We start from the raw sequence: 72,089 nt of genomic DNA, 5'->3' as shown, positions 1-72,089 counted from the left end.
CCCGATGAGGGGGACTCTGATGCGGAGGGATCTCCTCTTATCTGTAGGAGGAAGAGAACGACTTCTACCGGGCAAGGAAGTGCCTCCTCCGCCAAGAAGCCCAAACATGGTACCTATCCGGCTTGTGGCCTAAATTTAGCCGAACCATTAGGTGTTTCGATAAGTCGGTGTTGATACCGATGTTTTAATTGAATTCCTGCGAGATCGGCCGCGGTCGGCTATTGCTCACGTTAGGCGGCGGCGGTGGGGTCCTCTCGTACGGGTTGGTGATCAAGGCACCACCGTCAACCCTTCATCCCGAAAGGCTTTCGTCTCCCGGCCCGCAGGCTGGTGGCCCAAATTGCCACCATCGTCCCTTCATCCCAGAAGGCTTCCGTCTCCGAGCTTATAGAGGAGGGCACGAAGCTTATTAGGGAGGCTGGCGAGGTGGAACGTGGCTACCGTGCTCGTCTCGGGGAGCAAGAGAAGGCCGTGGCTCGGGCTGTTCATGAGCGTAATGCCACTAAGCGGTGGCTGCGGCGGCGAAGTTGGGTCTCCTTAATGAACAGAGGCTCGGGGTAGAAGATGAGAAAACGCTCTTGGCCGAGAAAACTTAGGGAGGACGCGAAAAGGAGGTCCTTGGCTTTGAGAGGGCTAAAGCCGAGACTGCGGGCCGCCGAAGCTGCGAATCGAGGAAATGTGAGCTCGCTCGGGCGCGCCGACCTCTACCTTAAGCGAGAGGAACGAGTCCGGGACTGTTTAAGGCTCGGGCGGAGGTGGTTCGGGCGGAGATGCCGTCATCAAGCAGAAGGAGGCGGACATCGAGATGCTGCAAACCGACATGCTTCCCAAACTGTGCGCCAAGTTCCGGGATTTGGCCGAAGATGCTGCTAGGGAAGTTATCGGGGAGCTTTTCCCTCTTGATGGTTCCTTCCCGTGGGCGCGGTTCGACGCGTTGCTTGATGACAAGCTCGAGGCTAAGGAGAAAGCCGCGGTGGAGGAGGCCAAGGAGGCGGTGAAGGCAAAGAGGGAGAGGGAGGCGGCCGCTGAGAAAGCAGCTCTTGCTGAGAGGGCTCGGGTGGCTAAGGAAGAAGCCGAAAGGATGAGGGCGGTGGCCGCCGGCCGCCAAGCCGAGGCTGAGGCTGCTAGAATAGCTGCTGGGTTGCCCGCCGAAGAAGATGCGGCTTGATGAGAACAAGTTTACAGCAGATCTGCTTCGGCTGTCCGGGGGCCAGTTACTCGGCCATTCCTCCCGTTATCTCTTTGTACGTGAACATAATAGTAGTTTTTGTCTTCTTTTTGTACAACCTCGGTAGGTTGTGTTTCGGCTTATCCCTATGGGGACGGCCGTCGTCCGTATTCTTTTCACTTGTAATTTGTAACTTATCTTCTATAATGGTTCGTTTCTTTCGCCTTCGGCTTGGCCGAGGTCTTTATCTCATCTTTGTCAGAATTGTCTTCCTGTATTCCTAATTGAGCGCCCCTTTTGTTTCCGCCTCGGCTTGGCGTGGCCGTTTAAGTGCGTATCTCAACTGTGTTTCAACGCTTCCAAGACACTTCGTCTGTTTTTGCGAGTGTAGTGTGCGATGGCCGTTTCTTTGTCATGGTATCCGCCTTACGAGGGTGATTGCCGCTCTTGTCGGATTGACGGTGTGGCCGCACCGGTTTCTTGACGAGAGAATGCCGCTCTTGTCGGTATGACAGTGTGAGCCGGCGTCAGTTTCTTGATAGCGTGTTACGTGGCGTCTACCACTTGGAGTGTCTGCGACGGCATCAAACCTCTTGGGGTGACTGCCGTGGCGTCTACTACTTGGGGTGATCTAACGACGCGCTAGGCTCTTGATGGAGACTGCCGCTCTTGTCGGTATGACAGTGTGAGCCGGCGTCTATTTCTCGATAGCGTGTTACGTGGCGTCTACCACTTGGAGTGACTGCGACGGCATCAAACCTCTGGGGTGACCGCTGCCCAGCGTCTACTACTTGGGGTGACTGCGACGGCGCTAATTTCTTGACAGAGAATGCCGCTCTTGTCGGTATGACAAAGTGTGAGCGGCGTCATTTCTTGGTAGCGTGTTACGTGGCGTCTACCACTTGGAGTGATCTAACGACGGCATCAAACCTCAGGGGTGATCTGCCGTGGCGTCTACTACTTGGGTGATCTGCGACGTCGCTAGGCTCTTGATGGAGACTAGCTCTTGTCGGTATGACGGTGTGAGCCGCGTCTATTTCTCGATAAATAAACGATGGGAAGAACTTTGCTTTGATGGAAGGCGTGGATGGTTTTTCACTAGGTAAAAACATGCGTTGGGGTGTCCACGACCATCTTGGACACCTCCGTAGCTACATAAAATTTTACAAGACTACCAATGCCCTAACGGCCCATCACGGTACATCCCCCAAATCGCCACTAGTCGTATCCATGAGGTCGCCCCCTGCTTGTAAGGACGGGCTTTTTCCTTTTTCGGACTTCTTCGCCTCTTTGAGGGATTGCATGTTGCAACCTCGGGCAGCTATCTGGACGTTGACCACCTCATCCTTCTCGTCTTTGGAGACGAGCTTATGCGCTTCCCCCCGGTCCGAGACATACATCAGTGTTAGGGCCCGGATGGACATCACTGCGTCAGCCTCGCTCAGGGTGACTCGGCCTATGAGAACGTTGTAGGCAGACGAGCCGTCGATGACGACGAACTCAGCTAGGATGTTTTTAGCCGCGTTCTTCTCGCCGAACGTCACCGGGAGTTTAATTGATCCCAGCGGCACCAGGCCGACCCCAGAGAAGCTGTATAGGGGTTGGTGCGGGGCTTAAGTCCTTGATCCTCAGGCCGAGGCCGAGAAAGCACTCTCTAAACATGATGTTCGTGTATGCACTGTGTCAATCGGGCACCTCTTGACCAGTGGTTGGATATGTCCAAATTGACTACAAGCGGGTCGGCGTGAGGGGCGATGATCCCTTCGTAGTCCTTTCTTCCGATAGTTATATCGGGGATGCTTGCAGAGGGGATCCTTGAGTTGGGCACAAAGTTGATGGCCTGATATAGCTCGTTTAGGTGCCGCTTGTGCCCATGAGCGGACCCTCCGTTTTCGTTGCCCCCGATGACAACATGAATCACGCCTATCCGCTCGAAGACGGACTTCCTATCTGAACTGCCGGCGTCAGTCTTTTGGCCTTTTGCAACGTACTTGCCGAGGCTTCCCTTTCGGATCAGCTCCTCTATGGCATTCTTCAGATGGCGGCAGTCGTTGGTTAAATGGCCGGTGTGGCCGTGGTACTCACAGTATTGGCTCGTGTCACCGTCGCTTTTTGGCTTGGGAGGTCTTTCCCACTTCTGGCCCTCGTTTTTGCTCAGGGCGAAGACTTCGGCGGCTGATACGACGAGAGGGGTTTTTTCACTATACCGCCTCTGGTGGTACGTTCCCGAATTCCACCCGGCGCCTGCCGAGTCTTGCTTCCGGTCGGATCTGTCCGACCGTGATCTGTTATTCTCACGGCGTCTACTGTCGGACCGCGAGCCTAAGTTGTCGCGGCGTCCTTCGTCCTGACTGTCCTGCCTGTGACCCTTCTTTCCTGATTGCTCGGCTTCGCGGGGATCTTCCCAGGTCTTGTGGTAGTCTTCTACCTTGATGGCTTGGTCGGCCAACTTTCTGGCGGCGTCCAGGCCCCTCCGCTCTTGATGAGCTCGTTTTTTAAGGCCCCCCTTGGGAGGCCCTTCATCAGTGCGAAGGCCGCCAGCTCGGGATTAATTTCTCGAATCTGCTGGACCTTTCCATCGAACCTCTTCACGTAGCTCCGGAGAGACTCGCCCCCCTCTTGTCTGATGGTCAGGAGGTCAGATGTCTCTACGGCCCTTCTCCTATTGCAGGAGTACTGGGCTAGGAAAGCGCCCTTCAGGTCGGCGTAGTAGTACACCGAGCCATCAGGAAGCCCTTTATACCAGCTCTGAGCCATCCCATGCAAAGTTGTTGGGAAAATTCGGCACCAGACCTCGTCGGGCTGCTCCCATACCGACATGTAAGACTCGAAGGCCTCGGCGTGGTCGATCGGATCACCATCCCCTTGTATGACGGGGTGGCGGCTGAGCTTATTTGGCACCGGGACTTCTAGGACGTAGGCGTTGAGGGGTTGCCTAACCACGTGTCGAACGGCACGCGGCGATCGGCTCCGTGTGTCCCTAACCTGGCTCCTTCCCCCGTAGCGGGAGGGGCTCCTTCTTCGACTCGGACTCCTTCTCCAACTCTGCTGAGTCGGACTCCTCTGGCTTCTTCGGGATGAGCCTCGTTCGTGCGGCGGGGACGCTGTCCTCCCACGAGTGCGGGAAGGACTTAGGTCTACCGCGCCCACTTTGGGCTCCCCGCGACTTGGCCGGGTCGGCTTCTCCTAGTGCTCCGTTCAAATTTCTCGGAGTCACATTTTGGACCCTGGTCTCCCGGACAGTTTCATTTGCTCTTGTCGGCGTGACGGTGTGAGCGGGCGTACTACTAATTAGGTCAGGAGCATTTTCGGCTTACTACGTCAACCACATGTCCCGTGATGGTGACTGGTTGGGCGGGCGCGGCGTGTCGGGTATTGATGGCATCCCGAACTCCGGTTGGATTACTCCACCGGTGGAGGGTCGTATGACTCCAGAATTGTTGAAAGTATCATCTTGGTAAAATGCAGTTTCGTCGGTTACGACTGCATCTTGTTGTTTAGACATTTTCTTAGCTTTTTGGGTGGGCTCTCTCTTTTTTTTTTTTTGTTTGGGAATGAATGTGACTAGCTTCTAGTGTCTTTCCCCACAGACGGCGCCAATTGTTCCGGGTGTAATTCCAGAGCAAGTATCGTTACCACCCGTGGCTTGTAGAATAATGTCTTTGGTTGAACCCTTCTCGCTCCTATCGCCTCTCTCGGCCTTTCCTGCAACAATGAACGAACTGAGGGCTTGGCTTTGTGCCAAGCGTACCCACTCCGACGCCCAAGTCAGTGAACTTAGAGGTATAAGTTGTATACTAATTGGCTAGGAATGTATTGTAGAGAGATAAGGGAGATATTACCAGATGAATAGTGTATTTTAGGTTAAGTTGTGGGATCCTTTCCTCAATGAAGGTTGAGGAGTATTTATAGGCTTTCACCTTTTGTCACGTAGTGGCCAAGTGGCCATGTGGCTTATCAGGTGGAAAGACCGTTCTACCCTCGGCCGATGGACCTACGGCAGGCCGGCCGAGGGTCTTGGATGTGAGTACGCGGATATGTGCCCCGGCTGGCGGGTTGCCATGCCGAGACCCGGATAGCGGGCCGATGGGCTACATCGGCTAGGCGGTCTAAGTCGTTGACTTGCTGTGGATATCTTTGACCTTGCTCAGTGTGTTGACTTGGTCAGCGGTGCAGAATATGCCCCATCAGAGTTAAAAGTGTAATGCGAAAATAAATTACTATTTAAATTTTAATTTTTTTTCTTAAATAAATAGAATGGGAGAGAGAAAAAATAGGGATTTTCATCTACTACTGCAAATACAGCTGTGCCCAACATCACTCATAAAAAGCATCACTCATAAAAAGCAGTACTATTTCACAATCATTTTGTTTAGATATGCACAAATTCTTATTTGTGACGGTACTAGTTCGTCAGAAGTTTGTAACTTCTTACAAGGAGCAAGTGGGAAGTTTGTGAAAGGTCACAAGTTTGTGACGGTCATAAACAGGGACAAACTTAGAAATAAAATTTTGGGGTAGCGAATTTTCCTAATATTGTTTTATGGAGTCCTTGCGCTAAGGTCTATATATAAAAATTTCGGATAGCAAAAATGGATAATTTTAATCATTTTCTCAAAATTTGGGGTAGTAAGAGCATCCGCAAAGGTGGGATTTTAGTTCCTCATATACCTTCTCTCTCTTCATAAGAGGCACCTCATTGTTGCACACACCTCCCCATAATATGGGGTTCCACTACTTTTAGGGGAGCTTCTCAACAAAATACAAGGCAAAATTTGTGTTCTTTTGGGAAGGTTCCCAAAATATTACATGTATATTAGAATTGTTGGGGAACCTCATTGTTGCGGAGATGTAACTATAAAATGGGAAGGGTAAATGAAAAAGTTAGTGGAAAATGAGGTGGACGAATACGAAAAGGAAAGATAAAATATGGGGCACCTCACCTTTGCGGATGCTCTAAGTGCTAATATGCTACCTTTTGCAACTAGTTAGATTTTCGGGTTACAAACAAGACTGACCGCTAACTATGTGCATTAACACAAAATATCTTTATAGACGGTACATATCCGTCTATAATTAAAGACGGGTCAAATACAATACCACATTCCTAATAGGACAAGCAATAAGTGGGGTGGTGGGGGTTATAAATGTCACTACTTTCAAGCTATTTGACTCGTCTTTAGTTATAGACGGATATATTCGTCAATAGCAAAACTAGCTGGTGCATTAATTCATGTACTTGTTGATATAATAACGAAAAGAGACCATGCTGATGTAAGGCTCTTACAGATGTACAGTATGGCACCATTTTAGAAGATGATTTTTGTCTGCCTGGGGACTCTCCGTCACTCCCATGATTATTACTTAAAAAATAGAATTGACCAACTTTTGGGTAGTGGGCAGTGCCATTGGCCAAACAACCAAATTGGTAAAAAAAGTGGAGGTTGTTTGTCAAATTGATAAAAAAATTACAATTTGTGATAAATTGTAAAAAAAAATGAAGAATTGTGATAAATTGACCAAAAAATTAAAACCTTGTTCGATTTACTATTTTTACAATTAAATTTGACCAAAGTACCCTTTCGTAAATTAATGACCCAATTAAAAACACAAATCGAAAACTTAGTAAATATGGTAGTACTTGGAGTCTCAACTTAGATATAATATACTTTTTAGGACGGACGCTGAACTCATTTTAGACCATACAAATTCTCATTTAGACGACATAATCCGTGTTAATCCGTCTTAAGTTTAAGACGGTTCAAGTATCATACCATTTGTATATATAAGACAAATAGATTGCTTTCTGATACACACAAGTGTTATGTAGTTGACCGTCTTAAGCTTAAGACGGATAGTGACGTCTTAAGAGAGACTTACGGGTTAAATTATGAGGCATTATAAGTTACGGAGTATGGGTCATTTTGCCGAAATCAGTTATCTGGCTATGCAACATTTGAATTAAGACCATTTTAGATTTCATTATTTTAGGGTCAAACCATTAAGATGAAGTTCAGGTAAAGTGGGATTATTTCGAAATCAGGATCATACTTCAGATGCTAAGGACAAGTACGTCGCGGATAAAAAAATTTCAAATCAGATTCGTTGCCCAAGGGTAGTTTTGTCAAAATTTATTTAGAATAATGGAAAATTAAGCAAGATGTAACATTTTTGGTCAATTTGTCACAATTCTTCATTTTTTTTTACCAATTTGTCACAAGTTGTAGTTTTTTTACCAATTTGGTAAACAACCTCCACTTTTTTTACCAATTTGGTTGTGTGGCCGTCGGCAGTTAGGTAGCATCGAAATGAATACAAATATAAAATGGACACGTGATACGGTATTTCATGAAATTTAGGACACGTGACACATTATTTAAATTTAATAAAATATACTCCTTTTAAGTTTTTTTTATCTTCCTCTTTCTCTAATATATGTGAGGAGTATTTTTATTAAAAGAGGAAGATAAAAAAATCTTGGAGGGAGTATATTTTAAACTTGTATATGTACGATTTTATTTGTGAAAAGTATTTGTTTTAAATTTAAAAAAGTGAAGGTAAAACTTGACACGGATTATAAGTTCATAAATTATAACCCATCCCCATTTCCAAAACCAAATTATTATCGCAATGAAGACGTACTGGAGAAGCGACAGAAACACCGAGAAAACTTAAAACCCCGCACAACCATTTGACTTCACATGTGGCAACGGCCATAGCACGGTATTCAGACTCAGCGGAAGATAAAGAATAAGAAACAGTGGGCTGTTTCTTGGTCTTCCAAGAAACAAGAGCTCCACCCAATAACACAAAATACGCAGTCAAAGAACGACGCGTGATAGGACAACTAGCCCAATCAGCATCACAATAGACAAACATAACGAGCGACGAACTAGAGCGGAATAACAAACCTTGTCCAGAATGGCTCTTAAGGTATCGAACAACACGCAAAGCAGCATTCCAATGCGAACCTCGGGGTGCGTGCATGAATTGCGACAAAATGTGAACACTATAAGACAAGTCGGGACAGGTATTGGTCAAATAAATTAAACGGCCAATTAAACGTCGATAAGACTCCGGATCCGTCATCAAAGCATCATCTGCCTCGGCTAATTTGTGATTTTGCTCTATAGGAATACGATCGGATCGACCTCCAATAAGACCCGTTTCTTGAAGAATATCAAGGGCATATTTCCGCTGACAAAAGAAAATGCCACTCGCACTTCTTGCCTGTAACACCCCAATACTCCAAGTGCCTTACCAGGACCACTCAGGTATAAGGCTGTTACCATCTCGGTTTTCCGAGGCAATGATAATTAAAAGACAATAAAGAAACAACATTTAAATAGTATAAATTTTAAAGTGAATACAATTCAAACCAAACTGTCAAAATACGGATTACATGTTCATAAGCCAACTGTCTAATCAACTAATCAAATGTCTGATAAACTACTCAAGCTACAGCGGAAGACTCTATCATCTGAATGTGACACATCCCAGCTAGCCCATATGTCTCGACTCATACCTGCTCAACAACTGCTCACCTTCCCCGAATGGATCACCACAGTTTTTAAAACAATAAAACGGGGTCAGTGCTATTCACACATTCATACATTTACAACTACTATAAGACAGAAACCAACATATCTCAACCGTCACATAACCCAAACTCCACAATCAACTCCTCATCACCGATTACACACTAAAGTGTGTAGTCCTGCCAGAGTACCCGTCGCAACAGGTCACTCCACTCCGCCAGTGGGGGACCGCAGTCGTTCCCACCTAAGCCCCGCTCATACCATAGAGCGAATAACTCAAATCCATTAATGTGCACATCCCTTCTGTGGCGGGTTCCACAGAAGGCGAATAATGGGCGTGAATCCACTCCCGCAAGTGACCCCACTCAGCCAGGGACGCACCCTGAATACCACAGACATATACAATCAATCATAACTACCAGCAGTAAACAATCCCAACAACCGTCACAATACTCGTATGATAATACTCAACAAACATAGATCACAATCAACACATATGTGAATAATACTGAGTAGGGAAACCCTACCTGGAACGCAAAACAATCAGACGATCTCAACAGCGGTTATCAAAAAGCCTCCTCTACGAATTCTCCTCCTAAACATACGATCACATAATTACTAACAATCACAAAAACCAACAAAACCCCCAAATCCCCAAATTAGGGTTTAAACAACTTTAATAAAATACTATAAAATCGGTAAGTAGATCTTACCCTTGACGCAAGGATCACAAGGATGTAAAGAACGATAGATTCCGACCTCCCAAGCTCCGGGATTTGTCAATAATGCGAACGATGCGAAGAACGTAGTTTGAAATCTCTTTTGAAGTAATTAGGTTTGATAAAAGTGTATTATGAAAGTGACGGAAAGGTTTATATATTAATTCGCATTATTAACAAAATCCGACAAAACATTACCCGTAAATCGAGCCACTCGATCGAGTGCCCAACGTACTCGATCGAGTGTCCCCTACTCGATCGAGTACCAAGGCTACTCGATCGAGTACCCTACAGACAGAAACTGTTTTAAAAACCCAAAACACCCTTACTCGACAGAGTAAGACCCACTCGATAGAGTACCCAGAGACTCATAAAACCGTAGTATTACATTGCCACTTCGAGACCCAAGAATTATTTTAACTATTTTAACTGACCCAAATCCTTTATATAAAAACAGGTATTGAGATACTCTTTAACACGATGAATGTCATCCGTATTGATACCACCAATAACCAAATCGTCCACATAGACAAGGACATAGACCTCCACACCAGAAGCTTGATAATGAAACAAAGAATAGTCGGACATGCATTGCTGGAAACCGTAAGAGCTAGCAAAGAATTTGACAGCTTTTCGAACCACCATAGAGAAGCTTGACGTAGACCATATAATGATTTCTTAAGACGACAAACTTTACCTGGCGTGTCTACTGAGTGACCAAGAGGCAATCTCATATATACTTCTTCCTCTAGTTTCCCATGAAGAAAAGCATAATGTACATCCATCTGATGTAATTCCCAATTTCACGCCGCTGCAATGGCTAAAAAAACACGGACAGTAACCATTTTAGCAGTAGGAGCGAAAGTCTCAAAGAAATCAATACCTGCTTCTTGACGATTTCCAAGCACAACGAGCCGAGCTTTAAGACGCTCAACTAAACCATCGGCTCGCAACTTGACTTTATAAACCCATTTGTTACCAATTGCTTTCTTACCGGGAGTCAACTCTACTATATCCCACGTGTCATTACGAATAAGAGCATCAATTTCGACATTCATTACGTCACACCATTTTTTGTCTTTCACCGCCTCACGAAAAGAAGTTGGCTCAACGCAACTGTCTATAGCGGCTACAAAAGCACGATAACGCAAAGAAAAATTATCACTAGAAATAACATGTGCTAAAGGATACGACATACCTAAAGATGGTGACGGAACTGGCTCACGTTGGAGAAGGCTATAATCTTCTGCGTCAGTGAGTATCCTGGCTGCCCCAGTCACATATTCATCTTCACTATACTTGGACCATGGTATATGCGGCCTCTTACCTCGGCCTAGCTCCGGTTCAACCACACCCTCGACGTCTGACACTACATCATTTGTACCAGTAGGTACCACACTCTAAACATTCAACCTTCCTGGATCGACACTACAACCTTCATCCAATTCACCATCATTCACCATGCTGTCATTTTCTTTTGCAATACCAACGGGCACATCACCTAAAATAATCTCCCCGTCTACATTCGACTCAAAGGACGGTGCATTCTCACCTTCGTCCATACCGCCAGAGCCACGAACAACATCCTCATGTGAACTAACCATATACGGAAAAACAAATTCACCAAAAACAACATCACGTGATATGAAAAACTCCCTGGTCTCCAAATCATAAACCTCTCAGCCTTTCTTACCAAATGGGTAACCTACGAAAATACACCATCGACTCCGCGATGCAAATTTATCTCCATCCTTACGTGGATGTTTGACATAACACAGACAACCAAAATTACGTAAATTATCATAACTCGGTGTCCTAGCAAAGTGTAATTCATAAGGTGTCTTCCCTTGAAGCAAAACAGAAGGTGTCCGATTAATTAGATAACTTGCCGTCAAAATACACTCTCCCCAAAAATCAATAGGCAAACCAGCTTGAAACCGTAATGCTCTAGCTACATTAAGAATATGACGGTGCTTTCTCTCCACTCTACCATTCTGTTGCGAAGTGCCGACACAAGTGGTTTGATGAATAATACCATTAGTGTCGAAATAATTCTTTAAACACGTGAATTCTGTGCCATTATCGGTACGAACAATTTTAACATCAGCATTGAATTGACGCTTCACCATGACTATAAAATTTTGTAATATTTGTGAAACTTCATTCTTTGTTTTAATCAAATAAACCCATACAGAACGAGAAAAATCATCAACGATAGTGAGAAAATATTGACTACCACAAGAGGATTTAACTCGATAATCACCCCACAAATCATAATGAATGAGTTCAAAAATCGTCTTGGCTTTATTCTCACTAATAACGAATTTTTCTCTTGTCTGTTTGGCATGTAAACAAATATCACAAAGTTCACTATCTCGCTTATCGCTTTTATTATTAATAAATGGCAAAAAACTAACTACTCTTCTTGAAGGGTGTCCTAGTCTACGATGCCAAACCTCCACATTGTCCGAACTTTTGTGTGCAGCATAAACTCCGTGACTTCGCTCCCCTTCCAGAAGATATAGCCTTCCCTTCTGCTCACCCGCTCCAATCGTCTTTTTCGATATGTGGTCCTGTATAACACAAGTTTTATCAGTAAATTTTATCTCGCAATTAACGTCTTTAGATAGCTGAAAAATGGAGACTAAATTGCAATTAAACTCAGGAACAAATAAAACTTTGTAAAGTTAAATTTTCTTTTATGAAGGCACGTCCTTCTTTGCTGGCTTTGGCAAATTTCCCATTGGGAAGCGCAACCATACACGGCTCAATTTCCCGTATATCTTGTAACAATTCAAGACTCCCTGTCATGTGATGCGTTGTCCCCGAATCGAGCAACCACAAACTATCATTATCGATCTTACCATTCATCCGCGCTTGAGAAGACGATGCTTTCGAAGACGATGCCTTAGCATGATTCACATACGCCTGTCATTGCTCTTTCGGAACAGTCACATATTGTTCCTTATTATCGACCGGATCGTCATCGACCCGAGTTGCATTAACAGCTCCCCTGCCCTGGCCCTGCACGGTGCCGCTTCCAGTTCCACGGCACGACCGAAGGCGCCTCCATTCCCTTTGCCTCTATCTATCCATCCTTTCGGATACCAACAAGATCGAAGCAAGTCCTACGATAGTGTCCCCATTTGTTGCAATGGTCGCATCTCGGGCGTCCTTCATTCTCCTTTTCACCTACCTCCTGTGAGCGCGTAACCGATGAGGGAACAGAGCGTGCGACAAAACCACCAACAGGTGCGGCTCTGTTTTCACCATCTCTTGCTCCTTGCACATGGACAACTTTACCTTTCACACCCTCTTCTTGAATGAGTGTTGAATAGGCACGATTGAGCGAAGGTAAAGGCTCCTGTGACAACAAATTCGACGCCACCGTGGAATAAGATGAGTCGATTCCCAATAAAAAATCATGAAGTTTACCTTCGTCACACTTTTTATCGAGTTGCTTATTCAACCCGCACTTACAACCACCATAGGTACAGCACGGTTGTCTATCAAGCTTGTCAAATTCATCCCAAAGCTTCTTGAGACGACCATAATACTGAGTAACCGTCTCCTTGTCGCCTTGCTTGCAAGCCATTATCGACCCCTTTATTCTGTGTAACTTTGGGCTGTTTCCAACGCTAAACCGTTGCTCGATGTCATCCCACAATTCCTTGGCATCTTCGACATAAAAAATAGTCGAACCGAGTTCTGGTTCGATACTATTAAAAATCCAATTGACTATCATGGCATTAACCATGTACCAATCATCAATTTCTTCTGAATCAACGGCTGGCTTCACAATTGACCCGTCGATGAAACCCATCTTCTTTTTCGCTCGCAGGGCACCACGTATCGTGAGAGCCCATTCATCGTAATTTTCTCCTTTCAACGAGACAAGGATTAATTTATCTCCTGCCTTTTCGGAAGTTGAGAGAAAATACGGACTAAGCTTTTGCTTTGCATCCTTCGTCATGTCGTCTGAATCGAAATCGGAATCGGAGTCGGAAGAAGAGAAGATTTGAGAACCGTCTGAACTACGAAGACTATGCGCAGACGAGACGTCTTCTTCGTCACCGTTATTACTCATACAATGCTAGATAAACCCTAGCTCTGATTACCATGTAAAATAATATGTGGGGAAAATATTTTGTATATTATCAATTGACTGAATGAATTACAATATTATGTGCACGACGTTATATATATACACGAGACAAGAAAACCCTAGACAACAGTATCTCGACAATATGGAAAGACTACCATAATACAATATTACAATATAGACCCGTATATATCTTATGATATTGCAACATACCATAAAACAATCCACATCATTCACCTTAAATTTAACTTGATTCCGTTTGAAGGAGTGTCCAAAATGTGCCCAAATACCATGGACACGTGCCCAAATAAAAGAAGAAAGTTAGACATGGCTTTATAGGCGTCTGACACGTTTTAACACTTTCCGAAGAGTGTCGAGTATCCGACACGAGTACGGAGGAGTGTCCGTGCTACCTAGATCGGGAGTCGTTATGCTAAAACAACAACTTACACTGATATTTGTGAAAAAAAATTACATTGATGAGGTGGACTTATTTTTTGTAATTAGTTTGAAATGGATTATTTTTTTGTAAATATTTTGGTTTTTAACTCAGTTAAAGAAAATTTTAAAATTAAAATCATAATTTATTTTCGCAACACACTTTTTACTTATTATAGTACTTTAATTTTTTTCTCTTATTTTTATTTGTCTACTCTTCACTACAAAAAAGATAATAAACCTAATTATCTTTGTTGGTAAGCTTACCGGTAAGAGGGGCGGGAGAGGGACTACTGCGTTCGGTGGTTGGCGAGGGGGAGGGAAATAGAGCATGAGAAGAGGACGCAGATGTGGGAGAGGGGCCGACAATCGTCGGTGCTTAATTAGGGTGTTTTGGCCGGCGGTGGACAGAGGGGAAGGGTGGCTAAAGGTGGTGGTGAATGAATTTTCACGTTTTTTTTCCTTTTTTTTTCACATTTGTATTCTTTACGGTTGATTCAATCAGTTTTACGAATTTAATTAACAAATTTTCTTTTAAGACACCTTTCATAATTGAATTGACTAAAGGTGAAAAATGAACGAATATTATAATTATATGGTGTTAAATACTTAAATCTATTATTTTAAGACTGTTTTAAGCAAGACTGTCTACTAAAAAACAAAGTGAGCCCTTGCCCGACAAGTTGTCATGTTGGTGGACCTTCGACTTTGGTGTGAACGAAACTTCTAATTTCATGCGGGTCGACCTTCTCTCTCACAAACCTGCTCTATTATTTCTTAATTTTTACAAAAGTATCAAATTATTGACCGGCGTAACAATTCAATACGTTTGTACAGTAACTATTTAAATAATCGGATTAATAGCACTTAGACATGAATCCACTGTAAAATTTAAACCTTTTTAGTATCCATTTTAAACCTTACAACGATTTAAATACATATCGAATTACATGGTAAGTTACCTAGAAAATGCCAAAAATTTCGTCTCTATTAAAACCGTATAATTTGGTATTTGACATGTTTTAAGATTTGAGATAGATATCCCTTCTTAAAGAAGAGTTATTGTATTATGTTTAAGTTTGAGACGGAATTTGCTAATAATAAATGGGTTAGCCAATAAGTTGACTGGAGTGCAGTGATGGAGCTTGGGAGGCGGGGGACCTAGCAGTCGGAAATTTCAAAGTTTTTAGTTTAAGTTTTCCATGTTTTTTCGAATTTTTCTCAAACCATTACCCGCTCGACCCCGCTGAGATTTTTTACCCCCCGCTGGGGTTATTTCCGGGCTCCACCACCGGCGGAGTGCATATTTTTCGCCTTATTTTTGTATTACATTTCGTGTACTCTAATACTCTTTATAATACATCACTCGTGAAATGATTTGTCCAAACAAAAAGATAATGAGACTCTAGATTGGAGACAAAATAAAACTGTTGATGTCTATTTCTATATGTGCGCAAAGACATTGTCCTACGTCAAAGAATTAAAATAAGGAAACTAATTTATTGTAACTTTATTATAAGCTAGTGGGCGTTTGAGTTTCTGATTTTTAAGACTATAAATAACAGTACGGTTCAATGGACTTGATCACTACATCAATTATGTTCTACAAATTTACCAATTTATTCTCAAAATTGTGTAGTAGTACTAGCAACATCACTAATAATGAAGTTGCTGCTACATTCGTCACGGGACTCGCCTCCTTATGTCTTCTTCTTATGTTCATCTTCTTCATCAAAAGGCGAGGCAAGGGAAATCTTCCCTCGCCTCCTGGACCAATCGGTCTACCCTTTGTTGGGTATTTACCGTTTCTTGGGCCGGATCCTCGTTGGACCTTTAAAGATTTGGCCAACATTTATGGCCCGATCTTTAAGGTCCAACTTGGAAGTAACCAAGCCATTGTTATAACCTCACCCTCTCTTGTCAAAGAAGTGTTGAGGGACAAAGATGTCATTTTTTCTAACCGAGCACCGACAGTTGCTGCTAGAACTGCTATATGTGAGGCACAAGATATTGGTTTTTCCGACTACGGTCCGGAATTCCGAAAAATGAAGAAAATATTTGTCAGTGAAATGCTGAGTAATGCTAACCTTACTGCAAGCTATCATCTTAGAAAAAATAAGGTGAAGAACATGATAAACAATACTTATAAACGGGCAGGCGAATTAGTTGATATCGGAGAATTAGCATTTTTAACTATGATCAGCTTAATTATGAGCATGGCATGGGGAGATACAGTGAAAGGGCTTGATGGTAATGCTATCGACAACGAGTTTCGATCAGTGGTAACTGATTATGTGCTACTGTTAGGGAAACCAAACATTTCAGATCATCTTCCTTATCTTGCTTGGTTTGACTTGCAAGGAATCAGGTGCAAAATGAAGTTTGCCGCCGAAAGATTTGAAAACCTGTTTGATATAGCATTTAAACATCACAATTCTGGAGATTGTAACAGTCATCAGAAAAATTTTCTAGGTTGTCTCTTGCAGCTTACCAGGAAGGATGATCCTGCAACTTCTTTAACCCTGTCTCAAGTCAAGGGCATTCTCACGGTATGTGTATCTAATATTCGTCTAATAGGAATTTTTTTTTTTTTTTTTTTTTTTTGAGAAATTCTACTGTGTACTCTTGTGTTTTTAGTTTTCTATGTTGTACCCCTCCTAAATTCTTTACTTATTTCTCTATCATGACCTCGTTTAACTTTTCATTAACTTTATCACTGTCAAACAACCATACTTTAACATTTATTCCGACTCATTAATGTTGTATCATCAAAAAAAAAAAAAAAACGAATCACTTTTAATAAGTACAAACTACTACTAAAAACATCCTTATAATTCATAACATGATAATGAAATTTTGATGAATTTTTAGTTAGATTCGTATACTATTTGATGGGTTAATGGGTAATTCAGCGAACTAATAAGTAAATGAGTAGGTTATCAAGTAATTATAGTGGTAAATAGACGATTTAATACGTCAAGTAAGAAACTAAGTTAGTAAGACAATAAATAAGGTCATGCTATAGAATAATGTGTAGAGTTTATGGGTATATCATAGAATTTTAAAAATGTAGGGGTACAGTAGAAAATCGAAAAACTCGAGGGTACACCATAGAATATCCTTTTTTATTTTTTATTTTTTTTTAGTTTCGCTTAAGGTTGCAAACATTTCATTAAATAACTTTTGGGTCAAGTCCTCACGGATTTACTTTTAGGTGATGTCTTTGCGTATGGTTTAAGCCTCTACTGTCATTTTACGTATTTACTGCAAGACTGCAAGGGGGATGTTGCTTAAATATCGGATCCCCTTGTCTTGTCATTAACAAAAGCACTACAGCAATTGAGTTGTTGTTGCAGGATGTGATTATAGGTGGAATGGATACAACAGCGACAACAATAGAATGGACAATGTCGGAAATTCTAAAACATCCCGAGATAATGAGGAAAATACAAGAAGAATTAAGTAACACAGTCGGCTTAAACCATACAGTTGAAGAAAGTGATGTGGGAGAGTTGAAGTACCTGAATGCGGTTCTAAAAGAGACCTTGCGCCTACACCCTTCGGTTCCTCTCTTTATTCCGCATTGTCCCGATAAGGATACCTCTATAGGAGGATACAGTGTACCAAAGAAGTCTCAAATCTTCATTAATGCATGGGCAATACATAGAGACCCTCAACTTTGGGAAGCGCCTTTGGAATTTCAACCTCAAAGGTTCCTAGATAGTCTTGAAAAATTCGATTTCTCGTGCAAACAGTTTCGATATTCCGTTTGGGTCGGGAAGGAGAATGTGTCCTGGTGATACTCTTGCTGAAAAGACATCAATGTTTGTGCTTGCATCTCTATTGCATTCTTTCGAGTGGGAGTTACCAAACAACGTCGTGGATGTTGATCTTTCGGAAACATATGGAATGGTTGTGAAGAAAACCAAACCTCTGGTGGCTATCCCGAGTCCTAGGCTCTCTAAGTTAGAGCTCTATTCTACGTGTGATATCGAAGCTTGATATTTTTCTAGAACACATTCTCTGTTAAGACTCCGCAGATGCTAGCTAAATTTACGAGTCAAGTAATTGAGCGGTGTCACTTATGATCTGAATTGACAACCACAAAAGTATACAGAATTAAATAAATTTTCTTTATTTTAGAGTAATTTATGTGTATTTTAAAGCAGTATTTTGGTAAGTTATTGCATACAGAAAATCCTAAAAACTTCAGATTTTTAAAACTAAACGACCATCTACTATTTCATGGAAAAGAAGCGTAGAGAGTTTTACGGACCATTTGCATCGAAAGCAACTTACGCTCCATCGGGAATAGACGGTGCCATGAACACAACGTAGCATTTAAGACCAAATTTTGCTTGGTATAAAAAACAACCTCAGGTTTGAGTCTTTCTCACAGCTTTCATGCATAGGAAGGACCATAACCATTGGTATAAACGGTATTTTTGAATACGTCTCAAATTCGATTTAATTATAGTGGTCCAGTTTGTAACGGACCAGTATATACAGTGTACTGTTTGCAAAATTGCAAGTACAGCTAACCCTTGCAGGAAGAGTGTGGAAAAAAACATCATTATATTAGCTTTTGCGCCATCCATATAATATGTTGGAAATATAGTATCACTATAGGGGCGAAGATATAATTAGAGAATATTTGTTGTTGTGTCGTGGTATGGAGGCCACTGAATGAGAAACGAAATCGCCCCGACTACGGTACAAATCTATATAGGCGTCGTCCCCCAAGGTCACACAACACTCCTAAAAGTTGTGTACTCAACCATTAGGAGTTGGAACTCATATGGTATGCTCAAAATTATCATAGAGAAATAGTAGAAATATATGGAAGATGTGTATCTCAAATGACTACATACTTCTCATATTTATAGTGATTAAATAGCACTATAAAGAGGCATAACCGCAACCATAAATATGGAGTTAATGGGGCTATAAACATGCATTTAGTGGTGAGAGTGGAGAGATTCTCTTACGAGGTAATGTAAAGCTTCTCTACAATGCAATGTATCTAGACAACATTACTAGCTTTTTGCATTACTTCCAACAATCCCCCACTAATGCAAATGATAGACAAAATTCTGAGCATATTAATAAGGATTGATACTTAAGCATTAATATCTTTCGATTTGAATTAACACATAGTGAAATGGAACAATTCTTTCTTCACCTAGAGAGTGAACGAATCTTGAACTCCTAGACTCCGGGGTAAATTCCAAACACATACCTCACCTTAAGTTCCAGACGAGTTCCGCGATACAATTCAACAAATTTATGGCCAAATGAACCTTGGGATTCTCACGAGTGCTCTAGAGAGATAGCCTAGTCTCTCATAGAAAGAGGTCAATCCTTCACACTCACGTAGGTGATTCCAACAAGTCTATCTGATCTATATATAAACCACTCACGCATGAGCTACAGAATCATTAAGAGCTCTAAGGCTCAACCTCTCAACATAGCAGTGAATCCATCAAGTCCTTCTCAATAAGACCACCCAAATAAAGGGATATAGATTCATTAAAAGCTCTAAGGCTCAACCTTTCAACATAGCGGTGAATCCATCAAATCCTTCTCAATAGGACCACCCAAATACAGGGATATAGATTCATTAAGAGAAATATCTCAACCTCAATCATTACGGTGATCTCATCAAGTCCATCTCACAAGGACCACCCAATTTTGGGCTATAAGACCATTAAGAGCTATATGCTCAACCTTCCAAAATAGTGTACATGTCATATCAATGGGATGTGTACACAAGTATGAGTTATCTATGGCTTCGTTAGACCACCCTTGCATAGCAAGTTCCGGTATCCACCACAAATTTCTCAACTAATAGGCTTTTGCCCATTCCCCTCGACAATTCTAGGACATTTTTTTCCTTAGTCCATTAGCTTAAATATGCTTCACTCAAATTTCACAAAGATAATAATTTGTGAGCGTATTATTCTCAATCAACTTTCTCAAATCTCAAATCTGCATAAAATGTGTAAATCTGCAAGTCATTATACACATTATTTTTGCATTATTAAGTTGATGCTAGCATTATGCTAAAGATAAACATTAGGCAAAACTACATGCCCCCACAATTAAGTAGTAGCTAATAATAGCTTCACAATCACCTTGCATCTTACCCTGGAAGATTAAGAGCAATATAATATGCTTACCCAATAGACAAGGTTATAATAGTCTTCTCAATAGACTTAAAATAAGATCACCATTAAAGGTGGAAATGTATAATACTCACCATAGATCTCACCTTGTCGATCGTCATTACCTTTTGGTCGATCCAATATCTTTCTAGATATCCAACATAGTGCAATTCTTAATATTGCACCTTAGGCACTTCACCAAATGTGAATGATATCTTTGGTAATGAATACACAAACAAAATGTACTTAGCTGCATAAGCTACATTGAAGCAACTATAATTCTATATATTAGACTTCTCACAATAGTCAAAACATGTTCTCTTATAACTCATATACATCATTGTTCTAATTAAATATAGAGCTCGTACTCTCATGTCGTTTAAAAGAACAAATAATCTTCTTTATTATTTTCTCTTTCTAATAAATTGACATAGAATAAAGCATACACGTAGTGTTTGTGATGTTGCACCCAAAATCATATTATTTACTAAAAGCTCTATATACATCATCATTCTTATATTAAAAAACAACGAATCTCGATGATTATTTCACTTATATTTACTCTTTGTAAATCCACAATATTTTACAAAAAGAATTTGACTTCTTACCAACATAAAATCAATCATCATAATCTCATATAGTGTGGTGTAAGCAAAATGTAACATAAATAATTGAACCTTACGCAACCATTATTTATATTTCATAGCCATTATCCAACAAATTAATACTTCTAATTTTGGTTCAATTAGTCACGTATAAAACATGCGATTATCATTTTCTCTACACCCCCACAATCAAAGATAAACATGCTCTTCACAAATTATAAGATATCAACTCTAAACATGATGAATAAATTTATCAAATAAGTTGAACGTCTTCCCCCACATGTTGTCACGCCACAAATTAGTGACAAACATAATCGTTCAAACAAAAAATACACATTATTTATTCATTCATCATCTCAACTTTTAGATATCATATAATCATTGACAAATTATGTTCTCCGTAATCTACTTTTATGAAGCTTTGACGAATAATCATTTCCAATTTTTGTCACACATATCCAATATGCTATATCAATTTTAAACAAAATATTTAGCCCCCGCATTTGGTTCATAACTCAAATATCAATTTTAGTTCATCTCATAATCAAAACTAAAAAATCAATCCAAAGGTGTGAAATATTTTGCTTGATAAACATATTATACACATAACAATATTTTGGTCACTCAATCATTCTAACTACTTGTCATTCAAAATCTTGGAACAATTTCATTCACTTAATCTCGAAATCAATTATCAAGTAATTTATCAAGATAATAGACATTACCAAATAAATTAGTAGCTTAAACATATGAACGATTAAGACACATATAACTTGACCAAACCTTCATATTTATCATCAGAAATATTTGTAAAGGTAATTCACGGGAACATACCTTAATAACAAGAATGAATTGAGCAATAAAATTATAGATAATACCATTCTTTTATGAATCTTCATAAACTTTCCAGTATACTACCATGACATTGTTGGCTATTTTAGGTGATAGGGCATATTCTGCACCCGCTGACCGAGTCAACATACTGAGCAAGGTCAAAGCCAAAAGACAGCAAGTCAACGTATTAGACAGCCTAACCGACATAGCCTGTCGGCCTGTCACTTGGGTCTCGGTCTCGGCAACTAGCCGGCCGAGAGGCATATCCGCGTACTCACATCCAAGTCCCCTCGGCATGGAGTCAACCAGGCCTGCCGGCCTGTCATGGGTCCCTCGGCTGAGGGTAAGACAGTCTTTCCACCTGCTAGCCACTTGGCCACTACGTGATAAAAGGTGAAAGTCTATAAATACTCCACTTCTCTCATTGAGAAAAGGATCCCAAAAAACTATCAGAAAAACATCTAATAAACTGGTATAAAACTCCCTTATCTCTCTACAATATACTTTGCCAAGTTAACACACAACTTATCTCTTTAAATTTACTGACTTGAGCGTCGGAGTGAGTACGCTCGGTACCAAGCCGAGCCCTCAGTTTGTTCATCTTTACAGGAGAGAGCGAAAGGAAGAGACAAGCAAACGACGTCATTCTACAAGCTTAAGTGGTCATAATCCTGCTCCGAAATTACACCCGGAACAATTGGCGCCGTCTGTGGGAAAAGATACTAAAAGCTAGTCACCTCCCTTAAAAAAAAAACAAAACAAAACCATTCAAAGAGCTAAAGAAGATGTCAAAACAACAAGAAACTATGAGTGAAAGAACTGCATTCTTCCAGGATGACACGTTCCCTAATTCCGAGATCGGGCAGTCCCCCACCGGCCGAGTCACTGAGCCGGTGAAGTACGGGATGCCAAGAGAGCCATAAAAACCGCTGCCGACCGGCCAAGTCACTGTCATGGGACATGTGGTCGATGCGGCCAAATTGAAGCTATTCCTGGACCTGATGGGTGGTACGCCGGTTACCCCTGTCACGACGCAGGACGGACGGCGCCTCCCACAGTGACCAGGGCCCATAAAGTGACTCCGAACAACTTGACCGGAGTAATACAAGGAGTTGGGCATGCTAGGACGCCGGCGGAGCCAGTGGTGCCAGTGGCAAACCAAAGTCCTTCCCCCACTCGCGGGAGGACAGCGTCGCCGCGGCAACAACGAGGCCCGCCCCGAAGAAATGAAAGAAGTCCGACTCTCCAAAGTCGGACAACAAGAAGCCCTTCCCGCCAAATGGAGAGAAGCCGGACTAAGGTTGCGAGGAGCCGATCGCCGCGTGTCATTCGACACGTGGTCAGACAGCCCCTCAGTGCCTATGTCCTCGAAGTCTCTGTGCCGACCAAACTGAAGCTGCCGCCCCTATCATACAAAGGGGATAGCGACCCAACCGACCATGCCGAGGCTTTCGAGTCGTACATGTCGGTATGGGAGCAGCCTGATGAGGTGTGGTGCCGAGTCTTCCCAACGACCCTTCATGGGATGGCCCAGAGTTGGTACAAGGGGCTACCTAATGGTTCGGTATACTGCTATGCCGACCTGAGAGACAACTTCATAGCCCAGTATGCTTGCAACAAGAGAAGGGCCGTGGAGACATCGGATCTACTGACTATCCGACTGGGGGAGGACGAGTCCCTCCGAAGCTATGTGAAGAGGTTCGACTCAAAAGTTCAGCAGATCCGTGAGCTGAACACCGAACTGGCAGCCTTCGCACTGATGAAAGGCCTCCCGAAAGGCGAGTTCAAAAACGAGCTGATCAAGTGCGAGGACCTCAACCTAGACACCGCCAGAAAGATGGCCGACCGAGCCATAAAGGTGGAGGACTATCACAAGACCTGGGTAGGCCACAGTGAATCTGGGCACCCAGAGAGGAAGAGCCGTCGGGACAACGTTGATGAAGGTCGTCGTGACGTGAATAGGTCACGGCCTGAGAGATTTAATAGGAAACAGAAATCGGCGGGCGCCGAGGGGAGTTCGGGACCATACACCCAGAAGCGGTACAGTAGTCTCACCCCCTGGTCAAATCTCCAGCCGAGGTCTTTACCCTAAGCAAGAGTGAAGGGCAGAAGTGGGTCGGCCCCCAAGGCGAGGGGGACGGCGACACAAGCCGATTTGCGAGTACCACGGCCGACCGGCCATAAGACCGACAATCGTCGGCATCGAGGAACGCCATCGAAGAGCTCATCCGAAAGGGGGCCCTCGGCAAGTATGTAGGCTGGGCTCGAAACAAGCTCCGACGGGGCGAATAAAAAATCGTATTCCGGGATGGGAGTGATCCAGGTTGTCATCGGGGGGAACGAGAACGGTGGGTCAGCTAATGGGCACAAACGGCACCTGAATGAGCTATACCAAGCCATCAACTTTGTGCCCAAAACAGCGATCCCCGCTTCCACAATCCCCGATATAACCATTGGGAAGAAGGACTACGAGGGAGTCGTCGCTCCGCACAGCGACCCGCTTGTAGTCCACCTAGACATAGCCAACCACTTGGTCAAAAGGTGCCTGATTGGCACAGGCGCCTACACAAACATCATGTTCAGGGAGTGCTATCTCAATCTCGGTCTGAAGATTGGAGACCTGAGCCCTTGCACTAACCCGCTATACGACTTCTCTGGGGCTACCTGTACCCCCGGGGTCAATCGATCGCGGTGATGTTCGGCCAAGCGGACGCGGCCAAGAATGTTTTATCTGAGTTCGTGGTCATTGATGGTTCTTCTGCCTACAATGTTCTCATAGGCCGAATCACTTTGAGCGAGGCCGATGCAGTGATGTCCATCCGGGCCCTGACATTGATATATGTCTCGGACCGGGGGGAAGCGCAAAAGCTCGTCTCAAAGGACGAAAGAGACGAAATAGTCAATGTCCAAGTATCTGCCAGGGGGTGCAACATGAAATCCCTCAAAGTGGCGAAGAAATCAGAGAAAGGGAAGAGCCCATCCTTACAGCAGGAGGGCGAATCGATGGACACCAACGTCGACATGGTCGAAGGAGCCGAGACCGAGGAAGTGGAAATTGACCCAGGGCGCACCGTAACTGTCGGTGTCGGTCTGGAGCCAAAATTCAGAGCCGATCTCCTAGACCTGCTGAGGAAGAACAAAGATGTCTTCGCATACTCAGCCGCCGAGATGCCGTGGCGTGAGCGGAGGTGATCGTTCACAAGGTTAACGTACTCTCCACCGCTCGCCCCGTCAAGCGAAATATGAGGAACTCCTCGGCCGAGAAGGATGAGGCCATCAAAGCTGAAGTAGACAAACTATTAGCGGCGGGCTTTATCATGCCTTGTACTTACCCTGAGTGGCTAGCCAATGTTGTAATGGTGAGGAAATCGTCAGGGACGTGGAGGATGTGTGTTGATTTTACCAATCTTAATAAAGCGTGCCCTAAAGATTGTTATCCCTTGCCTCGAATAGATAGTTTAATTGACGCAACGGCAGGCTATACCATGCTAAGCCTGCTAGACGCCTTCTCAGGGTATCATCAGGTGTTTATGGCCGAAGAAGACATGCCTAAGTGCGCATTCATCACCGGTAACGGCACATACATGTATAAAATGATGCCGTTCAGTTTGAAGAACGCTGGCGCAACTTACACTAGGCTGGTGGACAAAGTGTTTCAAGATAAAAAAGGGCGAAACATCGAGGCTTACGTCGACGATGCTATTGTAAAAAGCAAGTCTGACAGCGAGCACTTGGCCGATTTGAGCGAGACATTTTGTTCACTAAGGAAATATAAGATGAAGCTTAACCCAATGAAATGCAACTTCGGTGTCCGGGCCGGCAAGTTCCTCGGCGTGTTTGTCGGCGCCGGGGGAATTGATGCCAATCCGAGAAAGTCCAAGCAATACTAGACTGCCGAGCCGAGAAATCGAAAAGAGGTTATGATGTTGACCGGAAGGATGGCGGCCCTCGCCCGCTTCATCTCTCAGTCGGCCGACAAGAGTACTCCTTTCTTTAAAGTGCTGAAAGGGAATAAAGACTTTAGCTGGGGGGAGGAACAGAGCACGGCTTTCAAGCAGCTGAAAGCCAACCTTCTAACACTTCCGACCCTGTCCAGGCCAACGCTGGGGTAGACGCTATATCTATACTTAGCAGTTACCTCGGCCACGGTCGATCTTGCCGTAATCGTCAGGGAAGAAAATAAGCAGCAACACCCAATGTACTTTATCAGCCATACACTGCTGGCCGCCGAAAGAAATTACCCGCTAACCGAAAAAGCAGCCCTCGCCGTCGTTGTTGCCGCAAGGAAATTGAAACCCTACTTCGACGCACATCCCGTGACGGTCTTAACCGACCAGCCATTGGAGAAAGCATTGGAAAAATTCGAAAAATCCGGCAGACTTATCAAATGGGCGGTGGAGCTCTCCGGCTTTGGCATTCAGTACAAGCCGAGGCCTTCGATAAAGGGGCAAGCGCTTGCGGACTTCCCCGGTCGAGTGCACATATCAAGAAGAATCACAACCCGGCGTGTGGGAAGTGTATACCGACGGGTCCTCCACGGCGAACAGCTCAGGAGCCGGCATCCTTATCACCAGCCCTAACGGAGACGAGTTTGAGTATGCCTTGAAGTTTACCTTCTCGGCCTCAAATAACGAATCCGAATATGAGGCGCTGATAACTGGAGTCGAGTTAGCTAGAGCTGCCGGGGCGGAACAAATTGTGTTGAAGACAGACTCGCTCTTAGTAACTAATCAAATCAGAGGAGAGTATGAGGCTCGAGACGATGGGATGGTGAGGTACCTGGAAAGGGTAAAAGCTGACACCTCAAAATTGAAATCTTTCCAAATACAGTGCATCCCCAGGTCTGAGAATAACCGAGCCGACGCTCTCTCAAAACTTGCCAGTTCAAGCATCAAGAATGTCAGTCGAACCGTGCTGGTGGATATCAGGAATGCTAAAAGCATCACTGAGACCGTCGGCATGGTGGGCGACATTGAAGCCGAGACGACGTGGATGACTCCGGTAATGAAATACAAGCTGACAAAAGAGTTACCGGAGGACCGCAGTCTCTCTCAGAAGATAAGAAGGATCGCCGCAAGGTACTTAGTGTTCGAAGGAGAATTATACAGAAGGTCCGTGATAAGACCACTCTTGAAATGTGTCGGCCCAGCCGACGCGGAGCTTATACTGACAGAGATTCACGAAGGCATCTGCGGACACCACATGAGGGCGAGAACACTAGCCCACAAAGCTCTTCGAGCCGGCTACTTCTGGCCTACCATGCTGAAAGATTCCAGGGCCAAAACCAAGAAATGCAAGAATTGTCAGATGCATGCTCCGGTAATACATGCACCTTCCCGAGACCTGCAACCGGTACTTAGTCCCCTACCATTTGCACAATGGGGGATGGATTTACTAGGCCCATTTCCGACGGCCTCCGGAGGAAGGAAGTACCTGATCGTCGCCGTTGACTACTTAACCAAATGGGTCGAGGCGGTCGCGGTACCTGCCAAGACCACGGCGGCCGTAAGAAAGGTGATTTGGGAGAACATCATAACTCGTTTTGGGTTACCCCAAGTCATGGTATTTGACCACGGCCGAGAGTTTTAGAGTGACATGGTGATGAACTGGCTGGAAGAGCTCGTTATCAAATTCGCATACTCCTCCGTCTGCCACCCTCAGAGCAACGGGTAGGCGGAGGCAGCTAATAAAACAATATTGAACGGGTTGAAAAAGAAGGTTGAAGATCTAAAGGGAAGATGGGCTGATGAACTACCCGGCGTCCTGTGGTAACTTCGAACCACGGAAAAAGAAGCAACAGTGGCATGATCCATTCCACCTAGTTTATGGTCTCAAGCCGTCCTACCAATTGAAGCAAAGAAGCCGACATTTAGAACGCAAACCTTTGACCCGATCGAAAATGAGGAAGGCCCGAGAGCCTCCCTAGACCTGGTCGAAGAAAGTCGAGATACGGCACGGCTCAACTTGGGCAAAGATATCAAAAACGAATGAGAAGAGCATACAACCGTAGGGTCCACAAAAGGGACTTAAGAGTAGGAGATCTAGTCCTAAGAAAGTCGGCCGCAACAAACAAAGGAAACATCCATGGTAAAATGACGGCCAACTGGGAAGGACCCTACAAGGTAGTGGAAGAAATGAGGCCGGGGACATACCGGCCGACAGACATGGAGGGTGTGCCTCTAATGAGCCACCGAACACGACAACCTTAGAAAATACTTCATATAGCGGCGGAGGTGTCCGAGACCGTTGTGGGCACCCCAACGCATGATTATATCTAATGAAGAGTGGTCCAAGTTTTCCATCAAAATGAAGAGTCCCCTCCGTAGTCATACCAAGGTAGACGCCACGCCAAAGCCGGCAAATCACTAGTAGACGCCACGGCAAAGCCGGCAAATCACTACAATGGCAATTGATACTCGCGAAAGCGACCAACATGCTTAGTAGACGCCACCGGCACTCACTACAAATGCGGTTGATACTCATGAAAGCGACCAACATGCTTAAGAACGTATAAGTACAATTGAGAACGTAAATCTAGTTGCCCCGCCAATCCGGAGTGGCAGAGGAAGCGATCAATATGTCTATAGATACGAACGCCGTCGAGCCGTAACCTCGATTGCCTCGCCAAAGCCGGAGTGACGGGAAACGACCGATACGCTAACATGTTCACAACAAGCTTGGGAAGCGCAAATCTGACCGCCTCGGCTAAGACCGGGAGTGGAGGAGGAAGCGACCGACATGCCAACATGTTTAAAAACGTTTAAGTACAGTTGAGATACGCAATCTAACTGCCTCGGCCAGGTCGAAGGTAAAAACGAAAAAGCGCTCAATATGTTAAAAACGTAAGAAGACAACTCAATGGAGAATGAGATCAAAGCCTCGGCCAAGCCGAAGGCAAATAAACAAACTTTATTGAAAAATGTTTACAAGGCAAAACAAAGTCGACGGCCGTCCCCATAGGGATAGCCTAAACACAACCTACCAAAGTTTAACAAAAAAAGAAGGTACAACAAAAGGTTACAAACATTAAAGACTTGAAGCGCCAAAAGGATGGCGGGAGGAAAGGCTCAATAGTTGGCCCCGAACAAATGAAGTCGTCCGAAGGACCGGTGAATCTGGTGACGACCGCCCGTCTCCCTATGTTTGTTCTTTGCCGCCACCGCAGCAGAGCAAGAAGATCACCAACGGTGGGCGGCCCAGAGGAAAGCTTGGCAGCTTCATTTGCCTTTTCCCTCTCAGCCTCCTCTCTGGCCTCCTTCACCCTAGCATCCCGGGCCGCCTTCTCCGCAGCCTCCTGAGCGGCCTTCGCCGCCTTCGCCTCATCCGCGGCCTTGGCCTCCGCAGCAGCAGCCTTCTCATCCAGAAGCCTGTCAAAATGTTGCCACGGGAAGGAGCCTTCAGGAAGGAGCTCTTTAATCGCATCCCCGGTAGCATCTTCGACTTGGTCCCGTGACGGCACACATGTCAGGGATGATGACGGTTTTCAGCGTTTCAATATCCTTCTCCCTCTGAGCAAGGATAGCCTTTGTGCCCTTGTGCTCCTTCGCCTCGGCCGAATGCAGGGACTTCCATCTCTCCTTTTGCTCAACCACGGCCTTATAGCCGCCCTCAAATTTGTCTTTCTCCTCCCGCAGCTTAGCAGCATCAGCCAAGGCAGACTCAACCTTAGCTCTCGGCCAGGACCGCCTTCTCAGCGTCCTCCCTAAGCTTTCGCTCAGCGAGGAAGTCCTTCATGGCGGCCTGGAAGACCTTCTTCGACCTCTCGGCCTCCTTCTTAGAAGCAGCAAGCTCGAGCCTAAGCCGTTCAAGCGCAGGGGCAGCTTGAGCCATGACCTTTTCTTGCTCCATAATATGAGCGCCGCTAGTTCACCCACTTCACCACCTCTTGGACAACCTTATGCCTTCCGCCCTAAGTCCGGGCGGGGAAACCTTCCGGGATGAGGAGTCGACGGTGATATTTTGATCGCCCGTCCGCACAAAGTCGCTTCTCCAATCGCCGTTCGGTGAGAACGACACCGCGACGGCCGATCTACAAAAACCCGACAAAGCATCCATGTCAACATTCATTGACATGTCGAGAGCCTCGTCACCGCTTCCGCCTTCTTGGACGGGGCCTACCGACCCCTTTTCTTTCCCCGCCTCGCAGAATAAAGAAAGAAGCGGCGTTGCTTCCTTCCTCTTATTTGAAGGAGGAGGACACTCAAGAACGGTGACGTCCTCATCGACATTGACGACCACCTGATCCTTTTGGACTACGGGGATTGGAGATTGAGTGGGAGTTGGCGTCGTAGCCGCCGTAGACGTTGTTTTTGGTCTCCGGCGCGGCACGTTACCGCCAATCTCCGCTTGAGTCGCCGTCACATCCATCGCCTTCATCGCCTGCTCCATAAGCTCGTGCGGGGCCGGTCTGCGATCACGTGGCGCGGCCTTAGGATGCAGCTCAACAACTCTCCCGCCCTGGTCGAGTCCCAACTTTTTTAGGATAGAGACGGAGAGATCCCGGCCAAATCGATCTGCAAGAAACAAAATCAACAGTTAAGCAAAAGAAGTAAACTAAGGCTCAAATACAGAAGCATAAAAAGCAAAGGTGGACCTCACACCGACCCCACTCACCCTGGCCGAGGGCCGGTATGAGGCCGACGTGGCAAAGCGGCTCGTCTTGAAGGACGATATGCGTCGGGGGCATCCATCCCTTCGGCGTGCCATCCTTCTCAGCCTCGAACAGGCTCATTGCCCGCTCTTCGTCCTCCTTAAGATAAACCTTCTTGGTGTCCATCTTAAGCTTATTCCGGGAGACATATCTGTCATGCTCCTCCTGACTCTCACACCGCAAATTGACGCGGCGCTGGAAGGACCGGGGCAGTGGGTAGTCCTCCGGAACCTCAACATATACCCACCGCCCCTTCCAGTCCTTGCAAGATGTCAGCTTGGAAACGGTGACATAACCCAGCTCGGTTTGTATGTTGTACCACCTCGAGCCGCCTAGGGTAGTCTGCCGAAGATGGTGAAGCCGGCGGAAGAGGTTCACCGTTGGGGCCTCCCCTTTAAAAAGACAGAGTCATACAAAGCCAATAATCGTCCTAATGGCCAACGGATGCAGTTGTGCCACGGCGACATTCATGGCTTTAATTATGGCCACGACGTGTTCGTTAAGAGGAAATCGGAGCCCATACTCCAGATGTCTGATGTACACGCCGATACAGCCCTCGGGAGGGCAACAGACCACCTGATCACCCTCAGGGATAACAATTATATACCCCCTGCCGAAGGAGTAATGGTCTTCAAAAATTTCAGGACCGGAACAACTAGCGAACTTGTTCGTCCAAACACGATCAGGATTGATCGAGCAGGCATCGCCGTGCCACAGGAAATGCGGCCTCTCTACGTCAGAATGGGTCCTTTCCTCCTCATCATCATCAATACCCTCCAAAAATTTCTCATCAATTTCAGGAGAAGGCGACTTGCGGCCCCCGAACCCTATCGGGGTGACAACCAGTGGCTCATGTTCGTCAGGATGCGACGGTTCGCCCCCCGGAGTAGAGGTACTAGGAAGAGCATCAGCAGCAGACATGGTGACAACAATTAATTAACAAGTAAAAAGTTGGGGAAAAATTTGTTTGTTTACCTTGGAAAAAAGTGTTACGCCAAGTAACGCTTTGAAGACTAGAGAGAAATTTCTTCGAAAAAAACAAGAGAGAGGAAATTTTTTGAGAAAATGAAGTTTGATGGCCAAAATGAGGGGCTAACTGCTCTATTTATAGAGCAAAACCCATTCAGTGGACCAATCAGAGCAAAGCCCATGAAGCGTCCACCAATCAGCACCAGGCCACGTGTCGAGCATGCAGCCACGGAATGTCAATTGACACACAGTAACAAATCTTCTTCGACACGCTCCTTGGTATCTACTTGCCAACGGCCAGCTGATCAACCAAGCTTGGCAGCACCGGCCGGAGGCAATCAAGAGCACACGGCATCCTCAACCCTGGTTTCGGTCAGCGCCATTTTCTTTTCCACATTGGATGTCCATTACACAACCATGTGGAGGGGGGATATGGTACGGCCTGAACAGAACCAAGCCGAGGAAGAAGTTCAACATGCGCAGAATACGCTCAACACTCATCGAAGGTCCATACCACGGCATAGACTACGCTGGGGGCAAATTGATGGGGCATATTCTGCACCCGCTGACCGAGTCAACATACTGAGCAAGGTCAAAGCCAAAAGACAGCAAGTCAACGTATTAGACAGCCTAACCGACATAGCCTGTCGGCCTATCACTTGGGTCTCGGTCTCGGCAACTAGCCGGCCGAGAGGCATATCCGCGTACTCACATCCAAGTCCCCTCGACATGGAGTCAACCAGGCCTGCCGGCCTGTCATGGGTCCCTCGGCCGAGGGTAAGACAATCTTTCCACCTGCTAGCCACTTGGCCACTACGTGACAAAAGGTGAAAGTTTATAAATACTCCACTTCTCTCATTGAGAAAAGGATCCCAAAAAACTATCAGAAAAACATCTAATAAACTGGTATAAAACTCCCTTATCTCTCTACAATATACTTTGCCAAGTTAACACACAACTTATCTCTTTAAGTTTACTGACTTGAGCGTCGGAGTGAGTACGCTCGGTACCAAGCCGAGCCCTCAGTTTGTTCATCTTTACAGGAGAGAGCGAAAGGAAGAGACAAGCAAACGACGTCATTCTACAAGCTTAAGTGGTCATAATCCTGCTCCGAAATTACACCCGGAACATTAGGGAAGCTAAATGACAAAATCTGCTCACGGCTTAAACTACAAAGTTGTAGCCCTTATTCTTAGCTTTCCAACGCCATATTACACGCCTCAAACAAAGGTCTAGAGACCGAGTTATGGCCAAAATACCGACATGCTGGCTAACTCCATACGGGCTGAATCTTCTAGACGAAAATAAATATTTTCTCCAATAAAATGATTCTCAATGACGAGAATACAACAACAATAATAGTGACAAAATTTCGTTTCTCAATTGTTGGAAATATAGTATCACTATAGGGGCGAAGATATAATTAGAGAATATTTGTTGTTGTGTCGTGGTATGGAGGCCGCTGAATGAGAAACGAAATCGCCCCGACTACGGTACAAATCTATATAGGCGTCGTCCCCCAAGGTCACACAACACTCCTAAAAGTTGTGTACTCAACCATTAGGAGTTGGAACTCATATGGTATGCTCAAAATTATCATAGAGAAATAGTAGAGATATATGCAAGATGTGTATCTCAAATGACTACATACTTCTCATATTTATAGTGATTAAATAGCACTATAAAGAGGCATAACCACTACCATAAACATGGAGTTAATGGGGCTATAAACATGCATTTAGTGGTGGGAGTGGAGAGATTCTCTTACGAGGTAATGTAAAGCTTCTCTACAATGCAATGTATCTAGACAACATTACTAGTTTTTTGCATTACTTCCAACATAATACAATCATTATACAGTATTAGCTTTTGCGCCATCCATATAATACAATCATTATACAGTATTAGGTTTTGCACATAAATCATAATGACGTACAAATAAGGAAAAAAAAGACTACAATCAGAGTCGGGACTTTGGAGTCTCCGGACACTTGATGAGACACAGGATCATGCTGAACTTACACCTAAGGAACAGTGAAAAGGGGCGAATCATATATTCCCCATAGTTCCGAAATTTTTATACAATCGACTTGCTTGTTCTGTTTCAAGCAGAAGCAGTAGCAGCTTCGCAAACAGGGAGATCCTTTTCAAAGTTCGGAGGAACTCCAAGGATAGGATTGTTCTCGAAGAAATTGACAGGCTTCAAATCAAAACTCGATGACACTGTTGGCATGATTGGGAAGTCCTCTTGACATGGTATATGGTGAAACCCTAAGGTGTACCATAATACTATGTCTTTGTTCTCTATTGATCTATCCCTGCAAAATTCACCATATTTTCACTCAATTAATATATGAACCGCTAAAAAGAAATGGAAGGAAATGGAGAGGATCCAAATTGATAGTTTTGTATCCCGAGGTATGGGATAGTGTTTTTCCCGATAATCCAAGATTTCGTTTTGGTACTGACTGTTACCTGTTAGACCATGAAGCGAGATTATCTTCGCCTTCGTTTTGGTAAACAAAGATTCCACCAGCCCACTCCTCACTTTTATTGTACGGAGTGACCCATATCTGGTTATTGGTGAAGGCACCTCTCTTTTGGGGCGGATCCTCAGGATCAAGTAGGCTAGCCGCTGTACCAGCAGGAACCACCTTATATCCAACCGGGTTACCGACTCTGGTTTTCTTATTCGGGTTAACCACGTGGAACTCATACGGGTCATAAAGCTTGAGCTTGATTTGCGCATCCTTTTCAGTCTTAGCAACTTTTCTAACAGTTTTTAAGTAGCTTTTCCGAGGTGACTCCCCTGGAGAGGTATCTTGCCTCTTCAGGTTCACTTTCACAAAGGAATTGTCCGAGTCATCAATGTCCATGTCGAGATAGAATGTGATGTAATGGTCATGGATAACACCAATAACATTTTCGGACAATAAGGTTCCATGCATGTTTTCTTGGTTTGGAACTTGGTTCATGTTCATGTATGGTGTGCCTTTCACCATCAATATACCACTTAGTCCAACCTGCATCAAATTTATTTTGCAGATAATTGAAATCGCCAAGGCATATGATCTGAGCTTTGACAAAATGAATAACATTTTTCTTTTTACTTGATTACTAACCTTGATTTTGATAAGACCATCAGTTTGAAATTCCCAGTCCACTATATAGTCGTAATTACCTACCGAAGCAGCCATTCTTACAACAAGGGTCACCTTTGGCCTTGCCTCACGGATCTGCAAATAAAAAGACGAGTCTAATCAACCTAATCTCTTGTATGAGACGGAGATGCGAGACTAACTCAAATACATGAGTGATGTGTCTACAACAATGACACTATAATACATGAACTTAAATAATTAGCATATTGTTTTCAAAATTATTGTTGTACCTAAAACAGGGGATCCACAAGAATCACAGAATATTGAAATTCATTTCATATGATCTCTGATGCCGACCCATATTAAGAGTAGTTCTTAGATTTCATTTTTAACAGGGCAATGGATGTAGTGGTAGGATCTCACGTTATATTAATATGAGACCGTCTTTCATGACACTAATTGGTTTTAACAATGAAATGTTGTAAATCCTATGCTTATATATAAGCATATGTTAAACAAAGTCATACCTCCAATCCTGTAAGTGGACTCTCAGAGTGCCGCCACCCAATATCACCCGCATAACTCTCAAACACGCAAACCATATTGGACCTCACATACGGCGTTCCATCACCAGCTGCAAACACACCATCCATGTAATATGCATTCCTCGGGCAATCGTTAAGAGGTACAAGAGGCATAGCTTGTAAACCAAACCCGTATTCACCCGCATCCATATATGTCTTGAAATACCATGCATCAGTAGGATCCATGTACGGAACAAATAACTCAGAGCTCATCCCTTTGTACATCACACTCCTTAGCTCCCCACTATCAGGGTCCCAGACCATGGCGCGTGATATGATCACCCCAGCTCTTGGGTCGGGTTTAAGATGAAACTCCCAGTTTGCCCATTTAACCATGTGCCCTTCAATTGTGAAACTTGGGCCCCTAGGCTGCTCGAGTGATATAGGGTTCACAGGCTTGATTTTTTTATGGGTGTCGGTCTGGGCCGAGAGACGGTAGTCTGTGTTAGCAGCTTTGGGAATTGGAATTTCCTTGCCATGATCAGTGATCTCTATAACTTCATTAGTATCCAGATCAACTAGTACAGTGAGCCCTTCTATTGGTCTCATGTAAAAGTTGGCTGTGTCTTTCATGGTGTAGCATTGTACCTTGATCAACCTCCTCTTTTCCTCTACTTTCTTGCCAAACCATCCTGCAAACGATAATATTCAAATTACTACAATTCCAAACCTGTATGGCTGCATCGCCGACAGAGTTACCAACATACTACTGATTGACTCTCAAACAAAGATTCAATATCATCAGGGCCGGCCCAGAGGCCTGTTTACTGGGTTTTTTGACAAGCGCCCAAGTCTGATAGGAGCTCAATTCTGAAACTAGAAGTCCACTCTTTACTCTATAGAGTGACGCTTTTTGTCAATTAGAATTATTTCATATAAAACTCATAATTAGGAAAGAAGTCTTGTGTTCTATCCTTCATGGCTACTTTTCATCATTCATTGAATTGTATTGGAAAATGACACGTGAATTACTTCAATAAAATTTTTAAAGGGGCCTTATTTTACAATTTTGCCTAGGGCCTGAAAATGTACCGGACCGGCCCGAATATCATGCCTTAGACAACAAATTGACCAAAGTTTTTGCTAGCTACCAACAACCAGAGTAGTTTTCCACTTTCAGTTTTTGACAGTATTGAAACTGAATTTGATGAATATCACTCTCAAAACAAATACAAATTGTGGTGACGTAGAACAATACGGAGTTTAAGAAATCATTGGTCTAATTAATGCATGCTAAACAGAAGCCGAATTCTGTAACTGTTGGGTTCCTTTGATTGATGATAACATGCCCATTTAATGTGTGTTATCTTAGTTTACCTTTTCAGGATTTATGATTAAATCAAGCTTGGATTAAGAAGTGTTGAATTGTTGATCACCCAATGTATTGAGTCCTAGGCGTCATCTAATGTACAAGTTAGAAACTAGAGAATTTTAAAGAAATAGAAACAGTCAAGACCACTGTTACTTTCTCAAGTAACAGCAATCTGGACCGTTGCCTTGATTCGTAACACTTGGAACTTCCTCTTATCTTTCAAAAGTCATTTACGTGTCTTGAATTTTAAAAGATGACTTTCACATTTTTTTGCAAGGATTTGACTTTCTAGAAAAAGTGGTTTGAGTAATTATCATTTCAAATTGTTTCCTCTTTGTGCAAATTTGACTCTTTGGTCTTTCATAAAATAAGGATTGTTTTTTGCCATTTTTGTGAAAGCTTGTCATCATGTGACTTGTTTTCCACCCTTTGTTTTCTGAAAACTTATGATCTCTTTTGGATAATTTCAAACACTCTTTCTCTCCTTTGCCCTTTGAATAAGAACCCTCTTTTGTGCAAGTTTGGGAAGTTGTTGAACCTCATCACATATGATGGTCCTTGATCCTTAAAACCCTAACAACTCACTTTGCTTGCTCTCCCTATAAAAGGCGTGCCTTATCCCCTCAAAACCTCAAGATTTTTTCTGCGATTTCATCTAAGTTTGCAAAATTGTTTTCAAAGCTTATAAACCGAGTCTTTATTTTGCAAAGTTTTTAAAAGTCTTCAAGTGTTACAATCATAGCTACTATTACTTTAACATACTAGACTCTCTAACTTATGAACCGTTGATGTTGTAAAGTTGTCCACCTCAATTCTTGTTAAGAATAAGCTAGTGGAAACTTGATCCTTATAACGTTCTAAGTTTGTATGTAGAGTTTAGGACGGAGTAGTCTTTAACTCTTTGGCAACCGGAGTAGGTTGCGAGTTAACGTGTTCTAGAACGGAGTAGTTCTTGAACTTGTGTCACAACCGGAGTAGGTTATTGTCTTTTTATTGTACGGGTTTTTTAGTAGTCGGAGTAGATCACTAAAATTAATCAATAAAAAGTAGATTGGACGTAGGCACTTGAGTTCTTGCCGAACCAATTCAAAAATCTCGTGTTTGATTTTATTTGTTTTATTCCGCTGCTCTTTATTTCGTTTGCATTTCTTTTGCTTAACTTTTGAAGTAATAGTTCCACATCTTTGTCACATTTGGTCTGTCATCTGTATTTCATAAAACCGAGACAAATAGCTACAGTCAGAACAATTGTTACCTTCATACTTCAGCAAACGTCCATTTTAATACTCGTTTAATTTCTCAATATTATTCGAAGTATTCTCCTATCTCTTTTTATCCTACAACTTACCTTAAATCAATAAAGTTGAAGTTAAATTTTTAAATAGTACCTAATTCACCCCCTCCCCCTCTTAGGTACTTGAATCCATAAACTCAACAATTGGTATCAGAGCCTCGTGCTCTTGATCGAGGCTAATCGCCTTAGAGTTTGATTCGTGGGTAATGGATTCCGAGAAACACTCCAAGATCCCGGTCTTTACCGGTGCGAATTTTGGATGGTGGAAACTCAAAATGGAACATTACATCAAAAGTATAGACTATCAATGTTGGAACATCATCCAAAATGGACCTCTTGTTATTGAGGAAACCGATATCTTAAACGGTTTCACCAAAACGAAAGAGGAAAAATATTACAATGAAAATGACTTCAAACTTGCCGAAAAGAACTCCAAAGCAATGTCGATTCTTCAACGTTGTGTTGGTGAGAGGGAAGTTAGTCGAATCTCTGGATGTCCTACGGCAAAATCTATTTGGGATTCTCTTGTACTTGCTTATGAAGGGACATCCCAAGTGAGAAAACACTGTGTTGACCTTCTCATGCAACAATATGAGATGTTTAGAATGTCAAAGGACGAGTCCATAAATAGCTTTTCTTCACGTTTTTCTTGTATTATTAATGATCTAAAGAGTCTAGGAAGGAATTTCGAGTCCGAGGACATCATTCGAAAAATCCTTCGTAGTCTAACCTCTAAGTGGCAACCCAAGGTCACCGCCATAGAGGAAGCTAAAGACTTGTCAACCCTATCTCTTCATGAACTAATGGGATCACTAATGGCTCATGAGTTTAATCTCGACAAGCATTCTAGTGAGTCCTCAAAGGGAAAGAGTCTCGCCCTCACATCCTCTCCAATTGATGGAGAAGATGAGGAGGAAGACGAGTTTGCTATGTTCTCAAGGAATCTAGCCGGGTTAGTCAATGGTCAAGGAAACAAAAGGTTCACTAATAATTACTCGAAAAAACGCTTTCCTAAGAAACGACCTAATTCCACCGTGGGATGCTTTAAATGTGGTGATAAAACTCACCAAATTAAAGAACGTCCCAAGTGGGATGATATCAAATCAAAGGAAATAAGAGAAAAAGTTAAAAATGACTATAAACATAGAGTCATGAGTGCAATTTGGGGAATGTCTGACTCCGAGGAAGATGAGGAACTCATCGAGGAGGAACTAGAGGCTAAAATGTGTCTTACAAGTCATCTTAAGGATAAAGTCTCAAAAACCTCAAAAATCGAACACCTAAGATGCCTCATGGCTAATCCCGATGACTCCGAATCCGATTCCGACAACGAGGTAAATCATATAAAGGCCAAGGCTAGAACTTACTCCAAAGAGAAAGTATGTAAGCTTCTTGACCAACTTTTTGATAAGTGTCGGTTTCAAAATGATAAACTTGAGGTAATGCAAAATGAGATTGAGGAAATTGCTCAAGAGAACTTTAACCTTAAAAATGAACTAAAAGCAACAGACAGCGTCACACTGTCACCTCTGAGGCCTATGATGAAGTTAAAAGAGTCAACAAGTTGAACAAACATTTGACTAAAGAATTAGAGCGTCTTAAGATGACCCCCACGGACGTCTCTGACCTTGAAAATATCAACACTACCTTGGTGATGCAAGTTTCCTCACTAACCAAGGAGCGTGATGATCTTTTGAGGGATAAAGATGCTCTCGAAAATGAAGTCTATGACCTTGTGGTTGAGATTGTAGACCTAAGAGAAACAGTGTCTGGGACTGTTGCTTCTGACAAACATTTAGACAAGTCCAATGAGAAAATTGAATGTTTGGTCAATGAAAACAAGTGTCTAAAAGGTGAGGTAGTTAGTCTCAAGAAAGAAATAGAGGTTCTTCATGAGAGGCTTACCCTTCTTCAAAAGGGTATGCCCGAGTGTAGCACTTCTAGATCTACTCCTCATCATAGATCCGATGAATTCGTTGATCTAAACAAACGTCTTGATGAGATGACATCTAAGTATGAGGAGTCCAAAGAAAAGATCGGATATCTCGTGTCTAAACTCAATAACCACACCCATGACTTCATAGTTGAGAAAATGGTGTCTATAGAAAGTGTAAACAATGATGAACTCAAAAGGGAAAAAGAAAAGAATCTGCATCTCCTCTCCAGAGTCAATGACTTGACCAATGAACTTGTAAAAGCTAAAAACATCACTGAAAAATGGGAGGGAAGTCAAAATGTGTTAAACTTTCTCACGAGTCAAACCGAGAGATGTAGTAAAGTTGCTGGTTTGGGCTTCAAATGGAACAGTCAGACAGACTGTTGCATCCAGAAGCCTAAAACTGATTTTAGAAGAAGGAAATATGTTGGTCTTCCCGAGTACATTATTTGCAACTATTGTGGTAAGAATGGTCATGTCTTCAATGCTTGTAGAAAAAGATTTGATGACATTAACAAGAGCATCAAAGTAATAAAACAAATATGGATTAGGAAAGACACCGTAAGATATGTTGATCACAAAAAGGGACCCAAGTTTGTTTGGGTTCCTAAACTCAAAGTCTATTCTTGTGTAAGGCTTGGTGAGAGGCGGCCGCAATTGGTACTTGGATAGTGGATGCTCTCGTCACATGACGGGTGATAGAAGCCAATTCCTCTCACTTAAAGCATATAATGGTGGCACGGTAAGGTTTTGTGACAACAAAAAGGGTGAAGTAATTGGCATTGGAAAGGTTGGTAAGTCACCATTACTTTGTGTCGACAACGTGCGGCTTGTCAAAGGTTTGAAGCATAATCTCATTATCATTTCTCAACTTTGTGATAAGGGTAATATTGTAGAATTTAGTGCTAATGTGTGTCGGATAATTGATGCCACTACTCATGAATTAATCCTCGAAGGAAGACGTGTCAAAGACGTATACTTAACTAATTTGAACACTCTATCCGGTTATACCATGTCTTGCATGAGTGTAATGAACAATGATCCTTGGCTATGGCATAAAAGGTTTGGTCATATTAGCACTAAAACTCTTAACACCCTTAAAAGACTCGACTTAGTTGAAGGCATTCCCAATATGAAGTTTGATTTTGATAAAGTGTGTGATGAATGTGCTAGAGGCAAACATGTTAGAAGTTCCTTTAAATCCAAAAGAATTGTGAGTACATCTCAACCTTTACAACTTCTACATATCGACTTGTGTGGACCAATGAGAACTAGAAGTAGAGGTGGTAGTCGTTATGTGTTTGTCATTGTTGATGATTACTCTAGGTTTGTTTGGGCACTCTTCTTAAGCTCTAAGAATGAGGCATTTGATGAGTTTCTAATTTGGTTAAGGAAGATTCAAAATAAACTTAGTTTAAAACTTGTTTCAATAAGAACCGATCATGGAACCGAATTCGAAAACTCATCATTTGGTGCTTATTGTGATGACAATGGTGTAGACCATAATTTCTCGGCTCCTAGAACCCCACAACAAAATGGTGTGGTTGAAAGGATGAATAGGACCCTTGAAGGTATGGCTAGAACAATGTTATTATGTAGTAAGTTGCCTAAGAACTTTTGGGCCGAAGCGGTAAATACCGCTTGCTACATTCATAATCGCGTCATGATAAGGAGTATCTTAAATAAAACTCCCTATGAATTACTACGTGGAAGAAAACCCAATATTTCATAATTTAGATGTTTTGGAAGCAAATGTTTTGTTCATAACAATGGTAAAAACAACTTGGGTAAGTTCGATCCACGTAGTGATGAAGGGGTGTTTATTGGCTACTCCAATCATAGCAATGCCTATAAAGTTTACAATAAACGAACCATGTTAATTGAAGAAAGCATCCATTTCATTTTTGATGAATCGAGTATGCTTGGACAGGTACAAAACGTGGAAGAATATGATGATGATGATGATGATGAGTTCGAAATTGGTCTTGTTCGAAAGGATTTCGTGTTCGAAGAAATATAGGCTCCCAACACTGACTTGCAACAGCCACAGGGACTGTTACCTTCAAAGGAAAGCTGCAACTCAGGGGGAACACGTGGTACACCTGCTGTTGTTTCCTCTCTGGATGCAACACTCCAACGATCGTTGTCTCCACCTCCGCACTGAATCAACTCAAAACAAGTCTTTGATGAACACCACTCTAAGCAAATGGAAACAGTCACTGAGACTGATACTGCTGAGGGGGAACAAGAAACTATTGTTCCAAAGAAGTGGAAACATCAAAGCTCTCATCCACTCTCTAATCTCACAAGCGATCTCAACTCTAGAATTCGAACAAGATCATCCCTCAACAATCTCGCTCATCTTAACGAGTATTGTGCCCACAATGCCTTCCTCTCTCAAATTGAACCCGCCAATGTAACAGTCGCTCTGACTGATGCAAATTGGTTGCTTGCCATGCAAGAAGAACTCAATCAATTCAAAAGAAACGAGGTATGACACTTAGTCCCTAGACCGCCTAATCGTACCGTCATTGGTACTAGGTGGGTCTTTCGCAATAAGCTTGATGACTCGGGAGAAATTGTAAGGAACAAGGCTAGGCTAGTGGTGCAAGGTTATAACCAACAAGAAGGTATTGACTACGATGAGACCTATGCACCGGTAGCTAGACTTGAAGCCATACGATTACTCATAACTTTTGCGGCTCACAAAGGCATTAAACTCTTCCAAATGGATGTTAAAACCGCTTTCTGAAATGGATATTTGGAAGAAGATGTCTTTGTAGAGCAACCACCGGGCTTTGAGGACAATGATTTGCCTAACCATGTTTTCAAATTAGACAAAGCTCTTTATGGTTTAAAACAAGCACCTAGGTGTTGGTATGATAGATTGTCTAAATTTCTTATTGAAAATGGTTTTAAAAGAGGCTCCGTTGACAAAACATTGTTCTTAAAGTCACAGTGCTGAACTGTTGGTTATCCAAGTATATGTTGATGACATTATATTTGGTGCAACAAATGAACTCCTATACTTGTATTTTTCGGAACTAATGAAATCGGAGTTTGAAATGAGCATGATGGGTGAGCTAGGATTTTTCCTTGGACTCCAAATCAAATAATCAAAGGATGGAATCATGATTCATCAACAAAAGTACATCAAAGAAATGCTTAAGAAATTTGGGATGACAAATTGTAGGTCTCATGATACACCTATGGTAGCCGGGTCCAAATTGGACAAAGATGAACTCGGTAAGAATGTTAGTGAAAAGGTGTATAGAGGTATGATAGGCTCACTTCTTTACTTGACCGCAAGTCGTCCCGACATTCTCTTTAGTGTTTGTTTATGTGCTAGGTTCCAAGCAAATCCGAAAGAATCCCATTTTAAAGCCGTTAAACGAATTCTTCGGTACTTGATTGGAACACAAGATCTCTACTTATGGTATCCCTTACATTGTCCTTTTGATCTCATAGGCTTTTCGGATGCGGACTATGCGGGGTGCACGGTAGAAAGAAAGAGAACCTACGGAATTGCAACATTCTTAGGTCCTTGCCTGATTTCATGGGCCTCAAAGAAACAAAACACGGTAGCTCTTTCAACGGCCGAAAGCGAGTATGTTAGTGCCGCACATTGTTGTTCTCAACTCCTTTGGGTAAGACAACAACTTCTTGATTTTGGTATTATTTTTGACTTCGTTCCCATAATGTGTGATAATACGAGTGCAATAAATATTTCCAAAAATCCTATTCAACACTCTAAAACCAAACATATTGATTCGTCATCATTTCATTCGCGATCATGTGGAGAAAGGACATGTTAGACTTATCTTTTGCAAAACGGAAAACCAAATTGCCGACATTTTTACTAAGCCACTTGCAAGAGAACATTTTGAGAAATTTAGACTAGAAATTGGGTTAATTAATTGCTTGTGATTTCTAGTATGAGTCTTGCTAATTTCTCAAATTGATTAAACTAAAATGGACATATGTTATTAAGTGTTCTAAGGGCATCCATATCATTTTTAGACCAAAAATTGACACCATACTCGTGAGTTGATAATCACTCAACCTCATATCTAAATTTACGTTTATGTTATGCTACCTTGCTTTTTATTTCGAGTGATCAACTCAATTTATTGGGCCAACTACCTCCACTTACCTCATTTATTGATTGGGCCAATCATCCCTTTAACCCCCCGTCCAAAATCCCTCAACCCACAAAACCTTTCACCTTCCACTCCCTCCATCTCACCTACCCTATAACCCTTTTACCCACCATGGTCAAAACCTCTTTTAACACCACTATTCCCATCAAACCCACAAAAATGACGAACCCATCTCCATCATCTGACCCACCACCTACCTCCAAAACTATGCCACCTCAAAAAGACTCTTATGCCTTTCCTCGACATCAAAATCCACCCACAAATCCATCACCAACCTCTAACCCAGAATCTGTAAACCCTCATCCAACCCCTCTCGCCACTATTCCTCCAACTACGGTCCCATCTGACGACGTTCCAATCTCCACCATGGTTGGGCGTCGAACTCGAGGTGGTCGCAAGAAGGGTACTACAGTCTCAAGCTCATCCACCGAGACCGTCATTGTGGATATTGATGATAATGAAGAAACTCCATGTGATATAAGTGTGAATCCAACAAAACCTACTGATTCCGTTCCGATTCCGACAAAGAAAGTTAATAAAAGAAAAGCGACAGTTACCGAATCCTCTTTACCCCCAATTTCAGAGAGTGTCGAGCAAAGTGAAGTTGACCCCGGATCTACTACTCTCAATCAAACCATTGATCCCCCATTTGAACCATCCCTTGAACCCCCTTCCAAAAAATCCAAACCCTCAAAGAAAAAATTGGTGTATCTTTCACCATCAGATTCAGTGTCACTCACCTCCAAATGGGATATGGCCCGTGTTTGGGAACAACTTGAAAGCTTGGATATTCCCACCTCTATCTACAAAAATTGTGAACGATTGATGTCACCTAAAGCTATTCACTCTCCTCGGATCTATAAACAGTCCTGGTTTGAGTCTCCCGCTTTTCACAATGTAAGAGATATGATTATGGCTCAAGGGTGGGAAAATCTATTGGAGCTTTGTGAACCCGTGTTTGTCAGTGAAGTGGTTCAGTTTTTTTCAACGGTCCGAGTGGATAAGTCGGGTGATTTTCTCACGGCTAAAGTTAATGGTAAACCGCTCAAACTTTTTCAATCTGATTTTGCTACTGCTCTTAATGTCCCAACCGGAGGTTATGACAATATCTCTGCTGAAACTTGGGTAGCCCTAACTTATGCCTCACCCTTAGCTGTTGCCAAAGTTGTTTGTCCAAAAGCCGTCACTTGTGGTCCCGTTAGTAATACCTCCATACCCCCTCCTCTCCGATTAATCTTTAACATGCTTTGTCGTTCTCTTTACCCTTCGGGTGACCGGGGAAAATTGTCCACATCCCAACAATATCTCATATATCATATTGCAACTCATAAAAAGGTTAATTTGATTGGGTTAATGTTTAAGCGCTTTGACCTTATCTCGGCCAAACTCCGTAAACCCTCCACTAATGTGCTTCATCTACCCTATGGAATATGGTTGTCAATCGTTAAGCACACGGGGTGTTAGTTAACTCTAGCATGGGGTCCTTGGACATGTGTGATATAATGAGTGATGGTCAAATGGGAAAGATGCTTATCAAAGTGGATAATGAACTGATTTCTGTGAAAATTAAGTCGGAACCAGAGGGTGGGTCGTCTAGTCAAGTTGGAACGGGTAGTTTACGGGAAATTCTCCAAGCCATTGCTGATTTGAGTGCTTGGGTCAAGCATGATGCTAGTCAAAAGGACATGGCTCTCTCGGCTCTTACATCCACTATGGACGTGATTCGTGGTGAAGTGGATATCATTTCCACTCTTCTCTCAACTAAGGAGCATGGTGATGATGATATAGCCGACCCGCTGGATGATGACCCCTTGGGTGATGAATCAGATGGTAACCAAGCTTCCTCTCCTTGAACCCTTTTACCCATTTAAACTCTTACCTATCTTTGCCTTGCCTTTTTCTTTTGTTTCTCTACCGAATGATCACTCTTAATTTCTTGCTTGGTGGTGTATGTTAAACTTCTTTTAGCTTTGGTGAACTATGGTTAGACTATGTTTAAACCGTATGTTTGTGTTGACCTTGTTATCTTGTCACGTTTGTGTGTGTCTTCTTGCGTTTTCTTATGAATGCTTGTTCTTGAATGCTTTTGACATCCCTGCCCTTTTTGATAATGTCAAGAGGGAAAAAAGGTAAACTCATGCTCTTAATCTCGTTGCATATTGGTTAACTCATAACTAGGCCTAACCTTCACAAATTTTACTCTTGTTTTGGGCAATGTAAATTTGCCATGGTAAGTTTGATTTAAGTTCTTGCTCCATAAGGTAATATAGTTCCTTCTCTCATATGATCTTGCTTGATTAAATCTTGAAATAAGTTGTTTACATTCATTTTACGGCTTGTCATCATCAAAGGGGGAATTTGTTGGGTTCCTTTGACTGATGATAACATGCCCATTTAATGTGTGCTATCTTAGTTTACCTTTTCAGGATTTATGATTAAATCAAGCTTAGATTAGGAAGTGTTGAATTGTTGATCACCCAATGTATTGAGTCCTAGGCGTCATCTAATGTACAAGTTAGAAAGTAGAGTATTTTAAAGAAATAGAAACAAATAAGACCATCACACTTTCACAAGTAACAATGACTGACCGTTGCCTTGATTCGTAACACTTGGAACTTCCTCTTATCTTTCAAAAGTCATTTACGTGTCTTGAATATTAAAAGATGACTTTCAGATTTTTTGCAAGGATTTGGCTTTCTAGAAAAAGTGGTTTGAGTAATTATCATTTCAAATTGTTTCCTCTTTGTGCAAATTTGACTCTTTGGTCTTTCATAAAATAAGGATTGCTTTTTGCCATTTTTATGATAGTTTGCCATCATGTGACTTGTTTTCCACCCTTTGTTTTCTGAAAAATTATGATCTCTTTTGGATAATTTCAAACACTCTTTCTCTCCTTTGCCTTTTGAATAAGAACCCTCTTTTGTGCAAGTTTGGGAAGTTGTTGAACCTCATCACATGTGATGGTCCTTGATCCTTAAAACCCTAACAACCCACCTTGCTTGCTCTCCCTATAAAAGGCGTGCCTTATCCCCTCAAAACCTCAAGACTTTTTCTGAGATTTCATCTAAGTTTGCAAAATTGTTTTCAAAGCTTATAAACCGAGTCTTTATTTTGCAAAGCTTTTAAAAGTCTTCAAGTGTTACAATCATAGCTACTGTTACTTTAACATACTAAACTCTCTAACTTATGAACCGTTGATCTTGTAAAGTTGTCCATCTCAATTCTTGTTAAGAATAAGCTAGTGGAAACTTGATCCTTATAACGTTCTAAGTTTGTATGTAGAGTTTAGGACGGAGTAGTCTTTAACTCTTTGGCAACCGGAGTAGGTTGCGAGTTAACTTGTTCTAGAACGGAGTAGTTCTTGAACTTGTGTCACAACCGGAGTAGGTTGTTGTCTTTTTATTGTACGGGTTTTTTAGTAGTTGGAGTAGATCACTAAAATTAATCAATAAAAAGTAGATTGGACGTAGGCACTTGAGTTCTTGCCGAACCAATTCAAAAATCTCGTGTTTGATTTTATTTGTTTTATTCCGCTGCTCTTTATTTCGTTTGCATTTCTTTTGCTTAACTTTTGAAGTAACAGTTCCACATACTGTCACATTTGGTCTATCAGATTTCATAAATCGAGACAAAAATAATACAATCGTAATAATTGTTACCTTCATACTTCAGCAAACGTCCATTTTAATACTCGTTTAATTTCTCAATATTATTCGAAGTATTCTCTTATCTCTTTTTATCCTACAACTTACCTTAAATCAATAAAGTTGAAGTTAAATTTTTAAATAGTACCTAATTCACCCTCTCCCCCTCTTAGGTACTATGAGTATATTACCTGAGGAGATAGGGAAGCAAGCCAAATCTGCCAAGTCAACTCCACGGTCCAAAATCGTTTTATTAAACTCAGCACTCGACAATGGAGCAAAAGTAGCCAGCCTCATATCTTCGATGGTCAGAGTCGGGTACCCAGACAACCCACCAGTATCAACCCTTACAACTCGACCCAACCCCAAGTCAATACTAAGCACATGCGTAACCCCATCCACACGTGCAACGACAGAAGCCTTCCTACGAGGCAAGGAATCCCCCTCCCTCCATTTCACAACAAGTGACTTCGATGGCTCCTCAACAACAACGTTGTGCAGAGCATATGACTTTGCGTTCTTAAAGAGCCGGTGCGAGGACAAAATGGTCCGCACCCGGTTCATCTCCTGAACCGTTAGCGGGTCCAAAGGATGACGTGGAACATCAGATGTATGGTCATTGACATGGACAGGTTTGTGACCAGGAGGCCAAAGAGTTGTCTCGGCCTCCTTGTCAACCCAGTGTAAGGTGTTGTAAGGGAGAACAGTGGAACTCCAGTTGACAGTACAAACAAAGAAGAGGAAAACTCCTAGTAAAAGAGACATAAAACGTAGGAATTTCCGTCCTTCCATTGTTTTCTGCTTCACTATCAGTAAACTTGTTGTATATTCAGTGTTTTTAGTGGAATGATAAGTGTGGTGCATACAGAGGTTAATATACAGGATCTACTAACTAGATTCCAAATGACGAAGAATATTCAGTGAAAGGTCACCTGGTTTGTCCAAAGATGCAGCATTCTTTGTTGTGATGCCGTAGTAAAGTTGGATACTAACTAGATTCAAAATGACAAAGAATATTTAGATTTGGATTGTTTAATGGGTGTCCTAAGGGCACACGATAAGAAAATATATAAGTTAATAGTTTTAAGATTCATTCATTAAAATTGGTGATAATAGGTATATCCTTTCATTTCTCATGATAGATTCCTAAAAGTATTTCTTTAAATGGTTTTTTAATTGTGTACTCTTAAGACACCCGTTAGGAAAACCGTAAAGTAAGTGACGTCGTGATGACCATAGGTTGGGAAGAACAAAAAAAATCTAGGAATCCTAAAGATTCTTCCTTGTGATGTGGAAAGTACAAGTCAACTCGTAGTGGTTGTTTAGTAATCCTAGTAATGACTTTTGTCTTAATACTGTTAGATGCACTTAGTTGATTAGCTCTATGATTAAATAACACAAATGGCAGTACGTTCAATTCTTATACCATACATTCAGGTGTATGGTACTTCTCACTCTCACTATTAAAAATAAAATAAATAAAATTAAAAGATAATAAATTCATTCACAATATTAAGCAGTTAACAACGCTTACCATAAACCCTTTTTCCTCCCCCTTTCATACCTAGATCTTTCATACTTCCAAAAAGAATAATGCATAAAATTTTATTTTATTTTTCATTCAAACCTATTAGTTTTGTATTCTTAGATTTGTATTTTGATTATAATCTTCTAACTCATCAGGTAAGTGTATTAATTGAATGAATTTTTATATTTTGTCTCTTATTATTCATGGTTAGTTTTGTGATTTTAGGAGTGTGATTCATCATATAGCAGTATCATATTCACTTTTAATTTAGTGAATATGATAATTTAGTTTGATGGTCATATTCATCATATTACACTATTATATTCAATTTCAGTTTAGTGAATATGATTGTGTAATTTGATGAATATGTATTATGGAATGTCATCACAATGTGACACTATTATATTCACTTTGAGTTTAGTGAATATGATAGTATAATTTGATGAATATGTATTATGTAATCTCATATTCACAATATGACACTATCATATTCACTTTGAGCTCAGTGAATACGATAGTATAATTTGATGAATATGAGAGATTTAATGTCATATTCACTCAATGACCCTATTATATTCATTTTGATTTCGGTGAATATGGTGGTTTAATTTAATGATTATGAACTATTAACTTCGCAAATTTAAGTACGACTAGATGAAACTATAAATTTGATGAATTTGATATGATTTTAAAATTGATAAGTTGAGTAATTTGGAAAAGAAAAAGAAACGTAGAATAAGCAGTGGATAGTTATTCATATACTGGGTAGTTAACTATTTTTTTTTTTTTTATAACTCCTATGGGAGTATCATGCTCCCTACTCCTGGGAGTAGGATATAATTTGCCTTTAATGGGGTATTTGGTAAAGACGAGAGAAAATGCTCATGACATAAGTTTAAATTCCGTCAGTAAAATTGCCCTTATGACTCTCTTTACACCAAAAAAAAAAGAAAAAAAGAAAAAAAAAAAACGATTGTTGAAGTTAAGATCTGGATTTTCTTTCCAATGAGAGCTAAAAGCAGTGAGGATCTAGACTTGTATTAAACAATAATCCATAAAATGAAATGTTGAATGTTTTTTCCATTATCAAATCTTTTCATTTTAATAATGATGTGAACCGAAACCAATTAATTGGACTATTTTACAATTTGAAGTGAAATTGGTACCGAAACTAATAAAATAAGTAAGTATATGGTAAAATGGTTTACTAATAAAAATAGTTAAAGTATGCTAATTATGAAAACATGTGCTAAATGAAAGAATCATTTGAAACTAATAAGAAAAGGATTATGGGAAAAAAATCAATGGATATGAAAAGTAGTTTCTTTATAACTTTATGAGGTGCCGTTTCTCAAATTCCTTCACTGTGAGATTCATCCAAAAATCTATAAACCCGCAAGTAAAAAAAATTAAGAAGTTCTAAATAGGAAGAAGGCTTCATCAATTACAGCACTCCCATAATCATGTTGACAAATCACAATCACAACCACAATCACAATCACAACCATCACAAAACACATATTGATGGAGATTTCACCAAAAGATGGCCAAGTATCCAGTGAGTGTTTCATATGCATCGGGCAATCGCACAAGACAATAAATTGTGATGGAGAAACTCAACTACCTCCTAATTATTCATGTCTAGAGATTTTCTAGAGTGCGAAAATATTATCCCTCCATCTTCCCCGAAAGATCACGAAAGCCTGACAGATTCACCACACAGCTTCTCCAGCTCCCTCTCTAGAACACTGAACAAATTTGCTTTATTTCGACGGTAAACCCAAGCTTCAGAGCTGCCATCCCAGTCAAATCTCGAGGGACCACTACAGCATAAACGAAAAATAGGTTTATTTACAGCAACATTGACCCTGCAGAAGCATAAGCATGGACGCACCACATAAACCAACAGAATCGGGTATTCTTGAGGACTCGTTTATTTACACTTTTCACCAAAAACAATTTTTATTATAGATACCGCATATTCAACATCTCAACTTTTCGGTGTCGGAAGGTTTCCCTGTACTAACTTCTGTTTTACCTTTAGTCTATTTTAGTACTGGTAATAATAGTAATATTAGTAAGTCATTTTAATTACTCTCTTCTTTGTTTATGCATACTACTCTAGGTCTTCCTTTTCAAAGTCAGAATTTCTATTCAACTTCTTCCTAAAATAAAGACAATATCAAAGTCATGGACATGGACAGGTTTGTGACCAGGAGGCCGAAGAGTTGTCTCGGCCTCCTTGTCAACCCAGTGTAAGGTGTTGTAAGGGAGAACAGTGGAACTCCAGTTGACAGTACAAACAAAGAAGAGGAAAACTCCTAGTAAAAGTGACATAAAACGTAGGAATTTCCGTCCTTCCATTGTTTTCTGCTTCACTATCAGTAAAATTGTTGGTTATTCAGTGTTTTTAGTGGAATGATAAGTGTGGTGCATACAGAGGTTAATATACAAGAAGAGAAGGACACCTGGTTTGTCCAAAGATGCAGCATTCTTTGTTATGCTGCCGTAGTAAAGTTGGATACTAACTAGATTCCAAATGAGGAAGAATATTTAAATTTGGATTTTATAACGGGTGTTCTAAGGGCACACGATAAAAAAAAAACATACTCCCTCCTATTCGGGGTTTTCTTCCCCTTTGATATGGGCACAAGATTTTAGGAAATGATTAAAGAATTAATAAAGGAAGATGGTGGGGTTTGTGAATTGGAGAGAGGAATGAATAATTATGAATTAAATAAGGAATTGTGAGTTAGGTGGGGTTTGGTGATAGGAGAGAGGGATGAATAAAATAATAGTTAAGTTGGGTGGGGTTTGATAATAGGAGAGAGGGATGAATAAAATAAGAATAAAAGTTTCAAAAATAAGAAAGGGGAAGAAAACCTGAATAATCCGTTTAAAGAAATAGGGAAGAAAATAGTGAATAGGAGGGAGTATAAGTTAGTAGCTTTAAGATTCATTCATTAAAATTAGTGATAGTAGGTATATCCTTTCATTTCTCATGATAGATTCCTAAAAGTATTTCTTCAAATGGTTTTTTTTATTGTGTACTCTTGAGACATCCGTTAGGAAAACCGTAAAGTAAGTGACGTCGTGATGACCATAGGTTCGGAAGAACAAAAAAAATCTAGGAATCCTAAAGATTCTTCCTTGTGATGTGGAAAGTAAGATTCTTCCTTGTGATGTCACAAGACAATAACTGCCTTGATGTGGAAAGTAAGATTCTTCCTTGTGATGTGGAAAGTAAGATTCTTCCTTGCGACTATAACTGCCTTGATAAAATAAGCATGAGGAGGGACTAATATGGTCTAAAGGTGATATCACAAGACAATAAATCGTGATGGAGAAACTCATATAGACATATATCATGTCGACATCACAGAAACTACTGAAACTTCGACTCCTAGAATCTCAACTAGCTCCTAATTATTCCAGGTCTATAGATTCTAAAGAGCGCGGAAATATTATCCCTCCATCTTCCCTGAAAGATCACGAAAGCCTGACAGATTCACCACACAGCTTCTCCAGCTCCCTCTCTAGAACACTGAACAAATTTGTTTTATTTCGACGGTAAACCCAAGCTTGAGAGCTGCCATCCCAGTCAAATCTCGAGGGACCACTACAGCATAAGGGAAAAATAGGTTTAGAGTATTTGGATAAAAAGGAAAGGAGGGAATCGAAGGGGAGAGGCAAGCAAAAAAAAAATCGGCAATAATTTGAGCAAAAGGGGAAGAAAAATGGAGCCATCGATTTTCTCTTCTCCTCTGTTAGAAAAATTATTTCAGTTGGGAAGAGATTTGAAAGGAAAATATATAAGCCTCACTTATTCGGTTATCCCCCTGTATCTTCTATCCTTATCCTACTCACCCTCTATCTACTCTGTTCTGGTTTTGTTTACTGCCACCATACTCCCCATCGGCCATCCCCAGTTCACCAATCCATACAAAAAACACTCTCCTTGTGATTTATTCGGTTGTCCATCGTCAAATGGTGTAGAGATTGCTTTACCTATTGCTTATAAACTTGTAGTGAAACCACCCCGTCTATTTAGTGAGGACGCCCATTTTTAAAAATTGCTCTCAACTTTTCTGACTATTCCCTATATAGTTATTAATCGTCATCACGTAGTCACTAGAGCCAATTTCTCTGAATTGTTTTGGCCAAGCAAAATAAACAGCTTAGGTAAAGGTGTTGAGTTACAAAGTGCTCAAACTTTACTCAACGCACTAGCACTGGCAAAGAGGGCACGAAAGACACAACGGAAATATAGAACCATCTAAAATGATATCTTGAAAGAGAAAGCAAGTGATGTGCAAGAATAACCAGTTAAAAGAAAAAAAAATACATTTATCGCAAACAGAGGCAAGAATTTTGTTCATATTGAAAAATGTTACACGTGATGACGTGAATATGATCCCTTACCTCACCGGTGAAGATAGCCAAATCTGCCTATTTGGTGTCTGTTTGTTGACAACATAAGTGCCCAAGTTCCCGAGTTTCAGGGTAAGAACCTCGTTCTGCAATAAAGTATTCATCAGAAAGTGCAACACAGTGCAAACTTTGAAATAGAGTACACATAAAAATTCTAGATGATAACATTCCTTACCCCGTAGTCTACATCAAACCCATCAATATCAACATTGTCACCATATTCCTGACAAATATAAAAGAAGCTTTAGGCGTTTAACTACGGATCGAACAAACTAGTTTCAAATATTCAAACTCCGAAATGAGAAATGTCAGGCAGCCTCTGCAACAAAATCTCCCTTTTTTCCTATAGGCATGCCCAAAACAGAAGCAAAGAGAAACTATGCATATGACTAAAAGGGGAAGAGTAACAGCTGTTTTCACTGATGCCACTTGAACCGACAGAATCAGTTATTCTTGACGACTCGTTTGTTTAGACATTTCACCACACACAATTTTTATTATTAATACAGCATATTCAACAGCAATTTTAAGCTAACTTAGAGCGGATGGATGTTGCCATGCAGGCATTCACACGTATTTTTTGCTTTGCATCATTTCAACTTTTCGGTGTCAGAAGGTTTCCCTGTACTAACTTCTATTTTACCTCTAATCTATTTTAGTATTGGCAATAATATTAATATTAGTACGTCATTATAATTACTTTCTTCTTTGTTTATGCATACTAATCTAGGTCTTCCTATTCACCATCAGACTTTCCATTCAACTTCTTCCTACAATTGAGACAATATCAAAACTTAGTGCAGCGTATTTTCTTATCTAAATGACTATTTTGTGGATTGAATCTTCCGAAATCCTAAGCATGAGGTTTAGTCCCAATTAAACCTCTATGTTTCCTATTTTTTTCTCTATCTAGTACACTCACATATTCAATATTCCTTGGCGAATTAAACACAAATTCAAGCGAGTCAATTAACGAAATTGAGTGAAGCAATCCTCAAACGAGTCGAGCAAATGATTAGTGTTTCATAGGCTATTGAGTGAATCCGGTTACCATGTTTCATGATAAAAAGGGTTATATTGAGAATAATCACCACATTCTTTAAGTAAGGTATATGCAGAACACCAATAAGATACTGAACAACTTAATTCTCAAGCATAATTCAACTTCTCAAGTGAATCAAGTAGCGCACTCAGCAAGTCAGCAGTACAGCACTGCCTGACTAGCCACTTCAAAATTGGAATTGAATCCTCCGTATTCGTAAAATAATCCAACCTTTATCTTGACATTAACTATTAATCTCTATATCTGTAAAGGTATAATAATCGAAATTTAAAGTTCACATGTTTGATCTTTCAAAAAAAAACACTAATTTCATAGCAATTATTAAAAAGTACCGTAATTGTATATTGTGATTTCCTAAACCACATTAGCTTTCACCAAAGTTTCCAATTAATCAGCCCGCACAGACCTGACCAGCAACTTATATGTCTACTCTGAACAACGAAAAGCAATTCCCCCCTTATCACAACACAGTAAGCCGTAATTGATGGGCAAACCATTAACTTCCTCACCCACGCAATCATACACAAACGTTTTGAGTATTGAATTACTTGTTCAGCATTAGATGATTAAGATAACGTTGGAAGAGTACTCGAATGACAATGTCACACAACAATTCTAAACTTCAAACATTAAACCTAATTATTTTGTCAAGATCCTCCATTGAAATTATTAGCTGCAACCAATTATACTAAAAACAACATTAATATAGCAGTCTATCCAGTGGTGAAGCGAGAGGCTAACAGGGACTGTCGCCTTCATTACGAAATGGAAAAAAAATACAAACTTCCTACAACTTTCAAAATTTTCCCTCATTACTCTATAGCATTACTAATTCCCATCCCTAACCTCACGTCCTAGCTCCGCCACATAATCCAACCAAATATACTAGCAACAATAACAATAAAAGAATCTACTCAGTGAAGGAGCGAGAGGCTTTACGCAACGAAAAACACAAAATTGAGTTAAAATTCTCGATTTATTTTCCTATGTTACTCTATCGCATTACTAATTCGCCTCTCTAACTTCAAATCCTGGTTCTGCCACCGAATTTAATCAAAATATTAAACAACACTTGATCAAATGGCTGATCGATTTTTTCAGAAATTACTCTTTTGCATTACTAATTCGCTGATGTTCAATTTTTTTCGTAATTGATAATCTATACCGAGAAATTAGAACATTTGACATGAATTGGAAATAGAGATAAAAAGTGATACCGATAATCGATAGCGGCAGGAGATTGAACATCAGCGACATCGGAAGGGCGGGAGCAGAAAGTTCTAAAAGGTTCTGGAAGAATTGAATATGAAGGAAAGGAAGGAGTAGGGGAAGTAGAAGAAGATAGTTCTGGAAGGTTCCAGAAAGTTCGGAGTGGAAGGATTTGACGGTTGAGTGTAGCGGAGACTCGCCGGAGATGCTGCATGATATCACCAGTGCCGTTGGCCAAACAACCAAATTGGTAAAAAAAGTGGAGGTTGTTTGTCAAATTGGTAAAAAAACTACAATTTGTGATAAATTGTAAGAAAAAATGAAGAATTGTGATAAATTGACCAAAAAATTAAAACCTGGTTTGATTTACTATTTTTACAATTAAATTTGACCAAAGTACCCTTTCGTAAATTAATGACCCAATTAAAAACACAAATCGAAAACTTAGTAAATATGGTAGTACTTGGAGTCTCAACTTAAATATAATATACTTTTTAGGACGGACGCTGAACTCATTTTAGACCATACAAATTCTCATTTAGACGACATAATCCGTGTTAATCCGTCTTAAGTTTAAGACGGTTCAAGTATCATACCATTTGTATATATAAGACAAATAGATTGCTTTCTTATACACACAAGTGTTATGTAGTTGATCCGTCTTAAGCTTAAGATTTAATAATGACGTCTTAAGAGAGACTTACGGGTTAGATTATGAGGTATTATAAGTTACAGAGTATGGGTCATTTTGCCGAAATCAGTTATCTGGCTATGCAACATTTGAATTAAGACCATTTTGGATTTCATTATTTTAGGGTCAAACCATTAAGATGAAGTTCAGGTAAAGTGGGATTATTTCGAAATGAGGATCATACTTCAGATGCTAAGGACAAGTACGTCACAGACAAAAAAATTTCAAATCAGATTCGTTGCCCAAGGGTAGTTTTGTCAAAATTTATTTAGAATAATGGAAAATTAAGCAAGATGTAACATTTTTGGTCAATTTGTCACAATTCTTCATTTTTTTTTACCAATTTGTCACAAGTTGTAGTTTTTTTACCAATTTGGTAAACAACCTCCACTTTTTTACCAATTTGGTTGTTTGGCCGTCGGCAGTTAGGTAGCATCGAAATGAATACAAATATAAAATGGACACGTGATACGGTATTTCATGAAATTTAGGACACGTGACACATTATTTAAATTTAATAAAATATACTCCTTTTAAGTTTTTTTTTTATCTTCTTCTTTCTCTAATATATGTGAGGAGTATTTTTATTAAAAGAGGAAGATAGAAAAATCTTGGAGGGAGTATATTTTAAACTTGTATATGTACGATTTTATTTGTGAAAAGTATTTGTTTTAAATTTAAAAAAATGAAGGTAAAACTTTAGACGGATTATAAGTTCATAAATTATAACCCATCCCTATTTCCAAAACCAAATTATTATCGCAATGAAGACCGAGAAAACTTAAAACCCCGCACAACCATTTGACTTCACATGTGGCAAGCGCCATAGCACGGTATTCGGACTCAAATGAGAAGATAAAGAAACAAAGGGGCTTTTTCTTGGTCTTCCAAGAAACCGGAGCTCCACCCAATAACACAAAATATGCAGTCAAAGAATGACGCGTGATAGGACAACTAGCCCAATCAGCATCACAATAGACAGACATAACGAGCAATGAACTAGAGCGGAATAACAAACCTTGTCCAAGATGGCTCTTAAGGTATCGAACAACACGCAAAGCAGCATTCCAATGTGACCTCGGGGTGCGTGCATGAATTGCGACAAAATGTGAACACTATAAGACAAGTCGGGACGGGTATTGGTCAAATAAATTAAACGGCCAATTAAACGTCGATAAGACTCCGGACCCGTCATCAAAGCATCATCTCCTCGGCTAATTTGTGATTTTGCTCTATAGGAATACGATCGGATCGACCTCCAATAAGACCCGTTTCTTGAAGAATATCAAGGGCATATTTCCACTGACAAAGGAAAATGCCACTCGCACTTCTTGCCACTTCGAGACCCAAGAAGTATTTTAACTGACCCAAATCCTTTATATAGAAACACGTATTGAGATACTCTTTAACACGATGAATGTCATCCGTATTGTTACCACCATAACCAAATCGTCCACATAGACAAGGATATACGCCTCCACACCAGAAGCTTGATAATGAAACAAAGAATAGTTGGACATGCATTGCTGGAAACCGTAAGCTAGCAAAGAATTTGACAGCTTTTCGAACCACCATCGAGAAGCTTGACGTAGACCATATAATGATTTCTTAAGACGACAAACTTTACCTGGCGTGTCTACTGAGTGACCAAGAGGCAATCTCATATATACTTCTTTCTCTAGTTCCCCATGAAGAAAAGCATTATGTACATCCATCTGATGTAATTCCCAATTTCACGCCGCTGCAATGGCTAGAAAAACACGGACAGTAACCATTTTAGCAGTATGAGCGAAAGTCTCAAATAAATCAATACCTGCTTCTTGACGATTTCCAAGCACAACGAGCCGAGCTTTAAGACGCTCAACTGAACCATCGGCTCACAACTTGACTTTATAAACCCATTTGTTACCAATTGCTTTCTTACCGGGAGGCAACTCTACTATATCCCACGTGTCATTACGAATAAGAGCATCAATTTCGACATTCATTGCATCACACCATCTTTTGTCTTTCACCGCCTCACGAAAAGAAGTTGTCAACGCAATCACAATAACGGCTACAAAAGCACGATAACGCAAAGAAAAATTATCACTAGAAATAACATGTGCTAAAGGATACGACATACCTGAAGATGGTGACGGAACTGGCTCGCATTGGAGAAGGCTATAATCTTCTGCGTCGGTGAGTATCCTGGCTGCCCCAGTCACATATTCATCTTCACTATAATTGGACCACGGTACATGCGGCCTCTTACCTCGGCTTAGCTCCAGTTCAACCACACCCTCGACGTCTGACACTACATCATTTGTACCAGTAGGTACCACACTCTAAACATTTAACCTTCCTGGATCGACACTACACCCTCATCCAATTCACCATCATTCACCATGCTGTCATTTTCTTTCGCAATACCAACGTGCACATCACCTAAAATAATCTCCCCATCTACATTCGACTCAGAGGACGGTGCATTCTCGCCTTCGTCCATACCGCCAGAGCCACGAACAACATCCTCATGTGAACTAACCATATACGGAAAAACAAATTCACCAAAAACAACATCACGTGATATGAAAAACTCCCTGGTCTCCAAATCATAAACCTCCCAGCCTTTCTTACCAAATGGGTAACCTACGAAAATACACCGTCGACTCCGCGATGCGAATTTATCCCCATCCTTACGTGGATGTTTGACATAACATAGACAACCAAAATTACGTAAATTATCATAACTCGGTGTCCTAGCAAAGAGTAATTCATAAGGTGTCTTCCCTTGAAGCAAAACAGAAGGTGTCCGATTAATTAGATAACTTGCCGTCAAAATACACTCTCCCCAAAAATCAATAGGCAAACCAGCTTGAAACCGTAATGCTCTAGCTACATTAAGAATATGACGGTGCTTTTTCTCCACCCTACCATTCTGTTGCGAAGTACCGACACAAGTGGTTTGATGAATAATACCATTAGTGTCGAAATAATTCTTTAAACACGTGAATTCTGTGCCATTATCGGTACGAACAATTTTAACATCAGCATTGAATTGACGCTTCACCATGACTATAAAATTTTGTAATATTTGTGAAACTTCATTCTTTGTTTTAATCAAATAAACCCATACAGAACGAGAAAAATCATCAACGATAGTGAGAAAATATTGACTACCACAAGAGGATCTAACTCGATAATCACCCCAATAATCATAATGAATGAGTTCAAAAATCGTCTTGGCTTTATTCTCACTAATAACGAATTTTTCTCTTGTCTGTTTGGCACGTAAACAAATATCACAAAGTTCACTGTCTCGCTTATCGCTTTTATTATTAATAAATGGCAAAAAACTAATTACTCTTCTTGAAGGGTGTCCTAGTCTACGATGCCAAACCTCCACATTGTCCGAACTTTTGTGTGCAGCATAAACTCCGTGACTTCGCTCCCCTTCCGTAAGATATAGCCTTCCTTCGCTCACCCGCTCCAATCGTCTTCTTCAATATGCGGTCCTGTATAACACAAGTTTTATCAAGAAAAATTTTATCTCGCAATTAACGTCTTTAGATAGCTGAAAAATGAAGACTAAATTGCAATTAAACTCAGGAACAAATAAAACTTTTTGTAAAGTTAAATTTTCTTTTATGAAGGCACGTCCTTCTTTGGTGGCTTTGGCAAATTTCCCATTGGGAAGCGCAACCATACACGGCTCAATTTCCCGTATATCTTGTAACAATTCAAGACTCCCTGTCATGTGATGCGTTGTCCCAAAATCGAGCAACCACAAACTATCATTATCGATCTTACCATTCATCCGCGCTTGAGAAGACGATACTTTCGAAGACGATGCCTTAGCATGATTCACATACGCCTGTCATTGCTCTTTCGGAACAGTCACATATTGTTCCTTATTATCGACCGGATCGTCATCGGCCCGAGTTGCATTAGCAGCTCCCCTGCCCTGACCCTGTACGGTGCCGCTTCCAGTTCCACGCCGCGACCGAAGGCGCCTCCATTCCCACAATTCCTTGGCATCTTCGACATAAGAAATAGTCGAACCGAGTTCTGGTTCGATACTATTAAAAATCCAATTGACTATCATGGCATTAACCATGTACCAATCATCAATTTCTTCTCAATCAACGGCTAGCTTGACAATTGACCCGTCGATGAAACCCATCTTCTTTTTCGCTCGCAGAGCACCACACATCGTGAGAGCCCATTCATCGTAATTTTCTCCTTTCAACGATACAAGGATTAATTTATCTCCTTGTGGACAATGGGCCACGGGGGCGCTTGGGAAATAAGCGTTTGCATTTGTGGAGTCGCCACCAATTTATTGTGGAAAATTGGAAACCCTTTGAATACCTCGTGTCATGTCAAGACACAAAGTAGTGACATGAACACCAAGAATTCGTTACCCTTAGCATTCTATGTCTAGAATGACTCTCGTGGATGCCAATGAACACGGATGTTCAGAGAGATCTGGAGTAAGGGGTGAGGGTACGTATTAGGAAGCTCTTTTGATCGAACACCTAATCTTGTCCGCCTCGATAGCGGCCTCTACTAATGATTAGAGAAGTTATTCGTACTCGATGTATCGTCGGTTATATGCATGCAATGCAACATCCAAGTTTTAATCCTAACATGTGAAGATTAGACTAAGTCGGTGAACAATTAATTTAGCATACAATGGGGTCGAAGTTGGAATTAAGGTTCAATTACATGTGAAAACATACAAATGATACAAAATACAATGATAAATACGATAAAAGAAAGTTACAATAATAAAAATTACAATAATTACATCGGGTTTAGCGATTTATGTCGAAAATACCTTTAAAACGGATAATTTGAGAAAAAGAATAAAAGAATAAATTAACGAACAAATCAGTAGGCGATAATACGGTTAATAGTTAATTATACGTAAGCTAAATAAACTAAGTCAAGGCAGAAAGGGAGTTCGTGAGAGACAAATCACTGAACAGCGCAGCAGATCGCCCTTTTGAAGAGGCGCAGCAGTTGCTGCGTCTGTTCCAAGGGTGAGTTCTGGCTGTGAAGCCGGAACTGCGAATTGTTAATTTTAATTGATGATTTTAAGGATTGATTATGATGTTCGACTCGGATGAAAGTGATTTAATGGATTAATTACATATGAATGGGTCATAAAAGCAATAAAACATGGATGGGACGGAATTAAGATGGATTAATTACAAGATTAATGATATTAATTTACAATTTAAACTAATTAATTAGGTTAAATACGATGAGCTAATGATGAACTAATGACAAACATAACAATAGACAGATGAAAATATATCAAAGGTCGAATTCCAGAAACTCAATATGAGAGAATTGAATCTCTACAACCCGGATTTGATTTTAATGACGAAAACCCACAAATATTGGATTACAAGGGATTTAAGTCGGAATCAATGATGAACTATATGCGTTAATGATGTTAAACAATATACATGTAAGATGATTACGCTTGTATATCAAAGAATTAGCAAAAACAAACGAAACAAATAAAAGCAAACGAATTACAGAGGACGAAGGAAGAAGAAAGGAAGCAGGAACTGCGGCAGCCTCACGAAGAGGCGCAGCAGGTACTGCGCTCCTTCGAAGAGGCGCAACAGTTGCTGCGTCCTTTCTCGACGGTCACCTTCTGTTAATCCGTAAAAATGGTTTAAACAAAGGGTTTCATAAATCGGTTTTAACAAGTATTTTCGACATAAACCTTACATTAGTGATACAAAAAGTAAATAACAATAAATAAAAGAGAGATTTACACCCTCAGACTTACATGTTGACGAAACGAGATGAACTAAGTTTAAGATTAGTGATGCTCGACGCGAATGTAATAAAAGTGCCCTCGTAAGAGGAAAACGATTAAGATTGATTAAGTTGATTGATGTGTAGTCGGTCAAATTGGTCGGTCATGCAAACAAGGCTGGTACTCAGAAGGATCCGAGCTTACGTGGTCGAATTTTCAAGCACGTAGACGCCAAAAAGTAAGAACGTGGTCTAGAATGCAAAGGTAGAATAGAAGGGCGGACACTCGCGTGAGAAATATGAGGAGCGAAGGCTCCTATTTATACTAATCACGTGAAGGAATAGGGTTTTCGGAAAAACTTTGGAAGTGAATCTCGAAAAGATATGAAAAAGATACGAGAAATACGCAGAAAAGGACCTGGGAAGAGGCGCATCAGTCACTGCGTCTCTTGGAAGAGGCGCAGCACCTGCTGCGTCTGTTCCCAAGTGGTTTCCTCCTGCGGAAGAAAGATTTCCGTGTTTAAGTTATGGAATGACGGGATAATCTTATTTTCCTTAATATTTTGTGTGAATATTAAGGGAAATTCTTTACCAAAGATTAAAGATTGTGAAAGATTTATAAAATATGGAATAGAAATATCCTAACATTCCGAACATTCCGACTCGGATTTAGCGGTTATCGAGAGAATGAAGACGGTTTAGGCCCGACTCCAAATGTACTCTAATTATCACAAAACGACCGTATCGGCGCGTAGATGACAACTAAGAGGTAGACATCAGTGTTTGAGCAATCACTTGACGATAAACTTACGAACTGTCACAAATCGTTCCGCGTACCAAACATGCGGCCCAATCATCACCGGGTGGTTTGCGGGAAGTGCAGAAATGAGGTATCTACAGAGCCCCCACTTTGACTGAGGTTTGTGTTCAGCTTCAAACAAACTTCGGAAGAATTCGGGGTCGATGTTGATCTCCATGTCTCGAGAGGAAGTGACTGTCGGTCGTGAACTCTCGTTGAGGAACTTAATCGGGAACTGATCTCCATGTCTCGAGAGGGAAAGTCTATCCGTATACTCTCGCTGGGGAATATAATGAAGGCGTGTCGAAACACCTGTGATAGAATACCTGCCCGTTGTGACAAGCAAGGTCTTGGAAACGATAAATAATGTATAATAGTCTGTAGTTGGCTTAGAGATACGGGTCTAAACGAAGAATAATCGTCAAACGGACCAAAAAGATAAAACGGCATCGGGGAAGAGGCGCACCAAGGATGGGCCCACAAATAACGAACTCGTAACGAATTTTTGAAAACTCATATGGAGGGAACCTCAGGAAGAGGCGCAGCAAGAGCTGCGTCTCTTGGAAGAGGCGCAGCGCCTGCTGCGTCTGTTCCTGAGTGTGTCTTGTCTGCGTAAAAACGCGATAAACAGAGGGATTATCTCATTTGTTTCGAAATATAAATCACACAATACTCTCTCAAATCTTAACCATTTCCGCCGAAGCTTGATCCAAAAGCTTGCATTAATCATGACTAATCGAGGTATGTGTATTATTCGTGCTTAAACATCCGCATTTTGCTTAATTTGGATCGAAAAAATTAGGGTTTTCAACCCAATTAATTCGAAAATTTGGGGCTTTTTCCCCAAATGGATTTGCCTTGTAAAATTGATATTATAAATGGCTAATTGGTAATATAAGGATCATAACCATGTATTCATTTCGAACTTTCGTCGAGTTTTGAGCATTTGAGTGAATTTGAGACGGTTTCACAACTAAACCGTAAATCGCTTCGAAAATAGCCTTAGGATTGCCCATTTGCAATGAAACTCGATATTTGGAATCCTTGAATGATGGGTAAACTTCCTACCATCTCATAATTTTGGTTTGTGACGGCTTTTTCAGGGCACTTTTCTAGGGCATAATCGTCGTTATAACGAAATGCTGTCGAAATTTCGACTTGAACCCATGACTAGGCTTCAACTTAGGCTTGACTCGACCCAAATTACCACATGAGTGATCGGGTTTGTGGGAAAAATGCCAAAGATGGCGAGAAAAGAGCGGTTTCAGGGCTTCCGAAAGCTCGAAAATCCCTAACCAAGGCTTGTCGTCACGTGACGCGGCCTAAATTTACTTTAACGTAGGTGATGAGGCTTCTACTTCTGGGAGAGCTCCCATGGAGATAGACACTGCTGTTGACGCTTCTCATATTATCGAGGAGGCTTTGGAGGAGCTTTCACCGCCGCGGTGATGGCTGCTGGTGACGAGGTCTAGGAGGAGGCTGCTGAGGAGGAGGAGGCCCCGAGGCGGGCCAACGTTGGGCGAGGTGGTCGTCAGCTGAGGGGAGCACCCGCGTGGCCGAGACCCGGGACAACAGCACTTGCTTTGGGTCATGAGGGTCACCCGTCCTATAGGACGGTGAAGAGCTTGGTTCTTGAATTCATTACTCATCACTCATCTTCTTTCCTTTCGTTTGTTCATATCCTTTTTCCAATTTCTTTCAAACTAAAGATAGCTTTTATTTCAAATCACAATAGGAGGCCGGGAACATCAGGTCATTCTCGGGCTACGCGACGGCGATGGAGTACTACGAGAGGTCAAGTCGGAGGAGGAGCGCCATGATCGAGCGTGGAGCGTTTGGTGCCTTGGTGCAGGCTTGGAGGGATATCGCGAAGAGGAAGCTGCGGGCTAACCTTAGCCTGGTCCGCGCTTTCTTGGATCGATTCTGGGATACGAATTCCACTTTTCACATGCCTTTTGGTGAGGTGGGAGTCACGTTGGAGGACTACGGCATGATTTCTGGTCTGCCGTGTGGGACTGAGGCGGTGGAGTGGCCGGAGACTGCCATAAGGGTGGACTCGGCCGAGGCTAGGAGGTTGATCGGCTGGAACTTGTCGCCGATGGCTGTTACAGTGCCTGGTTTGGTGCCCAGTTCCTATGTCCGAGACTACTTTCCGGGGAAGACCCCAGCGCTGGTGGTGATCGACGGGAGAGAGACGGCTCCTCCTCCCTGTACAGCTGAGCAGAGGGCCCGTTTGTGACTTTGGTGGTTCTTGTCTTCGATCTACCTCAGAGACAAGGGAGAGAGGCTGTCGACGAAGCTTCTTCCCTTCCTTTCTGACCTGAGCTCTCTAGGACGTTGGGACTGGGTCACTGCTGGTTTTGCGGTCCTCATCCGCTTCATGAGGGCCATGGTTCGTCCGGAGTTGATGGAGAAGGGGACTTCTCCTGGTGCTGTCGGCCCTGGACTACTGTTGGAGGTATGAACCTTCATTTAGATTAATATCATTCTTTTCTTTATCAAATTACGAAGGATCGTTATTGACTATCTTGCTTTTACAAGCGTGGGTGTACTCCTACTTTCCGAGCCTCTCGCCCAAGAGGACGGAGCCGTTGGAGAAGGCCTATCCCGTCGTGAGGGATTGGGTGATGTGTCGGACGAGGAGCAAGCGTTCCTCTCACGGTGTTTACCGGCGGGACGTGAACGCTCTTCAGCTGGATAGCGTGAGCATCTCACTTGTATTCGTTTTGCCTCTTCATTGCATTTAACCGATCATAAGAATGATTCCTTTGCTTGTCTTGTCCAGTGGGTGCCCAGGCCTTGGGCGGAGTACGCTGGCGCGCCTCCTTTTGTGGCTGAGGTCCTTCGACCTAGGAGCTCGAGCCGGCTACTGTTGAGGACGTCGATGGGTCCTGTGTGGTACTTGGGCGAGGGCTTGGCTCGTCAGTGCTCTCGAGATGTCTTGACGGTTCCCATCGATCCTCCTAGGACGATGTTCTGGGAGCCTTCGAGGCCGAGAGGAGGCCGACTTGGCTGGCGTTGGTGGTGACGCCCTCCTTCTTCCCCGGCGAGGACTACTCGGCGTTCCTCTCTACGGAGGTTGGCCTGCGGCGGTGGTGGTGGTAAGTATCTACCCTTCTTTATTTTTGCTGATTCTGAGAATACAATGAAATATCGTCGATTAATGAGAAACATTTGACTTTGCAGAAGGTTGAGGCGGCGGGCATCGAGCCCCCAGAGTACCCCGAGACCCTGTGGACAATGGGCCCACGGGGGCGCTTGGGAGAGAGAACAAGCGTTTGCATTTGTGTGGAGTCGCCACCAATTTTTATGGGAAATTGGAACCGTTCGAATACCTCGCGTCATGTCAAGACACAAAGTAGAGACATGAACACCAAGAACTCATTACCCTTAGCATTCTATGTCTAGAATGACTCTCGTGGATGCTAATGAACACGGGTGTTCACAGAGATCTGGAGTAAGGGGTGAGGGTACGTATTAGAAAGCTCTTTTGATCGAACACCTAATCCCGCCCGCCTCGATAGCGGCCTCTACTAATGATTAGGGACATCATCTATACTCGATATATTGTCGATTATATGCATGCAATGCAACATCCATAGAATTAATCCTAGCATGTGAGAAACTAACTAAGTCGGTGAACAATTAATTTAGCATACAATTGGGTCGAAGTAGGATTTAATGCTCAATTACATGTGAAAGCATACAAATGATACAAGAAATATGATAAATACAATAAAGAAAATTACAATAATAAAAATTACAATAATTACATCGGGTTTAGCGATTTATGTCGAAAATACCTTTAAAACGGATAATTTGAGAAAAAGAACAAAATAAACAAATTAACGAACATGAATTAGGGTGATAATACGGTTAATAGTTAATTATGCGTAAACTAATTAAACTAAGTCAAGCAACAATGGAAGTTCAGAGACAGAAATCACCCTGGAACAGGCGCAGCAGGACTGCGCCCTTTGAAAGAGGCGCAGCAGTTGCTGCGTCTGTTCCAAGGGTGAGTTCTGGATGTGAAGCCGGAACTGCAAATCGTTAATGTTCGTTGGTGAATTTAAGGATTGATTATGATATTCGCTCGGATAGAAGTGACTTAATTCATTATTTACATATGATTGACGGTCATAAAAGCGATAAACATGGATGAAAACTAATTAGAACGGATTAATTACATGAATGAACGATTGATTAGTGACATAGGTGAATTAAATAGGTTAACTATGACAAATTAATGATGAATTAATGATGGATGTGATAACAAACAGATGAGAATATATCAAAGATTGAATTCCAGAAACTCAATATGAATGAATCGAATTTCTACAACCCGGATTTGACTTTAATGACGAAAACCCGCAAATATTGGATTATTAGGGATTTAAGTCGGGATTAATGATGAATTAATTATGAAGAATTATGAATAAATTAAAGGTTAGAATTATCATGTTAGAATTATTATATTATCGAAACAATGAACAATTGAAAGCAAAGGCAAAACAAATGGATTATCAAAAGACGAAGGAAGAAGAAAGGAAGCGAGGAATCAAGCGGCCCTCACGAAGAGGCGCAAGATGTGCTGCGTCCCTTCAAGAGGCGCATCGATTCTTTCGCGTCCTTTCTCGACGGTCTGTCTTCTGGAAATCCGTAAAAGGGTTTTAAAACATGGTTTTAGAAATCGGTTTTAAGAGGTGTTCTCGACATAAACCTTACAATATGATACAAAAGGTAAATAACAATAAATAAAAGAGATATTTACACCCTCAGACTTACATGTTTGACGAAACGAGATGAACTAAGTTTACGATTAGTGATGCTCAACGCGAATGTAATGATGTGCCCTCGTAAGAGGAAAACGAACAGATTAATTAAGTTGATTATGGTGTAGTTGGTCAAATTGGTCGGTCATGCAAACGAGGCTGGTACTCAGAAGGATCCGAGCTTACGTGGTCGAATGTTCAAGCACGTAGACGCCAAAAAGTAAGAACAAAGGTCTAGAATGCAAAGGGAGAAGAGAAGGGCGGACACTCGCGTGAGAAATATGAGGGGCGAAGGCTCCTATTTATACTAATCACGTGAAGGAATAGGGTTTTCGGAGAGACTTTGGAAGTGAATCTCGGAAAGATATGAAAAAGATACGAAAAAAATACGCAGAAAAGGACCTGGGAAGAGGCGCAGCAGTCACTGCGTCTCTTGGAAGAGGCGCAGCACCTGCTGCGTCTGTTCCCAAGTGGTTTCCTCCTGCGGAAGAAAGATTTCCGTGTTTAAGTTATGGAATGACGGAATGATTTGGTTTTCCTTAATATCTTGTATGAATATTACGGGAAATTGTTTACCAAAGAATAAAGATTGTGGAATATTTATAAAATATGGAATAGAAATATCCGGAACATTCCAGAACATTCTAACTCGGGATTTAACAGTTATCAGAAAATGAAAACGGTTTTAGGCCCGGACTCCAAATGTACTCTAATTACTGCCAAAATGACTGTATCGGCACGTAGATGACAACTAAGAGGTAGACATTAGTGTTTGAGCAATCACTTGATGATAAACTTACGAACTGTCACAAATCGTTCCGCTTACCAAACATGCGGCCCAATCATCACCGGGTGGTTTGCGGGAGGTTTAGAAATGAGGTATCTACAGAGCCCCCACTTTGACTGAGGCTTGGACAAGGCGAAAGTCAAAGTATAGCCATCAGGTCAATCGAAGATTACAACCTGACGACTATGGCGACGCGAGGCGGCTCAAGGGGTCTGAGCCAAGGACCTGTCGTCGGGAACATTTTAGAGTCTGTCGAATGTCGGGGAGGGTCGTTTAAAGTCCATTAGACTACGTAAGGAGGCTCGCCAGCCATAAGAAGAAACCATACCTGAGATACCCCTGGGTGAAACGGGACTGAAGACGCTTCGACAAAACTCTTTGGTCTGAAGATATAAGGAAACAATGATTTTGAGGAAAGACAGCAGGACACAGTCTGGAACTGCTGGGAGAAATCTGTTTGTGTTCAGCTTCAAACAAATTCCGGAAGGATTTGGGGTCGATGTTGATCTCCATGTCTCGAGAGGAAGTGACTGTCGGTCATGAACTCTCGTTGGGGAACATAATCAGGAACTTATCTCCATGTCTCAAGAGGGATTGTCTATCCGCTCACTCTCGCTGGGGAATATAATGAAGGCGTGTCGAAACACCTGTGAAGAAATACCTGCTCGTTGTGACAAGCAAGGTCTTGGAGGCGATAAATAACGTATAATAGTCTGCTGTTGGCTTAGAAAATGCGGGTCTGAACGAAAGATAATCGTCAAACGGACCAAAAAGATAAAATGGCATCGAGGAAGAGGCGCACAAAAGATGGGCCCACAAATAACGAACTCATAACGAATTTTTGAAAACTCGTATGGAGGGAACACCAGGAAGAGGCGCAGCGCCTGCTGCGTCTTTTCCTGGAGGTGTCTTTTCTGCGTAAAAACGCGATAAACAAAGGGTTTTAATTCATTTGTTCGAAACACAAATTCCTCATTTTCACTCTCAAATCTTAACCATTTCCGCCAAAATTTGATTCTAAAGCTTTCATTCATCATGACTAATCGAGGTATGTATATCATTCTTGCATCAATCTTCTGCAATTTGCTTAATTTGGATCGAAAAAATTAGGGTTTTCAACCCAATTAATTCGAAAATTTGGGGCTTTTCCCCCAAATGGATTTGCCTTGTAAAATTGGTATTAGAAACGGATAATTGGTAGTATAAGGATTATAACTATGTATTTGTTTCGAACTTTCGTTGAGTTTTGAGCATTTGAGCGAAATTGAGAAGGTTTCACAGCTAAACCGTAAATTGTTTCGAAAAATAGCCTTAGGATTGCCCATTTGCGATGAAACTTGATATTTGGGATCCTTGGATGATGGGTAAACTTCCTACCATCTCTAAATTTTGGTTTGTGACGGCTTTTTCAGGGCACTTTCTAGGGCATAATTGCCGTTATAACGAAATGCTGCCGAAATTTCGACTCGAACCCATGACTAGGCTTCAACTTAGGCTTGACTTGACCCAAATTACCACATGAGTGATCTGGTTTGTGGGAATATGGCCAAAGATGGCGAGAAAAGAGCGATTTCAGGGCTTCAGAAGGCTCGAAAATCCCTTAACTAAGGCTCGTCGTCACGTGACGCGGCCTAAAATTGCTTTTAATGTTGCAGGTGATGAGGCTTCTACTTCTGGGAGAGCTCCCATGGAGATAGACACTTCTGTTGACCCTTCTCGTGTCATCGAGGAGGCTTTGGAGGAGGCTTTCACCGCCGCGGTGATGGCTGCTGGTGACTAGGTCCACGAGGAGGAGGCTGTTGAGGAGGAGGAGGCCCCGAAGAGGGCCAACGTGGGACGAGGAGGTCGTCAGCTGAGGGGAGCACCCGCGTGGGCTGAGACCTGGGACAACAGGCACTTGCTTTGGGCTGCGGAGGGTCACCTGTCCTATAGGACGGTGAAGAGCTTGGTAAATAGGAATTCATCACTCTTCATTCATCTTTCTATTTCATTTATTCATATCCCTTCCAATTTCTTTCAAACTAAAGATAGTTTTTATTTCAAATCACGATAGGAGGCCGGGAACATCAAGTCGTTCTCGGGTTATACGACAGCGATGGAGTGCTACGAGCGGTTGTCGGCGGAGGAGCGCGCCATGATCGAGCGTGGAGCGTTCGGTGCCCTGGTGCAGGCTTGGAGAGATATCGCAAAGAGGAAGTTTGGGGCTAACCTTAGCCTGGTCCGCGCTTTCTTGGACCGATTCTGGGACACGACTTCCACTTTTCACATGCCTTTTGGTAAGGTGGGAGTCACGTTGGAGGACTACGGCATGATTTCTGGTCTGCCGTGTGGGACCGAGGAGGTGGAGTGGCCGGAGACTGCCATGAGGGTGGACTTGGCCGAGGTTAGGAGGTTGATCGGATGGAACTTGTCGCCGAAGGCTGTTACAGTGCCTGGTTTGGTGCCGAGTTCCTATGTCCAAGACTACTTTACGGGGAAGACCCCGGCGCTGGTGACGATTGACGGGAGATAGATGGCTCCTCCTCCCTGTACAGCTGAGCAGAGGGCCCGTTTGTGGCTTTTGTGGTTTCTGTCTTCGATCTACCTCGGAGACAAGGGAGAGAGGTTGTCGACGAAGCTCCTTCCCTTACTTTATGACCTGAGCTCCCTAGGACGTTGGGACTGGGTCACTGCTGGTTTTGCGGTCCTCATCCGCTTCATGAGGGCCATGGTTCGTCCGGAGTTGGTGGAGAAGGGGACTTCTCCTGGCGCTGTCGGCCCTGGACTATTGTTGGAGGTATGAACCTTCATTTGGATTAAAATCGATTCTTTTCCTTATCAACTTACGAAAGATCATTATTGACTACCTTGCTTCGCAGGCGTGGGTGTACTCCTACTTTCCGAGCCTCTCGCCCAAGAGGACGAAGCCGCTAGAGAAGGCCTATCCCGTCGTGAGGGATTGGGTGATGTGCAGGACGAGGAGCAAGCGTTCCTCTCACGGTGTTTACCGGCGGGATGTGAACGCTCTTCAGCTGGATAGCGTGAGCATCTCACTTGTATTCGTTTTGCTTCTACATTGCCTTTAATCGATCATAAGAATGATTCCTTGTTTGTCTTGTCCCAGTGGGTGCCCAGGCCTTGGGCGGAGTACGCGGGAGCGCCTCCTTTTGTGGCCGAGGTCCTTCGACCTAGGAGCTCGAGCTGGCTGCTGTTGAAGACGTCGATGGGTCCTGTGTGGTACTTGGGCGAGCACTTGGCTCGTCAGTGCTCCCGGGATGTCTTGACGGTTCCCATCGATCCTCCTAGGACGATGTTCAGGGAGCCTTCTGAGGCTGAGAGGGAGGCTGACTTGGCTGGCGTTGGTGGTGACGCCCTCCTTCTTCCTGGCGAGGACTACTCGGCGTTCCTCTACGGGAGGTTGGCGTACTGGCCGGTTGTGGTAAGTGCTTTTATCCTTCTTTACTCTTGATTTTGAGAATATGATGAAAGATCATCGATTAACGAGAAATGTCTGATTTTGCAGGAGGTTGAGGCGGCGGGCATCGAGCCCCTAGAGTACCCCGAGACCCTCGAGTACACTGACGCGACCGGGAGGACGACGATCTCCGAGCTGCGTGATTTTGACGTGGCTGTGACGGATGCTGGCCTGGACGACTGGCAGCATCTAATCCGGAGGGTGAGCCTCTAATTTGCATAATTTTGTGTAAGAACACATTTGATTGAGCTTATTCGATTATTGAGAACTTCTTTTTGAAAATGCAGGTTGCGCCGTCTCAGTTCGTGGTGTTATGGAGGATAACCAACCGACTGCGAGCTACTGCCATCGAGGCACTTATCGGCGGTCGAGGTCGT

General features: G+C 42.1%; 2 protein-coding genes and 1 pseudogene across 2 annotated transcripts; 1 reads left to right on the top strand and 2 right to left on the bottom strand.

The window, feature by feature from the left end:
• The first annotated feature begins 15,512 nt into the window (after positions 1-15,512).
• LOC141587335 (cytochrome P450 76C2-like) lies at positions 15,513-18,563 on the top strand (annotated as a pseudogene).
• A 14,465-nt stretch (positions 18,564-33,028) lies between these two features.
• Positions 33,029-48,075, bottom strand: LOC141587334 (amine oxidase [copper-containing] gamma 1-like). Its single transcript, XM_074408795.1, has 5 exons — positions 47,410-48,075; positions 34,816-35,504; positions 34,310-34,423; positions 33,663-34,210; positions 33,029-33,505 (listed from the first exon to the last, which is right to left on the bottom strand). Exons 1-5 carry the CDS (start codon positions 48,008-48,010, stop codon positions 33,292-33,294), a joined length of 2,166 nt encoding a protein of 721 aa, XP_074264896.1. The 5' UTR covers positions 48,011-48,075; the 3' UTR covers positions 33,029-33,291.
• Positions 48,076-52,002: 3,927 nt separating this feature from the next.
• Positions 52,003-57,855, bottom strand: LOC141588732 (frataxin, mitochondrial-like). The gene is made up of 4 exons (XM_074410159.1): positions 57,577-57,855; positions 53,353-53,400; positions 53,169-53,263; positions 52,003-52,365 (listed from the first exon to the last, which is right to left on the bottom strand). The coding sequence occupies exons 1-4, from the start codon at positions 57,853-57,855 to the stop codon at positions 52,236-52,238; spliced, it is 552 nt and encodes a 183-aa protein (XP_074266260.1). The 3' UTR covers positions 52,003-52,235.
• Between the last annotated feature and the right edge of the window lie 14,234 nt (positions 57,856-72,089).

This window comes from Silene latifolia, chromosome 6 (genome assembly GCF_048544455.1).
Source record: "Silene latifolia isolate original U9 population chromosome 6, ASM4854445v1, whole genome shotgun sequence".
NCBI lineage: Eukaryota > Viridiplantae > Streptophyta > Magnoliopsida > Caryophyllales > Caryophyllaceae > Silene > Silene latifolia.
Note: the sequence above shows the minus strand (reverse complement) of the source record. Positions and strands in the feature narration are given on the sequence as shown.

Excerpts from the sequence above, each read along its gene's own strand:
- LOC141587334 (XM_074408795.1), bottom strand. The coding sequence starts at position 48,010 with ATGGAAGGACGGAAATTCCTACGTTTTATGTCTCTTTTACTAGGAGTT. Across the intron at positions 35,505-47,409 it reads TTGCTTCCCTATCTCCTCAG|GATGGTTTGGCAAGAAAGTA; the intron begins GTAATATACTCA and ends TATCGTTTGCAG. Across the intron at positions 33,506-33,662 it reads CTCGCTTCATGGTCTAACAG|GGATAGATCAATAGAGAACA; the intron begins GTAACAGTCAGT and ends TGAATTTTGCAG.
- LOC141588732 (XM_074410159.1), bottom strand. The coding sequence starts at position 57,855 with ATGGATGTACATAATGCTTTTCTTCATGGGGAACTAGAGAAAGAAGTA. Across the intron at positions 53,401-57,576 it reads TGGACGATTTGGTTATGGTG|GAATATGGTGACAATGTTGA; the intron begins GTAACAATACGG and ends TATATTTGTCAG. Across the intron at positions 53,264-53,352 it reads GGTTTGATGTAGACTACGGG|AACGAGGTTCTTACCCTGAA; the intron begins GTAAGGAATGTT and ends ACTTTATTGCAG.